Genomic DNA, 72,089 nt, shown 5'->3' on the forward strand with positions numbered 1-72,089 from the left:
CAGTGAAGATTGTGGTTCAGCATGGTTTGTTTCATGAACTGATCTATGTCTCTTCTTGAACTAAGAACAGATCCTGTGTATAAAATGGAAGTCTGATTATGAATGAAGGGCCTCTTCAGTCCCCTCTGGTAAATGATGTATTTTCTTCCAGTCTGATTTTAATCACTTTAATCTGTTCTTCATTTGTTTTCATGTTTGTGAGAGAAGGCAGATGGATATTCTCAACAGCCGCTGTGTGTGATGTAAAGACAGTGGATAGTATTAGGTCTTTGTACCTTTATTTCCTATTGTGACATGAAACAGAGAAGAAAAGGCACTGGAAATCATTTGTGGTTGGTGAGGACAGGTCTTCTATATATTATTCTGATGAGGGAGTCTATTACAAAGCAAGCCTAAGAGAACATATAGAGGGGGATTACTGGGAGCTCAGCTCATATCCTCTGGTGTCCTGACACAGACCTTCGCCATTTGATAGCTTAGTTTGTTGACGTTTGTATCAGAAAATGACTCTGCACGGAAAACGAGGAATTAAAAACACAAATATTTGCATTGTACAAGGTTGCATGTGTGTGCCATTGTGCATGCAAGCTTGTGTGTGCGTGTGTTTGTCTCTACCTAAAGTCTGGGTGTCAGTGTACTCTGTTTGCATTTCTGCACGGAATCAAGTTGTTTGTGGACGGAACTTAGTCGTTTGTACATGTGTGCTTACATTTGCACATATGTGTTCATATTGGTCTCATAGATTGAAGGAATAAGGTCTGGAGATCAAGCGCAACGAGATGTAAATGCACAGGGGTATATCAAGTATGCAGTAACTACAAGCCACTGAATATTATATAAGCCATCAAATCATGAGCTGCTCAGTAATCGTGTATTTTTGCAACAGGGTCTGAAGATTTTGCACAACTATAATGTTTCCTATGGCTCAAGTTTCAGAACAATCATAGCATTTTACACATGAATACTCAAAAAGCTGGCTTCATAACATTGCAGATAAAAACAAAACCTTTTTTTTTTTTACTCCTAGAATGTCTTCCGTGGGTCTGTTTGCTTTCCACAAGATGCAGAAGTTACACGCTACATTATTCATTCATACTATGGATTGTGATACTGAATATGTCAAACTGTGTTTATCATCAAACGTAAGAAGTATTAGTATCATCATGTATAGCTTATTCTGTGAGAGCCTAAATAAAGATCGGATGACGCTAATGAAACTTCAGTCATACACTGATTTTGCTATTAGTCGCTTTGATTTCAGTTGGAATGACTCTCTTATGATGTTCACAGTGTTACATGCATATATTGTATGTCACACATATAAGACACTTTTTACACACAAGTACACATTTTTATGAAGAATTGACTACGTTGTTAGCTAAAAATACTATTTATTTTTTTAATTTTTTCAATTAATTAATGTTTGTTTTTTTAACAACTTGAGTCTTATTTTCCCAGTCTTGGCCATTATTTCTGTATGTTATGGACACGTTGTACTTACTAAAGTACTTGCTGAGACAGGTAAACCCAACGACTCCCAAGAAACACAGGCACACAGGTCAAACATACCTGCACGTTACAGATTTATTTGGAGGGAAAAAACAAAGGCAATGGTAAAATGACCACCCAAATTATCCATGTCCAACTTCTGTCACAATTTACAGACTGACTTTGTGGTTCAACCTCCTTTACTTATTGTAGTTATGCTCATACACAGTTTCCAGCAAAATGAGGAATTATTAGCCACATTTTGGGTTGTTTTATTTTTGGTTTTACCTCCAAATAATGTGGTAGATAATCTGGCTAAACTGTTGGCATGTTAACAACTGGTCTTTTTGTCCTTTGTGCTGCTTGTGTTTCTGCCCTGTCAGACTTTACTGTGGCAACGTTGCCCTGTTTTCAGATCTCAGCAATTACTTTGGTGAGCACAGTTACATAAGACAACAATGGCCAAAACAACAAAAATATGAGGTCAAAGTCAATCTCGGACATTTAGGACTGTTCTGACAAACTTGTGAAAGTGGTTTTCAATGTACACTGGCCTTTATAATTTTTATGGGGAAAGTTTGTACTATTAAGTATCTATTTCTTATTCTCTGACCTGAATTTAATCAAAACTTCAAAGCTGGAAGTACGACGCTACCTAACTCCAGGTGACAGCCTTCAGAAGTCACGGTAAGGCCTTCCCCCCCAGGCTTCAGCAGGCCATCCTGGGAGGTGGACGAGATTAGACGGTGTGATGGTCCCGGTCACCGGCCAAAAGCTGGCGCCTGGGCAGGGTTCGTAAAAGCAGAGACAGAAATAAAAACTAATGGTGTGTCATAGCCAGAAGGGAGGGGGTATACCATGCCTTGGCCCCACAACAAAACAGCTGTTTCTCATTACCAAAGGGGAGGGCAGGGGGAATGGTAGAGTATGCACCGTAAATTACACATTCATCGCTCTTCTTGACCATAAATTCTTACCCTGGCTCCATTGGATGGAGCTCTCCCTCACCTCACACTCCCTCTTTTTTTCACTCTCTTGTTCCCCACTCCCCTGTTTTCCTTGAGAAATGAATGGTAAGTCCTCGCAGTATATGGGTGCCCTTGACTTGCAGAGGATGCTTAACACTGAATGATTTCATTACTTTAGTTTGGCTTTGGGCCGGGCCCCGGGGAGTGCGTCACGTCAATAGGGAACACCCATGTCCATGCTTGACTTAAACGCACAATCCCTGATCCAAACAAAGGTAAACAACGGGGGCTACCACCGCTATACCAAAACTCTGAACATGAACCTGATGTCACTGTCAAACGGACTGACAGGTCTTTAAAAAGCTAGGGGCTTTAGTGGTATCATAGTGGCGATCTTTGTCGTAGAGTTCTCATCTGCGTCTCGCCGTCTTCACCTGGGAATGGAGCTGGATAAGGTTGTTTTATGTGTGGAACATTGATTGAAAAATCATCATTGTTTTTAACATATTTATACTACGTCAACCTGTGAGTTGAGATAATAAAGTTTTAATGGTGGTTTTTATTGTCTAGAAATGGCAATGAACGTCGTCAGCTCGCAGATAAGTGTATAAGTGTTATATAGTTATATACTTGTTATTTTATTATCTATGATAGGTATGGAACATTGATGGGTGCTGACAACTTTTTTCTCATTTCTGTGCCTTTTGGATTGGACCCATTATATTCTGAAGACATTTGAGTTAAGCACGCCAGTTCTTTTGTTTGAGCTGCTTTTATTGTCTGCCAAAAGAGAACTTAGTCCAGGACAAAAATAATTGCTGCATAGAAAAGAGATGTTTCACAAAAGGAAACAACACAAAACTAGCTTGGAAACACTTGTCACCAGCAGAGCACAGCCACCATCCAATTTACCCCCTGGGTCAAGAATGAACTTCTGTGCTCTTGTATACAGTTTGCTGGTACCAGTGATGCTTTCAAACAGTAAACGTAAGAGGAGTCCTACATTTTCAATCATGATCATTTCCAGAACACACCCAGTGTTGACTTTGCTGAGAAAAAGTATAGCTTAAAACTTCAGCTGCAACATCGTTTCCCAAAAATGATGTACCGCTTCCTCGGGAGAACTCACAGAGATCACTGTAAAGTTTCCATAAGAAACAATGTCCTTACTAGAAAACTGTCCACAGCAAGGTCTGTAAATTATCTAAAGCAACAGGGACATGGTTCTGCAAAGACGTATTGCTGGTGAGATCTTCAAAGGTAATTTTTCAATGCTGTGACAACCATATAAGCCATTCAATACACTTGCACAGCTCTCCAGAGTAAGAGCTATGTCAAAATCTTAGTAAACTGTTTTTTTTGGGTGACCTGACCCTTCAAACTCTTACTCTGGTTTCTATTAATTATTAGAGAGATGACCCACCCGGTACGAGTGTGAAATCACAGTTAGATCGCAACAGCATTTCCTTTGCCATGTTTTCGAGTTCCATTATAATGCACGTCTACAATGACATAATTTTTACGGAAAGCTCCCTAAAATAATCTGGTTGAATAAGAGGTCTGGGGTACATGAGGCCACTGGAGTATCCAACTGAGTCACCAGTGATTGCCAGCAGTATCTACTGGACTCTCCACTATAGTGGCTTCCAGCTCTTTAAAGATCAGCAATCCCACTGATCCATGATAATTTCCATCTCTGAAGCTCCACCACCGTCCTCTCTTTATGGCTCAAGATCTGAGAGGTTGATTCTGGAAATCTACAAAGAGAAAACGTCCTCTTTGATTCTAAAATATTCCAATGAATTGTACATCAACACTGACAGCCTGACATGTTTGATCAGCAACAGATATCTATAAAAGCAGGGCTGCTAAATCAAAATAACAAAGCTATTTTATGGTATGGGGAAGCCAACACTCTTTGTGAAAAAAGCAAATCTACATCTGATGATAGTTAAAAGACATAAGTAACTGTAAATGGAAATCAGAAGTGAGGCATCAGGATCGGGGGACCTTTGCTTTAAAATTGGGATTTCTCAGGGGGAATCAATGATGTACAGAGCACCTCTTTTTTATAATAAGTATGTGTAAAACCGAGGGAATGGAAAGGGCCAGCCGCAAACTTAAAGAGGTTTAGTTTCTATTAACGAAGCTTAATTTAACCCAAATGTGTCTTAGGCTGAGAAAAGGGTCAGACACTCCTGATACAGGAGAGTAAAAGATTGCCAGATGCGAGTAGAGTGGTAGATATGAAACTTGATACGTACTGCCCCCTTTTGGAGATCACCAGCACCACATGGGTGAACTAAAGGAACTAAATGGGCTGAAATGTCTATAGCACATTGGATTCTGTGTGCATTTACAGACTGGTGACGATTAAACGGAAAAACCTAAAGGATGACAATGCCCCCATCCATAGGGCACAAGGGGTCACTGAATGGTTTGATGAGTGTGAAAATGATGCTAATCACATGCCGTGGCCTTCACAGTCACCAGATTTCAAACCAACTGAACACCTAAAGGGAGGGTTTTTGGACCGACGCGTTAGAACAGCGCTCTCCACCACCATCAATCAAAACACCAAATGGGGAAATATCTTTTGGAAGAACGGTGTTGGGTCCCTCTAATAGAGTTCCAGAGACGTGTAGAACCAATTCCCCCAGTTAAAAGAAATAAATAAAGCATTTATTTTGTTTATTTGAACTTCTGAAACTGAAAACCTGCATTCTGTTTGCCCTCTGTGGCAAAAAACAAAACAAAAAAAAAAACACAGATCGCGACAGCAAATTGCTGCTGAAACAAACACAAAGAATGCATTGATATCATATATCAAAGAATTGAATCAAAAATGTCACTTTTGGTGTTAACCAAGCATCACTCTCCTCACTCTCACCTTCACGTCTTCGGGCCTAAGCCACTGCTCACGACTCGAAATCGGCAGTGCTGGGACGGGAGGACTGCGTAAGGCTGCGGGTAGACAACGGCGCGGTAGCTCGCCAGAGTGCGAAGATTTCACGTGGCGGCTTCATTTCAGTCACGCAAGAGCGTCTGGCTCCCATGGTGCGCTCGCAGCGGGTATATGCAGCTGCAATGGATACAAATGACCACAAGAGGGGGCAATGAACGCATAAAACACTTACCCCCCCCTCCTCTCACATCGGCCATCGGTGACCGATACGACGACGGGCATCGCCATCTGAAGTTGAGGCTCTGGGTTCGCCGTTTGATTCACGAGTTCACTGTAAGGTTCACGTGCAATTTGGCCATCCGGGTAAGTAATAAATAGCTTTCCCCTCTCTTCCAGACGCTTGTCAAGAGGGGTTTGGAAAGTTTTCGGGCAGGGAAGGAGAGCTGCAAAGCCAAAAGAAAAACAATAAAAGAGAGATTAATAATGACTTCGAACCATAACAGTCCTTGTTGTTGCAGTCCAGTGCAACTGTATTGAAGGAGTGTCACATTTAAGACAAGTCATTTTTAATGACGTGACCCATATGTTATGATTAGTCTCTGTTTATATTTTACAAAAAAGTTATTTTTCTCTCTTTTCCAAGCAGTCACAAACAAAAATCGCAAGAAAAGCTGTATTTTATACATTTTTTCCCCCATCTGTGCACGACACAGTTGGCTTCTTACTTGTGTCCTTGTTGAACTTTTGATAACAGATGTGTGACATTCATTTTCTGTCCTTAACCATCTACGCATTCCTTTAGAAGTTCCATGTTGAGTTTGTTTTTTGCAATTCCGTTTTGTGAGAAAAAGTACTTTGTGTTAGGCAGACGTTTGCAATTTATGAATACGGGGAACATTATTAAGATAATGCAGAATTGCATGAAATATTTTCATATCGCGCTAAATATTCATTTGACAATATTTACAACACTGATGAGATAGCGTCTTGACATCTCATTCATCATCTTAATAATTTGCCTGTCCAAATAAATCGTTTCAGATGACTAAAATCACATGGATAATCAGGAGATATTGGGCTTTATGCACTTGCTTTTCTCTTTCATTCCATTACAATCCAGCTCTCACACAAGTTTTTTTTTTTTTTTTAACCTAAACTGAGACAGGAAACAGATCACTCCTTTACAAAGAGCTGGAGACCTTCCTTTTTTTTTTTTCCATACTAAATCTTTTAGACGTTTTGAATTACATTCAATCATGGTCAATCCACTCCTCAAACTTTTTGCATTCCAAACATCTCATCTCCAAACAACTGTTCCAATAGAGCTGCCCAGCTCTCAACGGCAGGATTGTACTGTCGTAGGACTTATACTTGACTGCACAAAGATGGGCAGTAATGGAAGTGTATGAATATTAATCTGACTTCTTCTAAAAATAGGGAGCATGTAGGATCAGCAAACTGCTACTTTACCCTTTACCCTTGAATCACCTCTGTTTCATAAACCCATACAGATTCAAATATACCCTACAGTAGAAATGTCTTCACTCACAACCTTAGCTATCACTGAAGCAAAAAAGTAATCAAAAGGTTCATTTCCTGTCAACAGCTCTGGCTCATTTGATCTGTCTTTCATCGTCTTCAATGCACTCACTGTTGACCTGATTGTGATGCTGTATGCTTCCCTAACAATGACTGGACGATCGGTGCACTGCGATCCTTGCTCCATTGCTTTCTGGATTCCTGTTAGTGCTTGATACAGCTTTTTTTCCATCACATTTACATTTCCTGATTTGGCAGACGCTTTTATCCAAAGAGACTTCCAAGCGAGGCGCAATCATCACTTACTGCAGTTACCTCCTTTTCACCTCCAAGTTAACTCTTCAGACACCTGCACCACTCGACCTCAAAGTTGGACGAAAGGCAAAAAATAAAGTCAGGAAAAACATTAAGAGCAGAAAGAAGTTTTTCCTCAAGATATGTACAGTGGCTTGATTGGTGTTATTTCTTTTATACTGCCTATACTGTTCCCAAACCATCTCATAATCTTAGTACAACATTTAAGGTAAACAAACTCTAGCCCTCAAACTTAGCCACAAGAGCAAGAGAAGAGATTTCAGCTAAGAAAATAATGTGCTGACACAAATACTCGCCTCTTCAGATGCAAAGAAGAAGCATTTGCTGCATTTTGTACAGCATTATATTTTGTATGGTTTTCAACAGACCAAATACCAAGAAGTGCAAAGCTCAAAACCACAGTCGTAATAGTTGCAGACAATATTTGTGAGTAATACTGTTGTGCCTCGAGGATGTTCAAGTCTGAATTGCTTTTTAAGAATTTATCCCATTCCTACAATCCCACATTAGTAGACTGTTTTAGTTCCAAAACCACATCAAACCCGTAGAAGTGTAAAAACGTATGGGGAGGCGGTAAATGGCAACGGAACAAACAGTGTGTTCGAAAACATTTTGCACTGTAGAATGTGAGAAACTGCAGTTTGGGTGTGAAGCACAAGAACAGTGCTTACAAGCTGACTATATACAGAACATTCACTTCACATTATCAGCATGGGGCTGTTTTGCAGACCAACTGTCTTCTACTTGCTGTTGTATTAACATTGATGGTGTGTCATCGCAGCCCAAGTGTCAGGTACGCCTCAACTTTTGCTTAAACAGTAAACCAGCTGGAATCCTGTCCAGAGTTGTAGTTGTCATCGGTCATTCTTGGGAAAGGAGGGATCTTAACGAAGGTCAGATCAGAGCGTTGGACACATCCAACCCTGAACTCTGGAAAAACAATGCCTTGTTTTCCTGCTGAGAGCGCTTATTACAAGACAGTATAAGAGCTTCCCACAAACAAGCACAACTCCTTGACCTCAGACTGAAGTGAATAGAGAGGATGAAAGCTTGGGCCAAGCCACAGAGGCTGCAACAAGCACCAGCCCCATGTGTCAGCTCGGGACACAGACGTATGTTGTTTTTTTTATTTCTCCATCCACAGCACATAGCCCTTCAGTACACTATGAGCCGCTGCTGTGGAGTCCTATGTTCTGTTGTGGTAGCTCTGCCAAAAGAACATAACAAATTTAGACAAAAAATATAAGTAGTAGATAAATGAGACTCTCTTGTTTATGCATTCCTCCCCTGGGAATTACGCATTAAGAAATGACACAGTAACAGCCTCTCTCTAAAGTAAATGCTGCAGGGACAGTACATCTTTCTGTCTGTCAACAACTGCTGGATGGACTGCTGAAAAATTTCACTTAAAACCACAAATGTCAACGGTGGCACTAGAGGAAAAGTCAGATGATCACCGAAGTCATGGGGATTCATCTTCCGGGGAACACGAATTTCTGTGTCAAGTTTTATCGCAATAGAACCACTAGTTGAAATATTTCAGTCTGGATAAAAGTGTTGGAGCAATTAAAAGGCAGGCTGAACTTGCCTTCCCTAGATCCATGTCGCTAGAATGGCAAAAAAACAAAAACAACAACAACCAAAAAAGGTCTTAAAATGTTATTTAACAAAAACCATAACCAACCAACCAACCAACCAACTCTCAAACAATTCAGATCAATCAGTTTTTAATGAAAATGTCATGTGATTTAATTATGGAATCAAGTGTGAAACTGTAAAAATCGCACAGGTGAGTAAACAGTGAGCTGCATGTCAATAAATTATTTTAATCTGGTGTTTCCAACTATTTTTTGTCCATATTTTTTCTTATCAAATGTTTCCAACTATTTTTTTGTCCATATTTTTTCTTATGAAATGGAAACATTTCCAAATGTATGTTAAACTGTAAACTGACATGTTTTGTAACCTAAATTCATTCTGACTTTGCATCACCCCACTCTCCAGTTTAAATCAGTTCAAGTCAATTCAATTTTATTTATATAGTTCCAAATCATAATGGAGGTCATCCCAGGGCACTTTTCATATAAATCATCAGTAAAGGCATTTCACTGTGCACTGTAATGTGTATAACTGCGTATGTGACAAATAAAATTTAAAATTGAATTCAAAGTAGTCACTGGGCTAAACCGAATTACCAATGAGAGTATAATCTCTCATTTTCTCATTTGGGGTTAACCCATGTCTGCTGCGGTTACGTACTAAGAGACATGACTGCGATCAGAGCAGTGCACTTTGTCAACTGGACACCTAACGCTACACTGAGTAACGATGACACAGGCCAAGGGAGAGCACAAAGAAACCATGGAGATGTATGGCTGAGGGTTTTAACGTTCTGTGGCAGCTTCCACTTTAGAAAATAACCAGAAAGTAATTTTCTGTTTAAACTTGTAGCACGTCTCTCAAACTACATACAATAAACACAAAATATGTTTATGTTTCTGATGAATTAACATGAACTGATGCTTAAAACACTTGTACTCTTTTGGCTTTAAGGCTGATCTGCTTCCATTGCTTGTTTAAACCATTAAATAAAACCATGGTTCTTGCCCCTTGTCTCTATACATTTTGTAGTCAATAAACTAATTCTATCTAATTTTTTTTTAAATCAGTCAAACCTTAGCGAGAATATTTGACTATGGGGTTGAATGTAATCCCTTTACAAAACCCAGAACAGTACACAATGAACACAATTTTTTGATTTCCACATAAATTACACTTGTCTCTACAATGTTCAAGGATTAAAATTTTTTTTTTTTTTTTTTAAAGAGTTGCAAAGTTACTTACTCACAAAACAGAAAAATACCGTGTTGAGTCTGGTGTGAAAGGAGAGACCTTGCCCCCCGCTCACCGGCTATTTTTTCAGCTTTTGGTACATCACTGCTGATATCTGGGTTGTAGACTCACACACTTCTAGTTACATTCTTTGCGGTTGGATTGATGAGGAGGTTATACGAAGAAGGGACTCCCAGTGGACCCCTAATTTAGGGGAGTTAGAATGATAAGCAAGCTTGTTCTTGGAGTCATCTTCAGCGATTAAGCATAGACGCGGAATGCTTACTCAGCCCTTTATAAGCCTCGCTCATCTCTCTGTAGAAACACAGCATTTATCTGATATTAAGTTAACTTTAGTTTGGAAAGTTACAAAAAAAAAGGCCTAAAGTCTGGTAGGGACTAAAAATGTTACAGTCATCTCATGTCTGAGCCTTGTAAATCTTAATCCCACACGTATTGTTTGAGTAAAATTATTGATGAGATGGGATTTTAAGTACCGATTTCCAAAATTATGACTGAAATGTAAAATATTAATGGTTGGCTGCAATGATTCAACACACTCCAGACTTTAGTCTTGCATAATGATTTTGTCAGTTTTAGTGACACAACACAATTTGAGGTTTTGCTCATTGGAGGAAATTCCCAAAACTGCTCAAACTGCTCAGTCAAAACCACATCAAGGATAAGAGCCACTTAAAATAGAGTTTGTTCGGAAAAAAAATGTATCCGCAGTAGCACTTTGATTCCACTGAACTACTTCAAGCAGCAAAGAAGAGCAAAACGACACACCAACCACTCACCACAGGTGTGTTTCCTAATCAGTAATCAAGAAGTGAGACACTCTTGACACAGTTGTTCTTCCTACCAGGTGTGTCAGTTGCCACCGGTGCAGTCAGTGGGACTAAAAATAATGCTGTGAGTACATGATTCTGCAATACCAACAGCAGCAGCACACCACTGACTCACGCTATGCCGTGCTTGTCGTGAAATCTTCCAGGACTCGACCTCAAGTTGCCGCAACACGCACTGCCGCTGGCTCAAGCTCGATCAAGTTTCTCTGATTATGTCTGACTTGATCTTTGGCAAATGAAAAACAGGACGAGGGTCATTCATTCATCATTTAATTAATTAGCTCATTCAGTGGCTGTCTTTTCAGAATTTGTTCTCAATTCTGGGCTGGGCGCAGGCATGGAAACACAGCGGATAGGTTGTCAGACTATCAGGGAGTGGCGCCTACAGATAAACAGTTCCAAACACATTTTTACCATTGGAAAATTGAATTTTACATCATTTACAGTGATCAACTCTGGAATAAGTGTCTGGACAAAGGCCGACAAAGAAAGTAATGTTTTATCTGAAACCTATGTAGACAGTGCCAACTCACCTCACTCTCCTATAGGCCTACACAAAAGTATGAAAGGCTTCCATATTATAAATGGCATATATTGTCCGAAGATCAAAATACAGTGTTCAAGTTAAGCCTAAATTCCCATGAAAGCAGATTAGAAATCCTGGTCCATGCGGATATTGTACAGTACATATGTAAAAACTCTGAATATGTAGTTTACATTATGTTTATTGGAGTAAGTAGTGCTTGGTGTACATTCTCTGACCGTTTGGGGCACTGAGGTAATAGTTCACCCAGGATGTATGTGTTGCAATTAAATGATAAAAGAGTGTTGCAACATGAGGCTTATTTTGTAAGTCCTGTTGCTTTAAAAACACTACACACCCACACAGGTGTTTTAACTCATTGTGTCGAGTTACGCCTCTGCTCAGTTTGCTATTTGGCAAAACTGTGCTGGGAGTCACCCGAGGTCACAGAACCTCATGAACTAATAAGAATTTAAAAAGGTGTTCAGTAAGTTGTCCTAACAGGTGCAATAACGGCAGAGTCAGGGAGAAAAAGTTGCAAAGACAGAAAAGCAAATCATGAAAGTTTTACAATGCTTCTGACTTTGATTTTTATTTAACGTCTCAGTTTCGACAGTGCTCTACTGGCACTATCTTTCGTCACTTGCTATACCTATACACGGACTCGCCACCTTTGGAGGTAGAGCTTGTAGATTTCCTCACAGCAAAGACTGCGTATTGTGACCCCAGCCGCTGCATGACGTTTTCAGTTTGAAGGTGTCTGCTCTTTCCAGCCAAACTGCCGGACATGGACATCATCTATTCGTGGTGTATCATGTAAATCTGTGCAGATACGCGTGAATTCAATTATTGTATCACTTATTATTAATTAAATCACAATCAAGAAAATGGGTGACATGGATTAAGCGAACTATTTTCTCACTCATGTCACTTCACGCATCAGTTCAATTCGCCTGGATGCAGTTGAATTCACATTTAAAAAACAAATCTGACTAGTTTTTGTAGACAGCAGCTTGAAAAAGTTTTTACGAAATAGTTTTATTGTTTGTCAAACAAGTTTTGTATTAGGTTTCGGTCCAGTATAAATTCATAAATAATGTAAACTGGTTGTCACACACAATACTCCAAAATCGATTAGATTTACTTCAATCTAGATATTTAAGCATTAAAGCCTCTGAGAAGGATATCTATAGAGTAAATGGCCATTTATATATAAATGCGTACAAATATGTAAGAATGAATTGTTATTTTATTTTTATCATTTAAAAAAAAACTTAGAGAGGGACAAGTCTCTTAAACTGACTGCACCCTATAGATTAAAAAAAAGAAAATTCATTTTTATCACATCACATTTACTTTGGATTCTGAGGATTACTTTGCTCTGACAATGTGATAAGTGCTTCTGCTTTTAGGCTGAGAGGTGCTCCAGCTGGGTAAGAGCAGACATCTGGGAACGATACAGATGGGGTCGGTGCTAATCATCCCTTACTGCTGTTTTTATGGTCCCAGCTTTCAGTAACCCATAGGGATCCGAGCCTGTATTAACATGATTCTATCAGCGTCACTCCTCCTCCGATACTTTTTATGGACCTTACAAGTAGCCCTAACCTGTACTATTCGTGATTCATGCTTTACTGTAACTGTAGTCTTTCTTTGTACATGCGTGGTGATGCATGGTGTGGTAAAGATCGGAGAAACGCTTGCCTGTAATTTAATATTCAAAGTGAAAGTTACATTTTCACTATTGTCCTCAATAGATTTTGCATTGGGTGCATGATTGTCATTGTCTTCTCTAGCACAAACTACTAAAGCAAATCATTAAAAACAGGTCTTATTTATTCTCTTTATCAGAAACCTTACCAGGTGACTATAGACAGATGGCCACAAATGACTTCCCTGCATCTTCACTGCATGTTTGACTTGACCTTAAACCCCAAATCCTGTAAAATGTCTGAACTATGACGATCTTTAATCACCTCATGCAGGAGAACATAAGAGAAGCAAAGGACATTATTGTGTACTAATTAGCACTAAATTGCTACTGTTTTTGATTCAGTGTGCATTTTACAGAAATGCCCAGAATTTGTATACGCCCGTCGAGCAAAACTAAGGTTGAAGTTTCTCAGTTAGGTCCTATCAGTGTCCTTCAGCAGTGAAGGTACACTTTGAGATTTTAGGCCGATAAGAGAGCTTCGATGAAAGTAAACTGAGCTGTTGTTAGTGTGTGAAACACAGCCGGGTTTCTTTATGGTGAAACTGTAAATGACATTATGTTATGTTATGCCAACTACGGATGCGTGATGGAGTCTGGCTACGTCTGCTTGTGTTAGTCTTGTCATGTTCAGAGCCTAACTACAAGCCACGCTGTTTGTTTTTGCGTCAAGGGTTGACGTTTAAGTGGAATGTTAATCGTAGCAGCAAAATTGTGAGCCTAGTATCTTTTGTGTGAAGTGATCGAGCGTGTGGGAACTCAGCTCTGCTGCTGTTTGCACACTTCCAGCCTTGATTCTGGGTGACAGTGATAACAAAGATGTGGGACAAGTTCAAGGAAAAAGAGAAAAATAAAAGAAACAGAAAGAGAATGAAACTTGACAAAAGGGAGCTCTGAAATTCGTATTAGTCAGTTTTCAAACCAAAAAAAATCTTTCCCCTTAAACTAGTAATAGCTGTTAAAGTTTAACTTGCGGGTAGAGTGCACGTACCATATGATTCAGTTAACTGTCTCCCTCTGACCCTTCCTGCTAGCTGTCACCTCCCTGCCCGTCTCCTCCTTCCCATAAATCCAAAGGGGGCCGTGTGTTGAGCTGACCCCCCCAGTGAAAGTGCCATGGAGCAACTCCAGATGTGAACATCCTCCCTCTCTCTTTCTCTCTCTCTCCCACACTCTTTTCTCTCCCACTTTCACCACCAGTCAACCCCCGGCCCTCCCCCATGCAGCTACGAGTTTTCCATTTCCTTTTTTGGTGAAAAAATCTGAAACAGAGGCAGGGAGGAGGACATTTCACCAATGCAGACAGGAGAGTATATCTGGCCGCCTGTGTAAGTGTGCTCTATCAAGGCGATGAAACAGTCAACTCAGCATAAACAACAGTGTATGTATGCACATTCAGCCACACATACACACACACACACACACACACGGACACACAGATACTGCACTCACACTCTCTTTTACTTTGTCCGTCACACACAAAATATCTTAAACTTACCGAGACACACACACACACACACACACTTTTTACTCTCGAATTACACACACGGTTTCTTTCTCTAACACTTTCTCACACACTTTCATGCCCTTCCACTTCAGGATTCACACACACACACACACACACACACACACACACACACACACACACACACACACACACACACACACACACACACACACACACACACACACACACACACACACACACACACACACACACACACACACACACACACACACACACACACACACAGAGATCTTTCCTAGAAAGACTTTTTAAACACACCAGAAGGGCTTTCACTGGCTTAGACAGTAAACACAAGTCTACAGAAAGCTATGAGCTCATAAACCAGTAATGGATATTTCACTATGAAGACAGAATATAAAAACAGCTCAGAAAAGATGTAAATGTATTTAATAAGACTTCACAAATAAGACTAACCATTGTAGCATTTAGTCATATCAATTATCATCTTTTTTTTACAGTAAGTTCATACTGTTATTGCCTATTTTCGATCTTAAAATTGTATATTTGCCAACTCTGACTCACCAGCATCAAAGCTGAAATAATGAAATATAGGTTTGGTTTTTTTTAATAATTTTTCACATAAAAGTTAAAAACTAACAATGAATAACAAAACACTAACAGCGTTAACAGTAACAAAATGATTACTGTGGCATATCATGGCAGATGAAGACATGCATACTCCTGCAATACACAATGGTAATGCATTTCATTTCAGCTTCTTTTGGGTTATAAATGCTGGCTCTTTGAGCAAAGTTGATAAAAAAAAAAGATTCATTACAACAAATGAAAAAGACAGAAATATGATGAAACATTACGTAAAATAAGTGTCATTGCAAAGTTCCACAAGCAGATACATAACATTAAAAGGGGTTTCTGTGTCTTGCGCCATGTCCTTGAATTGTGTTTTTATGTGCACATTACATGGTAGCAATATCTTATCCAAAGTGCAAATGACTTTACTACTCATGACTATCATAAACTGACTGCCTCACTGAAAGCATAACCATTTTTTTCTAAATTTTCCTCCTGTTTTTACTTTCTGACATTTCAGTTTGTTTTTTTTTGTTTTTTAAATTGGTCTAATTTTTTTTGCCACTTCTTACAACAGTGTAACACCTCCTTCTTTCTCATTATATACAGTAACTTGTTCAAGACGCATAACGCAAGACATACATTATAGAAAGATAAATGACACGTGAGAAAAAGCAACATTCAAAATGATAAAACTGCAGTTATAAGAGCGTTAAAACAGTAACTCCCACATACTTTGAAAATACAGACTGTAAGGTTTCTGTTCTATACTGTATCAGTGTTCTGTGTCTTCTCTTCAGAGCCTGACCTATACCTGAAGTGGCAACTTATTTATATAAAATATGAGGGAATTTCTTGCAAAGTGACTAGCATTTTGCATTTATTTGGTTTAATAGTACATAACATCTAAGAAATGTTATTCTTAAGGCACTCCATAAAGTTTGTTTCACAAAATAGTGAGCTTTTTGGTTAAAGTGGAAATCTTTGTGGTGGTTCATGCAAACAATGCAGCATCAACACAGGATTTTGTGCACTAGCTCCTGGATGAAAATCTGATCCAGACATGGACAATGAGGAACTGACGTCTTGATATAAAAATGACCTGAGAGGCAGCATTTGTTAGCCTGCGTTACCTTCCTCGGTAATGACTCGGGGTTCTTGAAATGCTGTGACAAAGGGTGTAAGGTAAGTCAAGGGAAGGGTGAGAATATTGTGAATAGCTCTATAGGTTGCTGTGGCAGTCGCGGCACAGGATCCTGTCACCGTCAGGGAAGAAGCCGGCGCCCACCAGTGAAACGGAGCACTGGGAGCAGGTGAAGCATGGCTGGTGCCACTGACGATCCTCAAATGAGATGTACTTTCCTCCTCCAAAACCTGGGACAGAAAAACAATCAGACGGAGATTAAACTCTATATCAAGCCTCGCAAAAATAAGTTTAAAAAAATCCCTCTCACATCTGTAGTACTTAGAAAATAAATAAACGTTTCCATTAAATCTTTACTTTCCTTGAATTGAGCCGGAAAAAAAGCTGTGCATCATCACTTAACTGCTTACGTGCTAAAAAGCAGTCTCCTCTATGCACTAATGACAACCTCAATATTTTGAGTAATATTTTCAGTAAATCACACCATGTAAAGTCCAACATGCGGCTGCCAATCTTTAGAGTATTCATCATAATATTTGCAAACAATCATAATTCGATAATATGACTTTTCTAGTTACAAAACAATGACGCAGTCTTGCCTGTGATGGGTTTGCTGCAGGCCTCGCACTTCTTGGCGTACAGGCTGCCAAAGCACTTGAGGCAGTAAGGGCTGTCGTCTCGGGAGGTGAAGTGTTGACCCGCCAGCTGCGTCTTACAGCTGGTGCACACAAAACACTCCTTATGCCACGGCTCATCCCGGTAGGTCACACCCCCTTTAGCCAGGGTCTGAAAACGAGACAGGTCAGAGGTCATGTGGAGGTCCTTTTAATTCACTTCTAGAATCTATTCCCGTGCACATTCCTGCAGCCCCAGGATTAATCTTACTCGTGTCTCCCATGTGTTTGCACGGCTTCTCAGTGGGAATTCAACTAACAATTATTACAGTTATTTGATAACTTTACCGACCTTTTTACAGCGTGTGCAGCGGGGAGCAAACTTGTCCTCATAGCAGGACACGCAGTAGTGCTCATCCTTGTCAGGAATGAAGGACTTCGAACCGATCGGCTGTTCGCAACTATGACAGATGAAGCAGCCCTCATGCCATGTAGAGCCTGCATACTCCAACTTCCTCGTACCTAACAGAGAGAAAGAGAGAGGACAGGAAAAGGAGGACGGAAAGAATGACAGAGAGCAGAGGGAGACTTTACTGATTTGTATAGAATGAATCTTTTACTGTCTTTCACAGGACCATTTTGTCATTTTTTGGTGGTAATTTTATTGAACTATGAAACAGAACACTTAAACTGCACGAAGGCATATAAATCTTGTTTTGTTTCAGTAAGATTTATTTTATTTTAAAGCACAACACCACAGGCCCCGTACTTCTTTCCTACTGCTGGAAACTGGCTGCAGGCAGTACAAGAAAAGGAATAATGCCATTTTCTTCTCTGTGTCCCCAACCAATCCACCTTCTATCCCTTGGCTGTTGAGTTGTTTTTTTTTGACTAGTTGGTTTATTCTTTGGTGTCACAGTGGTTTGTGTGGGGCTGACATTTTGTACCCCTGCTGTCTGCAGATGGCTAATGTTTCCCTGCTCCAGGCTGTGTACTGTGGTGTTCTCTAATCAAAAAGACAAAAATCCCCTTCAAAAACATTCCAGGTTATAAGCTCACAGGAAATACACTGGCTCATTGAGGACAATATTAGCGTTTAGGTATGAGTATTTTGCAAATACAAAAATGTGAACAAGCTGAAATCCAAAACAAACTGCTTCTAATAATTGGGACCAATTTCACAAGCATTTGAACACAAGATCTCTTCACAGAAAACAGGATTTGTACACCATGGAAGTTCTGCAATGCCCATAAAGTATTTCATTAATTTTGTCTAGTCAATCTGAGTACCTCAATCTGTACAATTCAAGTATCTCAACTACAGCTGCATGCAAAGCCGCTTTTCCTTGTACTGTTTACTCATATGTACACTGCTGCTACAGACTGTATAGGTTTTGTATAGGTTTTAAGTGTGTCTCTCAAGCAGGTGGTTTCACTCAATGCTGTATATTTTTTCTACTTAAATAATAAATAATAAATTGTTTCAGCCTGGACAGTGACACAATCTTGTGTAGACTGTAGGGGTTTAACAAAAATATCATGTTAACCATTTCAGTAATTACAGCCGTTTTTATACATAGTCCCTCATTTTCAGAGGCTATAAAAGTAATTGGACAAACCAACATAACTATAAATATAAGGATTATTTTTAATACTTGGGTGAAAATCCTTTGCAGTCAATGACTGCCAGAAGTCTGGAACCATGGACATCACCAAATGCTGAGTTTCATCGCTTGAGATGCTTTACCAGGCCTTTACTGCAGCCGCCTTCAGTTGCTGCTTGTTTGTGGGCCTTACCGCGCTCACTTTTGTCTTCAAAAAGTGAAAAACATGCTCAATTGGGTTGAAGACAGGAGACCAACTTGGCCATTGAAAAAAATCCCATGTCTTTGCCTTGAGAAGGTCTTGGGTTGCTTTTGCAGTATGTTTAGGATCATTAGTCATCTGTACTGTGAATCAGTTTTGCAGCATTTGGCTGAACCTCAGCAGATAGTACGGCCCTATACACTTCAGAATTCATCCTGCTACTTCTATCAGCAGTCTCATCACCGATAAACACCCGTGAGCCAGTTCCACTGGCAGCCGTACATGCCCATGCCATAACTATGCCTCTAGCATGTTTGACAGATGATGTGGTGCTTCGGATCATGAGCTGTTCCTTTCCTTCTCCATACTCTTGTCTTCCCATCATTGTGGTAGGGTTTAATCTTGTTTCATCTGTCCAAAGAATCTTGTCCCAGAACCGGACAGGATTTTATAGATGTTTTCTGGCAAAGTCTAATCTCTAATCTTGCTTGTTACCAGTGGTTTGCAACTTGTGGTAAACCATCTGTATTTACATTCATGAAGGCGTCTCTTGATTGTAGACTTTGACAATGATACGCCTGCCTCCATGATAATGTTCTTGACCTGGCTTGATGTTGCGAAGGGGTTTTTTCTTCACAAACGAAATAATTCTGTGATCATCCACTTTAGCTGTCTTTTGCGGTCTTCCAGACCTTTGTTGTTGAGCTCGCCAGTGCATTTGTGTTTTTAAGAATGGACAAAATCGTTGATTTGGCCACTCCTAAAGTTTCTGGTATCTTTCTGAAAGGTTTTGTTTTGTTTTTTCAGTCTAATGATGGCCTCCATTTGCAATGGACTGCATTTTGATATTGAGAGTTCCCATGAACCGCTACCAAATGCAAATTCAACACTTGAAATCAACTCCAGACCTTTTACCTGCTTAATTTGTCATGAAATAATGAGGGAACAGTACCACACCTGGCCACGAAACTGATTGTCAATCAGTTGGCCAATTATTTTTCAGCCTCTGAAAATGCGGGACTATGTATATAAATGACTGTAATTCCTAAACTTCAGCCTAGCAGCGAGTTATCAAACAAACATAAGTGTGTATTTTTGTTTTTGAGGGTGTGTGTTTTTGTAGGATGACAAATGATATCCAGTAACTGTAAGTTCGATTGTTAGAGGAAAGTTTTTACTCTTCAGAAATGCAGCACAACTGGATAAAAGTCTTCCTAATTTTATCACACACAACAATACTGATGATACAGTGATGTGCAAATACTATTTAATTCTATCTGGCCTAATAACAATCTTTACTTCTCAAGGTGGCTCACTTGGGCCTAACTTATACTAAATGCTGTATTGTAAATGTATGGTCTTTGCAAGAAAAAATTAGATTACTTACAGTGGAAATAAAGGGGAATGTCACAACTTCCGGGAATTATTTGCTGCTTTTTGGGGGCTGCGTAAGCTGCTATAGGGACGCTGGAATAACTGACTTGCTTATCTCTTGTTATCATCAGTCTGCTGGCAGCCCGCCAGCCCCGGGGATCTGGCTCACAGACAACAAGTCAAGCAGATTGGCAATTACTCTATCATATGCAGCCCTGGGTGCTAGTGGTCCCTCGTCTTTGTCTGTTACTTGGCTTCCACTTTTTTCTGAAACCTCTTTCCTATATCTTCCCGATCTGTTACTTTATACTTTTCATTTGTCCCTGCTTCCTTAAGTTTCACATGTCATCATTTTCCAAAGTCATTTGCGTTTCTAAAATTTGAATTTATACACTAGATGGAAAATCAAATGTTGGAAATGAGACTAATGCTTAGTGGGTGAGTAAAGTTCCACAAGATATGGCACTGCCTAATGCACTACGTGCAAGATACTTTACAACTTACTCACTCTCTCATTTTATTTTATTTTTAATCGGGTAACAGTCTAGCCAGAACAATATTTCTCAAACCTCTACTGAAGGAATAATCCTTACACAAAAAGTCATTCAATTGTTGGAAAAAAGTGTAATTCAGAGAGCACGAATTAAATGAGCCCTACGCTGCAAATCTGAACACTCCAGCCCATGTGCACAAATATCTTACAACATCCCTGTCCCCACCTTTACCTGGCATCACAATCTTGTCGCAGGCTACACACTTGGAGGAGAACTCATTACAGTAGCAGTCATTGCAGAGTAATGCATCATCCTGGCTGGTGAAGGGTTCATCTGCCAGCGAGCGATCGCAGCGGAAACAGCGGAAGCAGTGCTCATGATAATGCCGGTCCTCATAAAAGAGCTCCTGGCAGCAGAACAGAAGGAGAAAACAAGGATGCTGGACATCATTTCATACAGTTACAAATACATCACTGAAATGTAATCACCGTAATTATGATGGGTTTCCTCTGAAACGTGTATCTCCTATGTGTTTTAAGGTTTCAGAATTGTGAGAGGAAGCAAATATGGGAAAGACTGCAAGTATAAACACCAACAAAAAGGTTTTTGGTTACAACAGGAGCAGAGAGGAGTCTGGGATTGTTCTGGCTCAAACTGACACATATATTGTCTGCATACACTGTAACAAGTGTACGGTTAACTGCACATATTGTATTTTATTTGCATGCTTCTGTTTAAAAAGGTTTTACAAGGGTGGGAGTGAAACGACTGTCTACGGGGCACTGAGCCAAGACAATGCTTGCTTTATTTATCGTCCACTGCCCATGAGGGTGTTGACAACTCATAGGCCACCTTAGCTAAGCAAACTGCTACGCGTCGAAGCATGCCCCATTCTATGAACTCCACTACGTAGCGTATGTCGGTCTTAAATGATCTGCTTCATGTTAGTGTTTTCCATTAAGGGAAGATTAAATTTTAACTTGATTACGGGGAAGAAGGAGACATTCCCTCATACTGCATTTTTACAGTCTTCGCCAAAATTAGCCTGTTGGCTTATGTGGATTTAGTGGAAATTGCCTGTATAATTGTATGTTAAATTAGCCTTTGCTGTGTCTTGCCACACAAAATATATATAACACGCCTCATTCCCCATGAATTATGCATCATTAACATGACATAACTTCTGTTTGAGCTATCCAAAGCCACATCAAAACATGATTAAAAAAAAAGACTTAAAGCTACTAAAGGTAGTTCCTTTGATGTGCTTTGTTCATCTTTGTTGCTTACAGCATGGGAATCATTCCAGTGTATATATATTATAGAAAATAAATGCTACCAAAGATATCTAGGCACAGGTCTTAATGTTTTTTGTTTTGTTTTTTAATAAAAAAAAATATCTTTCCATTGAAATTCTGTATGTACTTCACTTGATACTGTTGTTGTGCAGCAGATAGCGGATTTCGTGTCTGATCATGTCATAATGGATGCCTTACCCTTGCATCATGGCCGATCAGTTCTTTACACTCATCGCATGTATTCGAGAACAGGCTGTCGTAACAGGGGATGCAGTAGGGGCTATCATCTGACTGGATGTACTTGCGGCCGTACAGGGATTCTTTGCAATTGTCACAGTCGAAACGGTCAGCCATTGTAATTTCTGCAAGTCTGAAAAAACAGAAAGAAGACGGCAACATCTTAAAATAGAAAATTCCAACATATGGAAAGGAAACAATAAGAAGAGAGAGGAGAGGACAAGACGGAGTAGTATATAGAAAAGGAGGGAGAGTCTTGAGGAATGATTCAGTCATCTTTTCTGGTATGGCAGTTTGACATCAGTATAGACTTTCACTGCCAGTATTTATATTGTAAATACTTTGGCTTGTACCAGCAATGAAGCTGAGCTCAAACAAAACACGCAGTGCAAGAGGGAGCAAGTGGAAGAAGAGAGACAAAAGGAAAAGAGAGGGAGTCAAGAGAGGCAGTACAAAATGCCTATTAACTTTTAGTAGTGTGTGATGAAAGTGTTGTGTGAGCAAAGGGAGGGGGCAAGAGAGGGAGCTGTCACTTTGCTTTCTTTCAGTAACTACCAAACTCCTTCCTGTCGCTGTCAACTGCTCGAATCTGCGAACTCAAGATAATTTGAGCAACCTCTTGTATGACTAAGTGGAAGTAAATTAGTGCATGTGAAGCCCACACAACATACACACGTGAATATTTATGAGGCAAAAATCTATTCGTGGGTAAAGCATGGGCGAAAGCCTGTGAAGCATTTGTGAGTGTTTGTGTGTGTCAAAAGAGCAGACACTTGAAGCTGTCTGTACACGACTCCCTAACAAGTGGCTTCCTTTCAGCCTAAAGATGCAAACTACAGTAACATGCTTATACAGATACAGGAGTGTCACATGGTTTTCACCGAGCAACAGGCCCCTTGATCATGACTGAGCACACAACAAAGTGACAGAATAATAGTGTGAGGGCATTATGGCAACAATATCAGGTTGCCAAAACATTACAGCATGGCTGGAGGAAAGCCCAGCGATAAGTGATACAGCCCTCTGGCAGGGTGCACCGCTGGCTATTCACCTGATTTTCATTCTCAGCACCCAGCAATAATAATCACCTATGATATAATAATCAATCAAACTTCAAACTGGTCCCGTGCTGCCTGTCTTACTCTCTCACACACACACACACACACACACACACACACACACATCTACTTATGAAAGCGCTCAAGCAGAACACACACAAAGCATTTAGGAGGCACACAAACACACACACACACACACACACACACACACACACACACACACACACGCTCCCACACAAAAACAAAGGGTGACACAAAAAAAAGGAACAAAGAATAAAAGCCAGATCACACAGGATCTATCATGAAAGAAAACATTAGTCCCAGACTCTCATGTTTCATCTGTCTCAGCTCTTTGCGAGACAAAAGCTCTTAATGAGTCGGGGTGAGAAAGTTCATCACCACAGTTCGACACTATTTCCCCCAACTGGAGAGGCACTCTCAGCCCCCTTCAACAACCTTAGGACATAAATTAGAAAGTGCAAATGCTTGACAGTTCTGCAGCCATGTGTATGCACTGGCTTTCATCACTAGACTGCCATATCACTCTAACGTCTGAATGGATATATTTTAAGTGTCTCATGTCTCACATTATACTATTCATCTGGAGGTTATGGCAAAATACCAGAATAAGCAGCCGGGGTTTGCCTGTGTAATTTACAGCAAGGTGCTGAACTGGCAAGCCCCTGATTTTACATCAATTTTCTATACATCCAGCGACGTCGCCATCAGCCCACATAACCCCGATGTCAAGATTAGGTGAACAAAGCATGGAGCTGAAAATGAGCACGATGACCTTAATGTTATCTGCAGTGCCAGGTAGGTAGGTGCTGCCTTTGCTTGCCAGGTACAGGAACGAGACGAGGCATGACTCACAAAGCCGGAAAGGCAGTGCTATGTAGTCTGATGTCACCTTTAATTTTCAAAGAAAACCAGGCAGCTGTTTATTGCTCTGCCACAATTCATTTATGTTATCCGCATAACTATTAACTAAAAATCTGCAGAAAGTAGGTCATGAAACTTTCTCAGATGGGTAGAAATACATACAGTATGTTCTCTGACAGTCTAACTAGCCAACATCCATGTACCTGAGATTGATGACCCAGAGTTTTCCTGATTGCATTATCCCCCCACTACTACAGCCCCATGCAGCCTTGGCTTGTCTCCCGCTCTAAATGTGTTTTTATGGTCTCCAGTGAGGTGTGGGTTTTTATGAAACGATTTCAGAGTGGCGATTCCAGGGACTTGGGATCTCACAGAAACTTGGATGATCAAACGTGAAAAACAAACATGGAGGCAGACCGTCGTCGTCAGCTGGTTGCACTTGTGTGTGCTATGTTTTGCACCAAAAAACAAAATACGAGAAAAAAAAAAAAAAAAACTGTGGATGAAGTCATGGCTGAGAAGACAGAATCAGCATGGTTTACACATTTTGCAGTGCGAGCTGGAGGTAAGTGGGAGATAAAGTTTTATTGTTAGTCTCAAACGGTGCTAGTGCAAGCAGCTGCTACAAGCTGTCATTATTATTATTATTTGTACACAGGTGGATGGGAGAGTGAAACCAGTTATCATTACCTCCATCACGGAGGTTATGTTTTCACCCGTGTCTGTTTGTCAGCAGGATTACGCAAAAAGTACTGAATTGAGTTGCACCAAAATTGGTTTAATGGAGAACCCATTAAATTTTGGGCCAGATCCGGATAATTTACTATAAATTTGCATTTTTTTCTCTGAAGTCTGGTGTAAGGTTGTTGACATTGGCCTTGGCAGAGGTCTGCACTCTCTGACTGCCCTTCCAGTTAGAAATGCAGTCACTTTTATACATTCTCTGACCTTCCACTGCCGTTCCATATTAATATGACTGTGCTCTGGGCTTGTACGAAGGCTACTGTCAGTGCTGGGTAGAAAAACATCATATGCGGTCACGTTTCCCAGTCAGCTCACTCTCACTGGCCATTGTGGGTTTCTGCTCAATATTCCATTGCTGTTGCTTTCACACAACAGGATTTTCCTCCACAGCTCCTTTCACACCATAGGATTTCAATTCATTTGAGAGACTCTGATCCAGTCAGTAAAATTAAGGTTACTGTATGTCTGAAAACCCCTTTGAACTACAGGATCATTCTGACAGATAATTGGTTCAGACCAGACTCGAATCACGAACATGAATCGGTGAATCGGGGCAAAATCCACCAAATTATGCTCTAGTGTGGGGCCTGATAGTGTCAGTGGCCAGCATATGATTAAGTACTAAAGCACAGATGGGAACGTGATGCTCAATTGTAAAGGCCTGATACATAAATATTATTACGTTACAAATCAGTAAAAGGTCTTGTTTTGACTTCCAGGTCTCGTAGTGTTTCCCTTTCAGGAACATTCACTTCAATATCAGTATTTGAGCGGCCAATGCAGAGCCTGGAATGAACTCTTCACGGTACAAGCTCTCACAGAGAGGGGCCTGACGTCAACACACTGACCCCCCGGGTGATGGACTAAGACGTGACTGCATGCAGAAACTGCTGACCCGAAACCCACTATCCCAAATTGAAGAGAAGAGAAGAGAAGAGAAGACAAGACTTGGATCTGGATCACAGCGAACTCCATTCCAGAGGCCAGTTCTCACAGAGCTTTGTATGTACTACTGTATATGCTAGCTTCTCGGCAAAGGTCCATCTCTTCCTTGCCCAGGACCCAATGACTAAGAACCTCACTCTGGGTTAATAACGTTCCCAAATACCAAAGCTGTGACTGAGTTCAGCGCCCTGGGAAAAGTGTGGGCTTCAAGTAAATCACCACTGTCTCCACACAGGACAATGGTCCAGAAATATTGTAATGAGTTTAATTATAGTACTGCAGCACAAAGTAGGGATTGTTGTTTAATATTGGCAACAGTACATTTCATTCTCTTTAATGATCCAGAGTGAGTTTATCTGAGCGACTAAAATATATCTTAAATACAACTATATGCGTCAGTGTGAACGACTCTGCAGAAATTGATCAGTCTGTTCAAAGCAAGATATCTCCAAAACGGATGGCCAGTGTTACATGAAATTAGCAGTACATGTACATGGTTCTCATAGGATGAGCCCTAATGTTTGCGAGACCCCTTTACGCTTGCCTTGTAGCACCATCATCACAACAACAAAATTTCCACTTTCACATAAGAAATAATTAAAAAACTAATGTGCGGATTGCCATAAAAGCACAGAACCCTTTCTGTTTTTTGGGCATTCTGTGATTATTCCTCTCACACCAACCTCAGGCCAAAACTCTGCACATGCTCCCAAGGAGACAAAATAACTCTTTTAATTTAATTTTAAAAGGACAAATGTTACATTTTTAGACCCACCATTAAGGATTGATGAAAACCAAAAATCTCAGCTTGGTATTCATTCCGTACAAATCTTTAGCATTATGAAATGTGATGAACCTTGCATCTACTTTTCGTTTGTTGTCACACATCCGGTTATAAGATAGGGGAGGAATGCCAAGGCTGCATTCTGCTATTCATCACAACCCTTCCTGATTGACATAAGGGTGTGAGGTTCAGGGCCAATTGTGAGACACCACAGAGCAGCGGACCAATGCAAACAAGCAGAGTGTATGCTGTTGCTGGGCAACATAGTCACGGTTGGTTACTGGAGGGCTAGCAGATACCCTGCCCGGTCCAGTCCCACAGACAGGCCTGTTAATCCCCAGCCCAAACTTTGCTTACGCTCTGGTTGATTCCAAATGAGCAGTCCGCACAACCTGCTAGGGGTGAGCCTTCCAGTTCTTCCCCTCTTCCCTGCCTTTTATTAGAAGAATCTGCTTGTAAAATATCTGTTTTACTAACAGTAGGCAAAGCACTTGACATGGTGTTACATCAGCGGAGGGGAGAGATCATCTTGAATGCGGCGAGCAGATGTGTCTTGCACAAGCAAAATGACCAACCCCCCCCCCAAAACTACTGTATGTCTCCTTTCTAATTTCTCTCACTGCTATTAAGTTCTAACTTACGCTAGGGGAGAAAAGGTCACAATCCTATTTATAGACTAATTAGGAAAAAAAAGCATGGTTACATTTTAAGAATTGTATTTAAAGTGTTAATGAGGGTTGGAATGTCATGAAAAACAGATTATCTCTAAATGACTGGTTAAAGGGCCAAAGACACCTATTGCGGCTCAGTGTGTGTGTGTGTGTGTGTGTGTGTGTGTGTGTGTGTGTGTGTGTGTGTGTGTGTGTGTGTGTGTGTGTGTGTGTGTGTGTGTGTGTGTGTGAGAGAGAGTCAGTGCTGCTAAAGGCAGGGCTAACAATGAAAATTTGACCTTGGGACAAGGGTTAATCTCTGTGAAAACACACCAATTATATACACTAGTCAACAGGTGTTTAGGGCCCTCAATGACTTCGCAGTATACATACACAAATCAAACATTCAAAAACACATGTACACATATCACTGACTATCTTAAAAGGCAAATGGGAAAACATGAAATATAACTTCTGGCTCAAGGGTTGGCACAAAATATTTCCAGAAGACAAAGTTAGACAGTGATACTAAGGTTGGTTTTTCAATGCTTTGGGCACCTTTTTCAGTTTTGTAAATTAAATTATTAAATTAAGCCTTATTCTAATCCAGATGTTAAGAATTTTCCATAAATCCTAAAATGGAGTGGAGCAGCTGTTGCTTTTGTCACTTGTTGAAAGCATGTCAATAAGGGACAACAACTGTGTCCGTTTTTTTTTTTTTCTTCTTAACAACAGAAAAACACATTTTGTGGCTTCACTATTGCATGGCCAATATGGTAATGTCATATCTCCAACATAAAAAAAGTCAAGAGTGGAAGTGGCTCAACTGTATCCACCCTGATAACACAACACGAGTGGTGGTGGAAATAGCATCCCAGTCTGCCAATGATGCCTTGGCAGATGATTTTAAAATGGGTCAGTTTATTGCCAAGTGGAAAACAAAGGTTGTGGCTATGCTGATGTATGAGGTCTAAAAGGAACACAGTCAAGGAGACAAAAAGAAACCACTTCAATACGAGAGCAACCGCTCTATGTATTATGTCTGTGTTCATAGATCCATTGTGACTTGTTTACATTTATGTCCAAGTGGATACTTTAACAAGTGTGGATTTTACTGTGAATAGTAAGGTCTTATTTACTTAAAAAAGTAGCAGCTACAAAAGCCACTTGATCACCTTTAACTGTCTGGATCTTTTGGCAGCAAATAGACTCACACACCAGCAGAAGGAGTGTGCTGTTAAGCAAGTCCCCTGTAAGTACACATGGCTCTGTTTCCTTTTATATAGGTCCCTGAGAGAGTGATGAAAGAACAGAGAAGAAATCTAACAGAAAAAGGGGGAAAAAACTGAAGAAAGTGAGATTTAGAGGCAAATTAATGCTGGAGAAGGATCTTAAATCTTACATCAAATTAGAGGAAAAGTGAAACAGCTGCTTGTGGATAAAAACATGCCATCACATTGTGCTCTGTCTGGTGCCTGGACATCTTCCAGACTCAGTAAAGGTCCTTGGCTGGGTTTGAGATGGGGAAAAAGAACAGCACTGGACACTTAAATATATCATTTGATGGCCTGGTTGGGAATATCAAAAATAAAGTAAAATATCAAAAACACATTCATTTGTGTCTTAGTCCAGTGTCCACTTGAAAGGAACCTGAAGGAGATGTAGTCTGATCTTATTTATTCCAGCACCTCATGACCCTGGAAGACTTTCCATTTGGTGACTAATACAAAAAGGCAAGAGGCCTGAAGAAGGCAAAAGACTTTTTAATGGCTCAGAACTTATGTTTATGACACAATGTCAGAGGGATTACATACATGATTTTCTTCAAGGGACTGGCAACTGAGGTCAGGTCCTTTAGGAGAAGCTTCCAGATCCACATATTCTCAGAGACTAGTCACTCCACAAGCTAAATCACATCATCATGACTAATTGTTTTCATGAGCAATGACTAAAGTGGTCAAAACCATTCAGGTTGCAATAAAACAACACAAGAGTCGGACACTTACATATTTGTTATATATTAGTCAAATGGTTGGTGCGCTGCTCTTGCTGGCTTTCACCAGATCAGATAAATGAAGTCCAGTAATCGAAAGGACACACTGAGGCAATGAATCTTATCACAGGAAGAGGAGGAAATTGCTCATGAAGGAGAGATAATGTCTACAGCCCATTCATAAACAGATGTTCTTATTTAAACGAGCTTACAAGTACTGGTTATGGAAATACTAAAATAAATAAATTCAAATAATAAAGAATTTTGCTTACCTGAAGGTAGCAAACAATATAGTACAATACTGTACAATTTAATTTTAGTTAAAGACCATGCTATGTAATGTAGTTGTGACACGGATTCCTAACCAGAAAAACTAAATTGCAAACATGATATTTAAGGCTTTGAGCAATCTGTGGTCATCAGAGTTTGTACTCTGGGGTCTGCATTCAGCCACTGTTGAGATGCTATTGGTAAACAACCAGTGGCTCTGGTATGAGTGTAGTCATTTTTATCCTCTCCCTGCCTTCCCTTAGAGGCGAATCTGGGCCACCCACATTTTCAGGACACTACAGGAGCCTACATACGCAGGAAGCTACAGAGAACAATTTCGTCTACGGAGTTTCTTTGAAGAACATCAGTGAACGCGTTGTGGCAGGGCGGAGGGGAGTAGGGGTGAGTGGGGGTGGGCGTGGGGGCACCTGAGACTACTCCTCTGTGGGAGCCTGGGTCAGACTTGAGGGTAGAAAAGAGGCTGTAGGACCAGACACAGGAACGCTAACCTGTTATTGTCCCTGAGCATTTAAACACCGGCTGGTGTGGAGTGGGAGGTGACAGAGGGCTCAAATCAAAGCCGACATCATAAACATAAAGGAGGGAAATGACTACCTGCAGCAGAAAATGTCACCACGGCCTTTGTAATTTGTCCCTTCTTGGCAACTTTTAATGACCATGCAAGTGTGGGGATATGACTTGATGTCTTTTAATATTAGCCTTGAACCTGTTGTGTGGTACACACTGCAGCATTTGAGGAAAAGCTATGAGTAAATAGCAGCTGGTCCGAAGGAACTGTATGTCAAAACTTGTGGATTGGACACAGTGATTTTGTGTACAAAAGATAAACAAAAGCATAGAACATCTTCCACTGATGTCTGTTTAGTTATACTTCAAACACAATATTGTTATAATCTGACACTTACTTGGCACACGTGAGACTTGAAGACGTGCTAGCAAGAACGACTGCATGGAACTTTCTGAAGAGAAAGGCAGCTGAAAATGCAATTGTCGCATCTCATCTGTCCCCTTCCACAAGCCTGTCTCAATCCCAATGTTCCACAATACTGCACCAACACCAAACAATAACATCGCAATTACTCTAAATCATACAGTACTGTCCCAACCACCATGAGGGAAAGTTTGGAACTCAGGAATGAATCTGAATTTATTTTTATATCACTTTGTGCGGATGGCCAAAAGACTAGATTTTTGGCCTACATTTGTCTTCCTTTGAAGAGAAAAAAATGCTGCCATACATTAGTGCTTCACATCTGGTTTGCATTGGGGAAACTATGCAGTCAACTCCTGTGTGCCAGTGGACGTTTTAGAGAGTCACTGCCCGGAGAATGCAAGAAAGTTTGTCTTTTTTTTTTTTTTTTTCTTTCTCTGTATCTGGTATTTGCCGGTAAATGTTTAGATGGCAGAGGGAAAACTGGAGCGACAGTGAGAAAAGAGAAAGCAAATCTTGAAAGCAAGCACACAAAAAAAAAAAAAATCTTGACAGTCTGCTAGCTGATTTTTGGATACTTTGGGTAAACAGTGTGGTGAGAGGATAGGAAGGTAAGGAATGCAGAAACAGTGGAGTTACAAATAATGTGTAAACAGCCAGTATTCGACAAAAATATTAAAAGCTGATGCCTGCTGAACAAAAGTCTACTCTCACAAAAATTAGCACACTATATACTGTAAAAAATCCTAAAGCTCTGACAAATCTCAGGGTAACAGTAAAGTTGGAAAGGGTTGTTCTTTCGGCACAGCCATAGGAGAGACAGTGTATATTATTTCTCTATGAAGAAACACAGCCATTTATTCCAGAAACCCCTTTATTTCAGAGTTTCCCAGGGCAGAGTTGTGACCAAAAATGGCTATCTTAGTCACTATCCTGATATATTCACATCCTCCCTGTCATTCTCAGCCCTGTGATCCAAGGGATAGGCCAGCCCTTTGAAATCTGAAGCCTGCCGTATTTAGTAAAGACCCATCTGAATTTTGACACCTGCTTTGTTTTGTTGAGGACTCTGGACCTGCGCATCGTTTGAATTTTATTTTAAAACACCGTGCCTTGCATATCAGGTGTACCATGACCCTGTCTCCATTCAAAATTGAAGAGAATGAGAAGTATGTGTAGTGTGGTTTGGGTACTTTCACTTGCAAGCTGGATGATTCAGTCACTGGTTTGCAAGCCCCAGGAGAGGATGTTGTTTGCACAAGTCAAACCTCCAGAGGGAGAACTGAAAGAGCCCTTCTTTTGCAGTATGGACAACCAGAAATATCAACCGCTGTCTGTGTCTTTGTGCCTTTGCTACATGGCCAGGCAGACACAGCAAATGTCTCCCAAGTCATCACAATGGAAAATTACATCTGGGCTGCTCCTGTAAATAAAACAAAATGCTTTAAACTGCTGGAGCCCAAAGATTTAGGGGCCAGTTTCGCCTCATTTGAATTACACAGGTCCTAATATGGATTTCATGCACGTGGCTTTGAGCTGTTATGGAGTTTTGTATCATAAAATCTGATCACAGAGGATATTGAGGCTGCTTTGACTTTGTTGACCCTGCTTTTTGATATGATAGAAAATTGGTCATGGGTTTCTCTCTTTTTCTTGTCTGTCAGCTATGGCTGTGTCTTTATTGTTTAACTTTGGTAGAAGTGTGTGTTGTACAGCTTTGTGGCCTTGATAAGTCCAAATACTGTCAGTTGTCTTCATCAGTTTCTCTTGTGCTCCATAAGGGGAAAATGAGGAATTTCACTCTCATTTCATCGTAAGACAGGTCTCAAAAACTAAAAATATGTATCTAAATATATAACTTCGTAGTTGTAAGAAAGAAAAATAACTGTCTCATTAGCTCGGCTGATTACCTTTGCATTTTGAATGCAAATTCAATTAATCCTGGTTACAGTATAATCCTACACTGTTTAAAATTCCTACTTAACTAATTATATGATTTAAAATCTACTGGACAAAAATAACTAAAAAGTCGTGAAAGCCCAGTAACCATGAGGATAATGGCTGCCTCATCAATTTAACTAAAAATGTTAACCACCAGGTATTGAACACCAAGGCTAACTGTGAACCAAAAACAAAAAAAAATGGCTCCTGCAGACTCCTGGTCAGTCCCAGGTGGTCTCCTCGTGTTGCTGAGTCAGCACAACTATCCAGGACATCAAGGAGCTGAACTAAGGTTTCACAGACTGCACACTCAGCAATCTAAGCCACAGACAACTGTGCAGTACACACCCACAACTGCAAGCAATTATTTATAACTCATTCAGGCTCGTGGCTCGTGGCTTCAGTGATGGCACCTGACCATGAGGTTAATGTTCAGACAAGCGGGCTTTTTATTTATTTATTTTAAACATACATCCCAACATCCCCAGACATGAATATTCAGCATGTTGTTGTAAGCAGGTGGATGTTTCCAATCACTGTGTGCAGAGGGCTTTCATGAGTATCATACATTATAAGCAGCAAGAACGATCCACATTCTTAACAACAGCTGCATGAAGCTCCCACAACCGCAGCAGACCAAAAAACCCACCTCTCTTCCTTTTTGACTCTGTAACCCCAGGAAGACGGGTTCGTATGAAGAAAAAAAAAAAAAACAAAAAAAAAACCATTGGCTCAGAAAACCAGGGGGGGGCTGCCAAATGTGAAATGACTGTGATGAATATCTTAGAAGTCATTTCCAGTATATGCAGCCATTTTTTCCCTTCTCAGGCACATCTCTATGGCAACGTGTAAACAGTGCCCTCATTCCCTTGGACCATAAACCTCTTGGCAGTGACGTTTAGCTCTTGTTTCATCCTGCACAGTGCTGACTGAGGGCACAATCCAGTGTTTTATTAGGGATGCTGTGGCAATGAGAAAACTGATGTATTGTGCCATAAAAAACATTGAACCCAGCAGAGAACTAGGATATTATATTAATACATCCTAAACATAGATTACGTTGATGATTTTACACTTCCTGACGTATCTAGAGTGGAGCCTGCAATGCCAATGCACCAGCGCATACAGTTAATTGCATACTATCTTATGTGTATTTTAAATCACCCCACTTTAAAATCCCACAGCATAAAACCAAAGAAGTAAAAATAGAAGTGATAATGTGGTTCGACCCTTGAAACATCCCTGTGTTCCGTTTTCCTGCCATAAAAACATAATGTCTTCTTCCTTTACTTCAGTATTTACTGTGAGAAAAAACTGTGGGTTAATTTCCTACTGGGTAATGACCCCTTTCACCAATGTGGGGTTGATAACAAGGAGGAGTCCAAGCCAGTGTGCACACTGTGCTTCTTCCTGTTACCCCAAACATAGACATCTCTGGGACTTCTCAGAAAGACGTTCACACACATTTGCAAACACACAGTCACAATGAAAAACAGGCCTATTATGTCTAAACACACTGACAAAGTCTTGAAGAAGGATAAAGTTACACCTGCAGCCACGTGCATGAGTAGGCACACACCTACAGTATCGTGCATGCACACGCACTTGGGAACACACAAAGCTGAGGGTAGATATAGAGATCAAACAAAAAAATAAACTCGGGAGCCAAAGTGGGGGACAATGGGTGACTTGTGCAGGAAGAGCAGACACAGTGAGCAGCTGCATACACACACCCACAGTTTGTTTAAGTCTCTTTCTGGGGACTTCCCGTTGAGTGTAATTGCTGAACATATTCACATCCCTTGATTTTCTGCTCACATAAATGAAGCTGATAAGATCAAACAATTTAACGTATTTAGGAAATGAGTTTCAAACAAAGTGGCAAGATCTTGGTAATAAAAATCCAAACACATCGAGCAGATGATGAATTCAACCCAGACTGACAAACGGGGACTGACTACTGCCAAGCCACCCTCCTTAGTCCTCATTCCTCACCAGCAGAACAGAAAATGGAAGCCTTACTTATACAAACAATTATGTCATCATTACTAGAGACTACTGGAGAGAGAGAGAGATCTAAACTGTGAAAGATGATAAAAATCAGTTTCCATTCAGACTCCACTGGAGATACTATAAATTTCCCCTGATAATTCTGCATAATGAAAAAAAAAAAAAACAACAAAAAAAAAACAAACAAACTAGCTGGACTCTGTAGGAACATAGCTCTCTATCTCTCTTGACCCAATTTTTATGATCCCAGAGAGGGACCGCCTCCTTTTCCTCTTTTGTCATTCTCCCTTATGGTTTGACCTCCAAATATATTACTGAGGAGTGAGTCACGTGTTCATTGATACCCCGGCAGCTCATTTTTGCTTGCTGGAAACCAAACACACACACACACACACACACACACACACACACACACACACACACACACACACACACACACACACACACACACACACACACACACACACACACACACACACACACACACACACACACACACACACACACACACACCGATGAATTGCTGCAAAATCAGGAAGTGCATATGTGAGCGGTACACTATCGGAGGTTAGTGACCTAGGGGTCATTTATCCCCCTCACCGTACTGCCAGGAGAATGTCCCAGCTCTGAAATTTAGCAGACAGGCCGTGTGGCTGGAATGAGCTCACTTTAAAAGGTGTCCATAAATCATGCTGCCACGTATCCAAGACTGCCTCCACCCTCTCTGCACGTCCCACCGTTGCTCACCCACCTACCCTTATCTCCTTTTCTCTGCTGTCCTCCAGTCTAGGTTCAGACCTTGTGCCTTGGTGTGTTACTACCAGTTCTTGCTTGTCATTTGTGTTTTGATCTTTTGCATCCATGCACATTGCCATGATAGTTGAATTTGATTGTGTAGTGGCCTAGCAATGAGCAAATCATGTTAAATCAATCATAGCGGAGGAATGGTGTTGGTAGTGGTAGATATAGATGTAAACATGTACTCACCTAAAACTGATTTGCACTGGTATCAAGAAACAATACTCCCATTGGTAAACAATGGATCTAGGTGGATTTGTCTGAGGTTAATTTAAGTCTTGAGAAGAGCTGTAAGATCAGTTATGCTATAGCTAGTTTCTCGACTTTGCCAGGAGAGAGCTGCAATCCGTCAGGTCCTTATCTCACAGAGTCACACACTGGGATCTCTTTATCGGGCAGCCATGCAAAACTCCATTCATCTTCCCCACCCAATTCATTATCAGTGATAAAATGCAAAGTCCCAGCTGCAGTTGTTAAATGGAGAGACAACGTGAAAACAGGTGCTTTGGTAAACACTGATAACGTGGTTGAATTATGTTGCTTCTCAAGCAGACCTGCTAATCGCTTTCGATCTATTAACCACAACTCTCGTCCGACTCTTGTTCGACCTCATTCTGCTTTTATCCCGCTCCTCTTTTCCATATAGGGGTTTTCTTGGCCTCGAGGGATGTGGGAACAGTGCTGAACACAAAAGAGACACACACAAACTGAGAAAAATACTTGAAGGCGCAAGGTTCTCTTCATGGCCCCGTGGTCTCTTCATCAATCAAGAGAAAAGTAAATGTATGTTACACATTTTGTAAAATCACAGGATAAATGGCTTTACCTTGATTATTGGACTAGGAGAATCCAATGGCACAAGCAGATGAAGGTTAAAAGCTACATGGCACAAACTTATACACAGTGCTGTGCAGAGGCACTGTAATACTCCCTTGACCGATCACCACAAGCATGACATGGTATGACCAATGACCATCATTACAGATGACTTCTCATACTATGGGACACTTTTTCTTCCGTTCTTTCTTCAGTAATCATTAAACCTTAAAAATTTTCCACTCACTAGTGTTGAGAAGCGTGCAACGGGATGAGGGATGGGGGTGTTTAAGGGGGGGTGTTGAATACTTCCACGGTGAAGTCATGGCGCTTGTGTCATTGGCCCTCTGCTGTGCTTTGCTCACCGTCTGGCCCCCATTTTACCCATTGATCTAATTTCCATTGCCAACACTGGATGTGGTTCTGTTTGAAGCTGAATGTTTAGGCCCATTAAAGCACTGACAGAATTGCAAACGTATGGTGGAACTCAGGAAAAGTAAAGAAGAAAACAACTTAGTGATGTTTGCCAGACACTTGAGAGGAATGGAGTAAACACAATGTACACTTTTTAGTAGTGTTCAGTCAGGTGGAATAATCTATGACCCTATTTACCCTGGTGCTAATGAGCATCTTACATTGTAGGTCTGAGCTGGTCTTAATTAACGTTTGGCTTTAAAATTTAACACAATCTGAATTCTCTTTCCTCACGGGATCACAAATATCACCTCTTCCTATTATATTTAAAACTGAGAGTTCATCTGGTGTATCTGAAAATCTTTTTAATGGTATCTCAGTCTCTGAGCTGCCTCCCTTCCATTTAAACTGCTTGTGCGTCCCGTTGTCTCAGCATGTAACAGTTCATGTCCATTTATATTGGGCCTATATGTAGATTAGTGGCAGAGATGTGTTACATTTGTACTTTGATGCTGCTAATGTAGTCAAGCGCCATCTCTGTAGGTGGTTTGGCTTAATACCTGAGACATATACACTACACCAAGCTGCCAGTTGTAATGGGGGTCTGTATCTGTCACATAATTTCTCCAACATCACAGAGGTGGCTTTATTTCCAGGCATTACTGCAGAGAACTACACAGTAACTCCTAATGGTAAGATAAGATAAAGTACACCACAGTACAGTTAACTGCAAGATGTGAAGACCACACCTGGCAGAGGACTCATGACTGCCAAATGTCTGTTGTTTCTTTAGTGATGTTCCAGAAGATAAAAGGTTTTGAATGGCAGGATGAAAGACTTTTCCACAGACACAAAAATATATTTCTTGTAAGGCTAGAGCCACCATTGACGACAATGAGGTCCAGTCATTTTTTTCCCCATCAAATGAAATTAAATTCTTACAAAAGTACACCAAGTCACTGCTCTACTTCACTCTACCATCTGTATATGTATTACTGTACTGTAACTGCTCTTGTGTGTGCCCATCTATGCTTTTTCAGCTGTGTCAGAGAGACAGAAGTGCTAGATGGCTGCAGGTTGCAGAAGTTTTTGCGTGTGTACTAAAATATATTTGTGATTGCACATAACTGTTTTTGTAATCGCTGTGACTGTGGTGACGGCTGAACTAGAGAATAGCAGCATCGCAGGACTGCCTTTCTTGAACATGTAGCCAATAAAATTAAATATATTTGAAAATATATTCAAAGTTAGTAAAATTCATTATTGGTAATTTATAGCCTTAGTAAGTTCCATAGAGCAGAGATTTCTAAATGCATTTTTATGGGAATATATGCATTATAAGACTGTCTTTTGCATCACGTCTCAGATGCAGTAACGTCCAAGAAATACATGAAAAAAATGCAGGAAATAACAATTGGAGTGGAGTAATAGAAAAATTTTTTGCTACAGCCATGATGGTTTTAGTATTTAGATGGGCTTCCATCAACTAACGATTATACTAAATAACAGTTGAAGCACAACAACAATCATATTCACTGGTACTAGAGGTCTGTGAATCATTTGGTAATTGTGTTGAATGCAAGTGCTCTGATCTCCCTCTGGACTGAGTTATGTCTGATTACTACAAACATCCTGAGTTCAATATGATCTGCTGGTTGTGAACACACTGTCAAACAAAGCAGTACTTCACTGTAATGGGTTCACTGCACCAGTTTCAAGAACTTTAATTACATAAGGTGAATAAGAGCTATCGCCGAATGCTTCGGGGGAGTCACAGCATGTTCTTTCTCTTGTGTACATTTGTTGTGATAAGGGTAAATAGTTGTTGGATTTTCGCCACACTGATAGAGACTTTTTCCAAGATGGAGAGGTGGTACACACTCACTAAAGTATATACACTGGGCATTTATGTTCAATTACGCCTGTCTGTGACAGCCCATTGACAGATGCGCCCACGGGCAATAATAGTGCGCTCGGGCCACTCCTCTCTCAATCTAGCCCTTTCAATCTTTCTCTGAACTCTCTTAGCCAAGAAATCACTCCTTAGCTCTCTGTTACTAGTCCCTTTTGTAAATTACCGTCATCTTGTCATCGAGGAGCTGATGTCCTTTTATAGCCACACCAAGGACATTTTATGCCATTTATGGCTCCTCCAAGGCTCCATATGAGGGCCGGTTAGTATCCCATGAAGGTGAGACAAGACAGGGAAGCAAAGGAGGCCAAGAAACATTCTGCCTGCCCCCTACTCCTATTCAATGCAAATTTGACAGCTTTCGAAATTAGTGCCAAGTGCGCCCAATCAGTGCCAAGTGCATGGTTCTCTGTGTATTCTGAAAAGGGCACAATTGCTGTATACAGATCGATTTACGGAGTAATGACTGACATTAATCCACACCTCAGTGTATGTAGCAAGTCTGGCTTGTCTCAGCCTGTCTCCTATGTAGAGACTATTGTCTCTCCAACAGAGCCATAGAGACGAAAGTGTGAGGGTGAGACAAAGTGTGTATGTGTTTCTGCCTGTAAATACTAGCGGGCATAAAACGATGATGAGAGAGAGATGGTGTAAGACATTCTGGGTAATGAGTCACATTCTTGATCACTCGCTAGTTTCATCATGCAGAACAGGCATTTTAACAGCGTTTACTTTCAGCAAGGGAAATGCTCTCAGTCACAGCTGCAGTCCAAATAAACAGTCCTGTATTTATCAGAGAGAAGATAATACACATCTAATTTGAACAACTAGCAGCTATTCATATAGTCCAACAGGTTAGGACCTTCTGGTTCATCCCTGGAGGACAGTTGTGCAACACAAAGAACATTTGTGCACATTTGAATAAAAACGTGCATGCACTAAACACCAACACCTTGCCATACAGCCATACTCTCATGACTGCACTTCCTCTGCCATGATGTCACGGTCTGGGTTCATTCTTTGCAGATGTGGGAGCCAACCCCATTAATGTTTGGGAAGCAATCAACACTAATGCAGTTGGCACTGTGGCAAACTGAAGTTACTAGCCATATAAAGACACAACTACCAGAGCAGCAAGGGGTGAAGGTGGGGAAACAGTAGTGGCATGGTGGAACAAACAACGCATGTATACAGTGCCAAAGCCTAATTACCATTTCACGACATCTCTTATGAGAACATAGTCCTGCTAGCATGTTGTTGTGGAGAAAAACTTTGTTAACAGCCCACTCTCTCTGGGGTATACAGTGTTTTGAAAGGTGACATTTTGAGCCTCAGGCATTGTTGCCTTGTTTGAGGTCTGCTGTGTATCACTGTGTGGTTAAGGACTGCATGCCACATGGTCTCAAATTATTGCCAAATTAAGCCAGTGTACAAGAACATCCAGTGGGAAGGATGACGACATTGCTGCTCCCATAGACATAAAACCACTCTGTCAGTGCTATGTAGGCAGATGGTTGCTGTTAGATTACTGCATACTTACCCATACTGAAGCTAATCTTCTCAGTTCTCAAGTCTCTGTTCAAAGATACCAAGGCGGGTAGGGGTGTCCCTCAGTGTCAAGGATTTGGAATTAAATTCTTTACTGAGTTTACAATAAGATATATATAACAGCCATTAGCCACAGCCCAACATAACCATTATTTATATGAATCTTTAATACACATCAGATTACCAGTTGTATAAAAACCACTGCAGTTTGTACTCAGACTTTAAATTTGTGCTTCCCTCTCATTCCTCCCTTCTCCCTGCTGCTTGATGTGACTCGCTTGGTTGGTTTTAGAGGCCAGTTTGCAGACACAATATACCTAGCTGTCATCCTTATTTATGGACTATTGCGACATTTATCCGCTGTCTATAAATGCGCTGTTTTCCCACGATAACATCTGTTATGGGTGCTAACGTACAGCGCAAATAGTAACATTAAGCAGTTTTAGAGCGATTTGCACACTTTTTGGCAAAGAATATTTCCACCCACAGCAGAAGTGAGGGAGTTACAAGGAAATCCAGACAGGTTCATCTGGGATCCTGTTCCCAGAAACAAACCGAGGCAGGCTCGGCACATGATGGAGAAATTGGTAATTGCTACACGTTTTTCATCATAGCATTCCTTTCATCAAGTCCTCTGAATAGTACATGCCATATACTTCTGTTGGAGCATGACCCTACCCTCCTCCCTTTAGGCGAGGGTGCAGGGAAACAGTCATAGCGTGACTCACACGTTTCCTCAGCACAAGTACATAACATGACAGAATGTGATGATGCAGCAGTGAATCGACAGGATTCCTGCACCAAAACAACATCTGTTTCATCTAAGAAAGTATAAAGGTAACACTGATTAGGTAGAAGAGGCCCCATATCATTGTGCAATAAATATATCAGAGACTTAAGACAAAATGGAGTAGGCCAGGTGAAAGGTCAATTGAGGCAAAGGATAGCCCTATTCTTTCAGAATCCATTATTAGTTTGTATTAAACTAGTAAGTGTGTAGTTATGGGGCATCTGCAATTCCATTCTAATAATTTGGTATTTCCTTGAAAACAGCATTTTCATTGAGAGTAGCAGGTAAGTACTAGGTACAGACCTGTAATTGTATCCCAGAGAAATGTAATTACCCCATTAGCACAGAGTCAGTTACCTTTTACACTCCTTTAGTTGCCTATATAAAGTTTATGTTCTCTTTACATAAAATCTCACATGGAGTGAACACTGTGACAGGGAGTGTAAAGAAAGAGAGAAGGGAGGGAGTTTGAGTGAGGCAGGATGACTGGATCGTGAGGGGGGCATATTACCTCCCACAGGGGCCCTAGCTCAAAGGATCAAGTTTCAGACGTTTACCAACAAAGCATCCATGGAGGAAGTCTTGCACCCCTCACAATAACACCATAGCACCTGGCCATCCCCATGCAGGAAACCTGAGGTCACTTCCCCCCTCTCACGGAATGCAGACACACTCCTGCTGCCAGCCACGTGCCCCCACAGCCTATTGAAGAGGGGGCTGACTAGCATGGGGGGAAGCCATGGAGACACACATACAAAAAAAAAACTAAAAAGAACATCTGAATTATGAGGAAAACGTACAGCTGAAACCATACAGTATCTAAGCTAAGTTCTCCCACTGACCCAGTTCAAAGAAGTGCATGAGAGTTGTATGCCAGACAGGTTTTGTTAGCAGCAAAGCACAAAGAGTTCCAATCTCCCTTTTTTGGTCTCACATGTAACACAGATGTGATGTTTTTTTAATCAGTCTGAACAGTTAAAAGCTGGATCGGGTTGCATTTTTTTAAAAATCTGCTTGGAACCACATGAATATGAAAAAAAGATATGCACCCTAATAATTGTGCTGGAATGTTCAGACTGTAAAAACTTATAGCAAAAAATTGGGACACAAAAACAACAACAAAGAAGTGAAAAAGCAGTTCATGATTAGGGAGACTCCCCATATCTTTTAGAATTTGACAACACATGCTTTGACCAAATGTGTTTGACACAAGCAGGTGAATCACTATAGTCTGAACTAAAAATCATCAGGTATCGACACAGGTTGGAAGTCAGCATCAAAACCTGCTGCTTAAATGTAGCCTTACACGGAATGTGACAGGAAGTAATGGAAACAATGCAAACTGTGTCCAGAATCCTCTGAAAAACCGCAGAGGGACAGACAGCTGCCTAATGTCAAAAGAGAACTATTTACTAAACAACACAAATCTAAATTCTGCTCCCTAACCACCTGCAACCACTTGACCGCTGATTCTCCATCATTATCGTTGGCCTGGTTTCAAACGATGCCAACCCATAAAACCAGCCACAACCAGTCCGAATCATTCAGTTGCAGCCCCACTGCAGTTTGGAGCTGGCCGGGCTCCAACCACCGCGCGGGGCAAACCTTTGGAAATCACTGAGACCTCTGAAGAATGTGACCATGGTCAATGAAACAGAGAGGGAGAGAGGAAGGGGGAAGAAAGCAAACAAATACATTATACAGCCCATCGGCTCTGTCAAGGCAAACTTTGCAGATGCTAAATGGGCCAGAATGACTGGCTTTTGGCTGCCAGGGGATTAATTCTTTTACTATGACAAATAGTTTTTGTAAAAAAAATAACCTGTCAGTGGTGAAAGCACAGCAGGATGCCTCGGAGACCAAATTCCTCCAAGGTGTAATTTCTGTAGTAACAGACGGAAAAGAGAGGTGCTGGAGCGAATTCTGCTGTTGCCTTGACTTCAAATCTGCATTATTCAAACCATAACTTTAGCAATGGCTATGACATGCAGTTAAAGGAGCCAAGCGGTTTTATATCGGAAATTTTCAGTCTTGAATGTACTTAGTTAAAGGTCAGTCAAAGCTTCACTAATCAATATTTTTATATCAAAAATGGATCAAGTGATTATGTATAATGTGAAAGGAGTCCCTCATAGCGATGAACTCACAGAGAATTATCACCCGACTCTGTAGCCTCCCTTATCTTTACGGAGCATTTTAGCATTTTTGACTGATGCTTTGGTTTTCTGGCCCACATCTTCACTTTTTTTTTTATTTTATTTTTTTTATTCACTGTAATCCTTCATCAGTGAGGTTTCTAGCAGCAGCAGCAGCAGCAGCAGGCAGTTGCTTTCTGCAAAAAAAAAGCTCTGATAAGCCCGCTGTACACTACCTGCCCAGCATCAAACAGCGGACAGAAAAAGTTAGCAACTAGCTGGCGACCACAGTGGAGAATTTAGCAGCTAGAGAGCCAGATTTTTCCTTTAGGCATTGATGGAGACCGAAAAAGAGCAACGAGGAGAGTGAATATTACACCAGAAACCCGACTCTATGAATGCCAAAGTTCTTCCATTTCTGCCGGATGTGTAGCAAGTGTTTGCCAACAAATTTGCTATTATCACCCTAATAAGGTGATAATCTGTCAGGGCTGTTGTTTCCTTTGCCCAAAAATGGCCAAAAAATGGTAATTACAATTTTAAGGAAGCAAGCACTTTTGATATTAATTCAATTCATACTTACATTCTAAATGAAACCTGACTGAATCTTACATATCTCTCCAAGTGATTAATAATCATTAAATGCCATTCCCGGTTTATTTAAATTAGTTTTCGCTCAAATTCTTGGATTATGAGGTTGCTTCTTCAGTTTCTCCTTGAATGGCATTGAATGTTAGTATACAGTAAGCAAAGGTAGCAAATCAGTATCACACATTCAAAAATGAATTGTGAAGCTTAATACGATCTTAAAAGGCAACATAAATACTTTCTGTTTCTGCCTAAATTTTCTGTTTGTGCGTCCGATTGCCAAGTAAGGTATCAACCGAGTCAAAACATTGCAGCCTTAAACGGAACTGTAGACTAGGCGGAAAAGCAACATCTTTCGTTCTCTGTCTTTCCAAAGTATTAAAAAAAAAAAAAAAAAGGTGATACATTCCCAAGAAAGGATGCATGATCTCGAGCAAATTTTTTCCTTTTTGGCGAGACCCAAAATCTGACTTTCCCACCGCTCCCACCGTGCCCAGATGACACAACAGGTGAAACATCAGACAATCGTCATGACGGTGACACTACTACTATGAAATGTGATCTGGTGACGTACGCCCAAAGCAAGCCCAGAAGCTGCAGCAGAAACACACCCTTTCCAGACGCACACCGCCATATCCCACTTCCTGCTGCCAAGGAGAGGACCAGTTTAGCCTGAGGGGACTTTGCTCTCTGAGGCCTTCACACACCGCTCAGCTGGGAGCCTCTGTGACACAACTGCTGTTCTTTAATCCTTCCTCCACACGTTTCAGTGGGTCACACACTCCAATACTGTATGTTCCTCAGCTGAATGGAGGTTGTATGTTATTTATTTATTTATTGCATCACTTTGTTGTGTGTGTGTGTGTGTGTGTGTGTGTGTACGTGCGTGCGCGTAGATGATAATAACTGAGGGACATGAGCGCAGGTGTGTGACTGTGATTAGAGTGACAGACAAAGGAGGAAAAAGAGAGAACCACAAACAAGGAAACCAGAAAAACACAAAGGCAGAAAAAAAAAAAAAAAAATGTCCAGACCCCCCCTCACTTGTCACAGGAAGTGGTTCCTCTTTTGTCAGGGTTTTACTTTGCAGGCTTCTCACCAGGCAGTGTGTTTGACTAAGGTGTGAAAAAATTAGGGCTTGTCATATTGTCAAGCCCACGCGTGGTTTCATCTTTACTCAGGGGAATTTTACTAGACAGCAAAAACTCACATTTGAAGTATCAAGTAAATATGATCCTACGGTGTTAAATAATACCTTTATGAATCAAAATTTCTGTGCAACTGACCACAATACTACTACTACTACTACTAAAAATAATAATTATTACAATAATCATATAATAATAAAGTCTCGAAATGATTTGTTTGTCTTTAGACTGTTGATTATGGCAAAGTCTGGCTTGAGGAAACAACTTTTCTCCAAAGACTGTCATTTCCATTAATTATAGTTTGCAACAGTTTGCCCAGCTCATTCCTGGTGATCACAACATTTGAAGTGAACTAATTTCTTTACGCGGATCATTTTCGCACGAAGAACTCTTCCCCCAATCCCTATGATGCTTTGAACAAAAATCCGGGACACACCATGGCATTAAATAAAACACTTTGCCAAGTCATTTCCTAATATCTGACGACAAAAAAGAGTCTTCTCGTTGTTTTTTTCCGAAGCCTCGGTGAGGCCGAAGAGTTGAGCACCGAACGCGTAAAAAAAAAAAAAAAAAAAAATGTCCAGACCCCCCCTCACTTGTCACAGGAAGTGGTTCCTCTTTTGTCAGGGTTTTACTTTGCAGGCTTCTCACCAGGCAGTGTGTTTGACTAAGGTGTGAAAAAATTAGGGCTTGTCATATTGTCAAGCCCACGCGTGGTTTCATCTTTACACTCAGGGGAATTTTACTAGACAGCAAAAACTCACATTTGAAGTATCAAGTAAATATGATCCTACGGTGTTAAATAATACCTTTATGAATCAAAATTTCTGTGCAACTGACCACAATACTACTACTACTACTACTAAAAATAATAATTATTACAATAATCATATAATAATAAAGTCTCGAAATGATTTGTTTGTCTTTAGACTGTTGATTATGGCAAAGTCTGGCTTGAGGAAACAACTTTTCTCCAAAGACTGTCATTTCCATTAATTATAGTTTGCAACAGTTTGCCCAGCTCATTCCTGGTGATCACAACATTTGAAGTGAACTAATTTCTTTACGCGGATCATTTTCGCACGAAGAACTCTTCCCCCAATCCCTATGATGCTTTGAACAAAAATCCGGGACACACCATGGCATTAAATAAAACACTTTGCCAAGTCATTTCCTAATATCTGACGACAAAAAGAGTCTTCTCGTTGTTTTTTTCCGAAGCCTCGGTGAGGCCGAAGAGTTGAGCACCGAACGCGTAAAAAAAAAAAAAAAAAGTCGAGATATGTATTTAAAAAAAAACAACAACAACAACAACAAAAAAAGAAGTTGAGACCTACCAGGAGTAGTGTCTGAAGTCTGGAGGCAACTTTTTGGAAGTTGACAGTGGTAACCCGCCTCCCTCTCGCTGTCAGCAGACACTCGCTCGGAATCAGGACTGGGATCAGTTTGCAGGTCGCCACTCCGACGGCTCAGGAGCGTCGCCCGCCAGCTGTAAAACTTTTTCTGTCTCCTCTGACTGTCGTCAAACCTCCGCGGCGAAGAGTGATGCAGCTTGCCGGCTACTTTTGTCCTACTACTGAGGAAGTTGCTGGTGAGTCACAAGATCCCGCCTCCCCCCCCTCCAAAAAACATTCCTCCCCTCCCTCCCTCCGTCCCTCTCTCAGTAGCGGCTTCAAACGAGGCCGGAGAAAAATCCATGCATTTGGGGAGTAGGTGCCGGCAGGGCCCGCTGTCTCAGTGCTCTGGTGCCGTCTATTTTCAAGGTATTTTATGTAGAATGTTGTTTTATTGGGGAGTGGAGCTGGAAAGGCCAGGCCTGCGGTTTCTGAGTAAGGGGTAGTTGATCGCCATGGTGCCCGTGTTACTGTGCTTCAAGGACTTTTCAACAGATGAACGAATCAATCAATCAGAAATCAGTCAATCAGCCGATTAGTCAACAAATAAACCATCTACATTTGAATAAAAACTATAAACAAACAATGAAAAACTGTGAAGTTTGACATATTTGATGATGACACAAATATCCCGAGTTTCTCATTTTGCAAACAAACTTGATTTCAAAAGAATCCTTCCCTCCTAATTTGCAGCTACATTAAAACGGTGAAAATTGTGCAATCATTTTGCTTTTACAATTAATATATCCTGGAATTTCACCTTTGAATCAGTAATGTTGAGTCATCCAAGAGCTACTTGGAGCAAGAATGAAAGTACAGTGGTTTTTGGACACACTTTGCGTGGATTGTCTGAATCTTTACTACCACTGAATGTCAGTAAAATGTCTAAAAAAAAAAAAACTCCAGGGATTAGGTTTGGATTTAGAAATAGGTGTTAGGTGTGAGTAGAGGTTGGCTCAGGGTTAGGTAAAATAAGGATCAGAATCAGATTAAGTTGAAGGATCAAGTTAAGGTCAGGGTCAGGGTCACATATTTTGTAGAGAACACATAGGTCAGTTTTTCCCCCGAAGTTGTAGTAATTGAATAATTTGCTGTTAAAATTACTCTTGGGTTCTAATGGAGGGTTTAAATGTAACTGATTGAATTATATTAGGGAAATTGACGTTTGCTAAAACACCCACATCACAAATATCATTCTATATTCTCTGAGGTGACTGATCTTCTGTTCGCCATCCTCTGTAGGCCCTGATATTATCAACCCAGCGGTTAAATTTCACTTCTCTGTTTTACAGTGTGGGCCCTTTCCTCCAGTGCTGATGTTTCATTTTCGCCGTGACTCAGGTGGGAATGACGTTTGTCCTGGCACACATGGAAGGAACCTTTCACCTGATCATTTCAGTCATTACTTATATCCGTATGTGACCACTGCAATAAAACACAGTATTGTTGACAGTAACACCCCTTATGATAGATGGCATTGTTCTACTGGCTCTCATGACAGTAATGATTCAGAGTGGCTGCCAGTATCCCGCTCGCCAGTCACTGTGTACTTTCCGAGGTTTTGTGTTTTCAGCTTTATCTGCTGTAATTCAAACTGACTGACACTAGAGTTTGACTTATATGACATATTGTAGGCTGATACCAGGACTGTAGTAATTTAAAGGAAATACTGTGCTGTTCTTTACGAGGCTATTACAAGAACTCACTGTTTCCCAAATAATTATGTTCATGGAGGCGAGTAAAAGCTTCTGCCAGACCAATTCTGTCAAGCAACGCTTCGAGAAATTATTTGCCATTTTGGGAAATACATTATTCACTTTTTGTGATCACTTCATGTATTAATGTAAACACTCACAAAGGAATGCACACAGTCACTCAGCTACACTGGAACATGCACAAATTAAACATAAAGTGTTGTCACTATTCATTTTATTTCACGATTATTAAGATGGCTCTTATTGGAAAGAAAACTTGTCTTAAGTTTTAAAAGTGAAAAGTGTGTTAGCGGACTACTGTGCTTTTTGGGATTACAAATTCTGAGCAATAGCTATCATCATAACAATCCATCAAACACATACGGTAGATAAGACTGGAGATGTAGTGCTTGCAAGAGATTAATAGGGAATCCGACTTTTTCAGGGAAGTCAGTGCTAAAAAGTCACTGTTTTTCCAGCCGCTTACTAAGAACACCCTGTGGAACTACATCACCATTGCCGGATTATACCTTGTAACTCAAATTTATATGCCTGAGGATTAGTACATTACTCAACATCTGTAAATTCTCTAGAGCACACTGGGCACACGAAAAAAAAAAACAAAGCATTAAACACAATGTCAATTTCTGCAAATTTGTTTGATTTTATATCAATGTTAATTTTTTTCTTTTTTTGGTGTATTTTTATTAGGTTTCCTCGAAAATGCAAAACCAGCTGCAAAATGTTACATATGAAATAACTAATTCAACACAGACATTTTTTTTACGTAACTGCCCAAACATGTGACTCTTGTCTTTCATGGTCCTGTGACAACTGAAAGAGTGTGATTCATACTGGTCTGACCCCTCTATTTCCCACAATCCCCTAATTATAAATTCTAATTTTACTCTCTGAGGCGTGGTCCTGTCAGACTGCTTGCAACAAATTAGAGGATAGATGCCTATCAGTTCATCATGGGAGAAATGACCTGATGATTCCCTCTTTGTTTCTTTCTTTGTAAACAAAAACAAAAAAAAAAGGTTATAGGTTTTAAGGTTGGCTCTCTTTACCCTTTACGTGAAATGTCTGTTTTACTTTTGAAGAACGAGTTATACTGGTAATAGGGGATGAATGAGTTATCACTTCAAAGTACGATCACTGCTAATGCTTGAAATGAAACGAGAAACAAACTAGTCAGAAAGGAAACTGTAAAAAAAAAAAAGTCTTAATATGGAAAAGCTAATAAAAATGTAACTTTATTTAATATATTTTCTACATCAAGAATACAATACAGTACAATTTAAAAAATACTATACTTATTGATTGACGATGTGAACAGTGAAGATGATGTCTCAGGTGACTGTCATGCTCTGCCATGCTAAACTATTTTCTTACATGTGTGGTTTTGGAATGTCTGAGTGAAATTAACTCTAATGAGCATCATGTCCCTGAACAGCAGACTAATGAAGCAATTAAATTGTTAAAAGTCACACTTAAGTAATACTGTATGTGATTATGGCTTCTAATAGTACGTGAAATCATGTGCTGGCTGTTAAAAATAAACTGAAAACAGTCTATCACAAGACCATCAACTGGAAAAAGCTTTTTATGATATGGGCAATAATAGCTCTTTTAGAGAGCGCTTGAGGTATACTATACCTGATCTGAGACCCATCCACTTCTCACCACCTCACTGCTGTGACTGTCTAGAGCATTAAAAAGGTGATGCTGCAATACATATACTCTCAAAACTCAATAGAGGAAAATAAGCAACGTATTTGGCACTTAATTGCAGACATTTTTTTGTATTTCAAGAGTTTACTGTTAGGGCTCAATTGTGGGGATCCCACCCAGGTGTCCACCTACTGTCACAGCTGGGGACCAGGCATCAAGAAGTAGAGGGGGATATTTGGAGGTGAAGGTGAGGATGTCCATTAATCAGTGGTGGTAAAAGTATTCAGAGCCCTCACTTCAGTACAAGTAGCAATACCACAATGCAAATATACTCTATTACAAGTAAAAGTTCTGATTTCAAAACTTTATGTAAGTAAAAGTACAAAGTAGGTTTCAAAAGTAAAATTGAAAAATGGCACCAGTGAGTGTTACATTTTTATATATTACATTATTAAATTGTTAATACTGATGCATCAATACATAAGTAGCATTTTACTGTTGTAGCTGGTTGATAGTTCCCAATCTAGGAGTCAGGCCCCCTACAAAGGCGTCACAAGATAAATCTGAGGGGTTGTGGGATGATTAATAGGGAAGGAAACGAGAAAAACCAAAGTTCTGCTGCACAGAGTTGATCTTTGCTTTTTTGTGAAATATTGGACAATTTTATGTGCTTAGGCCAGTTATTTATGTTAAGTCATCTGAGAATTTTAGAGGGGAAAACACTCCTTGGTGGAACTGTAAACAACACGCACACATCTGAAATATGCCAAGCGACCCAACTAGACACTGCTATCAAGCCAAAAAGGTTGGGATTCCCTGGTGTATTTGTATTTTATTATCTTATAGTATCTCTTATGTCATTTCTTAATCTAAAAATGAAAGAGTAACTGTGGCTGACAAATAAATGCAGTGGCGTAAAAAGTACATCTCCCACTGAAATGCAGTGGAGCACAAGTATAAATCAGCCGAAAATGGAAATTAACAATTGAAAAGTACCTCAAAATTGTACCTAAGTACAACACTTAAGTAAAAATACTTGGTTACGTTATCTATCTGATGTTGTTTTTATCCCTTTCATAAAGTTTAGGGGATGCGACTAAATAATGAGGAACTACTGGCTCATGCATTTTTCAACTGGGTTGGCCTGGCGGTTCGCTGTAGATGAGGACCAACCATGGTCAGGGGAGACATACCAAAGCCCTGAGCTCATCCCAAGTGCAGCAGTCTTACAATATGTCAGCAGTGTTATTTTTACAGGGTCATATTAGAAAACCAAACGACTCTGCATCTGTCCCACAAGGGCATTCCTCCATTGCTGACCCTGAACAAACCCACAACCTCTTGTCCTTCTGCTCTTGCATCAGCTTGTTACAAGCTCCTGATTTCCAAAGTACTATTTACCCCTGCCATGGCTCACCAGGCATTTCACTTGTAATGATAAATACTCACATGCATTAAACAGCGCAGAGCCCAATAAGTCCGAACGCAGACATTTAACCCAGAAATTCTGGCTCGAGCTGTCGTCTGTGTTTGTCTAGTTAAACACAAGTTAGTGTGTCGGGTGGGTGAACCAGTCGGGCCTCGGGATGAAACCTTCACAGGAATCGGGGTCGTTATTCATCAAACTGATAAACATGCCTGTGACATAATGTGGAAACACTGATCCCATTCATAGGTCTCATCACCCGCAAAACATTCTGCATGCCGGGCAAATCTCACACAAATAAAACAAATTCCTTGCGGTTGGAGCGGGGATAGTGAGCTGCCATGGGGGGAAAAAATGGTTGTTTAGTGGAATATAACTCTCCGTCCTGCTGGCTTCTTCTCACATCCACAAAGAGTTGGGAGTCTGGGTGAGATTAGGGGGCTGGTGCCATTGCGGCTTTGCCTTTGTCTCTTCTCTCCCCAGAATATCACGTCAGGAAGTGGATAGCCTTTTTTTCCCAGAGTAGTTGTGACCACCTCATCTTCTACATCTTCCAAGTTCCTGCAATACTATATATATGTGTGTGTGTGTGTGTGTGTGTGTTTGTTGCAGTTTATTCCCTGTTTGAGTGTGTGTGTGTGCATGTTTCAAGAAGTATTACAGAGCTTCTATTTAATCCCTTTTAGGTCTATTGGTCTTGACATAAATCAAAACATGGGTCAGGAGCCCGAGTGGAATAATGCAGTAAATGTCCATGTTGGAAAAACATAAAGTTGTTACCAACTGATGTTAACCGTTCGCTCTTGCAAATGCAGGCCCCTCCTTATAAAGACCAACGTAATTTGCTGTATGAACAGTGGAGCTAAAACAAATTAAGTCAGCAGCACTGTCATGACCCTCACTTTTTTTAGGTCTTTCTGGTGCTAAGCCTGACTTGTATACAGCTTGAGAATGGCCGATACCAATTGCGTCAGTAGTTGGATAAATATGATTAATCCCACTTCCCTTTGCCAGGAAGCCCTATCATGCGACTTTTTTGGTCCTGACTATTTAAAGTCGAATGACATTTTACAGGTCTTTGAACTTCAATGAGCTGAAGTTATTAGATAAAAATCAATATTAAGGAAATTGGGTTATTAACTTGTTCAAATGTTATTGTATTTCCATCCATTTTCTCATTTCTAAATGATATATTAACATAACACCACTGGTTGATCAAGTATTTAGATCCTTTACTTAAGCAAATGTGGCACTGCAACATTATAAAAAGCCTCCATTACATTACATGTAAAGTCCCTGCATTCAAACTCTCAAGGTAGTTAAATAAGCAAAAATCCACTTAAAAGAATTATTATTCAGCAGGATGGCTCCTGTGAGTTGTAGGATATTATATATTGCATTACTGGATTAATATTTCTAATGCACAAACACGTTAAGTAACATTTTAATGTTGTAACTGGTTGTGGCCAAGTTAATTTAACTACTCTGTATGTTGTTGAAAAGTTTATTGGATAACAATGCTTCATATTTTAAAAGTTGACCATTTATTTTATTCGTAAAATCAAATTCTGGAAACTATCTCTGAACCATAACTGTTAAACGAATGTGGGGGAGTCAAAGGGGCATTTTCCCCCGTGAAATGTAGTGTGGAAGAAGTGGAAAGTAACATAAAATGTAAAATAGCCTATTCCGTTCGATAGTAAAGTATCTCAAAACTGTACTCTCCACCACTGCAGTTATATCACTACTATGATGCCACAGTCTAATGTTCAGTTTTATCTGATGGCATGAGGAGAGTGCAACATGCTGCTCGCCCCAATCACAACGCATCGATCTTTAAAATCTGTGCAACAGCGCCCCCCGGTGTATTTAACGCGCTTCTGAAACCCGCAGAATAAAATTCGAAGCGCTTTATTTCGTCGAAAAAGGTGACTCATAATGCTTCAGTTTCCCTTTGAATAACAAATTATAAAATAAAGATATTTTATATTAATACAATTCTCCACCAGGCTCCTTACTATAACCCTTGCGATGTTTCAGTGTGAGTTGAGTTGCGAATCTGCGGGAGGGAAATGAAAACACGGTCGGGAAGCAGGCAGGAACCCACGTGGCTCAGGCACCAGGAAAGCACCAGACCCGAGGAAGGGAGGAGGTTTCAGCGTGTGTAGATCTTACAGAGTTCTTTATATAATCGCTCCGACTGAACTATTTTACTTTACTGCACTCGGGGACGTTTTTCGAACATGTCCTCGTTCCGGAAAGCGCTGAAATCCCGACAGAGAAACCACCATGAAAGATCCCAGGTGAGCATTTCGGCGTGTTGTTAGCCAGCTAGCTGTTAGACAGAGACAGTCATGTTAGACAGACAGTCACCAGACACGCAAATGTGAGGTTATGACCCTGTGACACACGCAAGAACAAATAATGCACTGAATATGTATCCCGTGTCTTAACTACATCATTTGTTTCGACCAGCCTGGTTTCAGGAAACATTTGGGATTGCTGGAGAAGAAGAAAGACTACAAACTCCGTGCAGAGTGAGTTAATCCAAGATTATGAACCATGTTTTATGTTTCCAGGCTTTGGATCCAAAACTCATGAAACAATTACTGCCTGTCAGGGTTCAGGGGTAAGCCCTTTAATCATCTGACTGTGTAATTTTTGTGTTATAACAGTGACTACCATAAGAAACAAAACACTCTCGCTGCCCTGCGAAAGAAAGCTCTGGAGAAGAACCCAGATGAGTTTTACTTCAACATGATCAGCTCTCAGCTACAGGTAAGATCAGCGTCGTCATGATCAGAGCAACAGGATGTGCATCTTCATTTGAACGTCAGAACGGGGACAATGCACACCTTGCTCACTCTCTGTAAATTCTGCCGTGCATGGATTTAATTTGAGACCTCGGGATTTCATGTGAATACCTTGTTTCGTGGCAGGATGGAGTTCACGTAGCAAAAAAAGCCAAGGAGGAGGTGGAGGTGACAGAGGAGCAGAAAAAAGTGATGAGGACGCAGGATATCAAATATGTAGAGATGAAAAGGGTTGCTGAGGCTAAGGTAAGATTAATTTTGGGGTAATAGAGCTGCACAGCTCAAGTCATTTTTAAATCTGGAGTGAGAGAACACATAAAAATGGACTCGATTACAGGTACAAAACATATGTTATGGAAAAGATTACTGGTGCACACTGCTTATTCAAATGGCACTGTAGTGTATTTTATGATAAGCATTTTTAACCTAATGACATGTCAAGGTTGATTACACATGTATTTTCCATCTGTGATTACTTTGCACAGAAAGGCCAAACTAAGTTTGATATATTTTAGACACAGTGTCACCATTACTTAGTTTGTCCACCAGAGAGCGCTGACATGTTTATTTATGTTATAGGTGTATATTAAAAAAATACTTTAGAATTTATCGTAATCAAATTTTTTAAACCCTCAAATGTCAATATCAGTACTAGCCTCAAAACTCCAGTGTAGGTTAGACTACCATTTAGACACTTTGGCAGGAGGTAATTATTTTGTTGTGGCATTTCACAAGTGATACAAGCGGCTGGAGCTGGTGCACAGAGTACGTAGTGAAAAATTAGAAGTTACAGATGTGTTCTGCCCATTACCTGACCTGCCACTGTAAAATTACAGCGTCTGTTTATCACTTGCTTTCAGAAAATTGAGAGGCTGAAAGGAGAGCTCCATCTTCTGGATGCAGAGAGCAAACAAAAAAACAAGCACACATTTTTTGTGGATTCCAAGAGGGAAGGTAAACATAAATGTATGGTAGATAATGAGTAGTGTTGTGTGCTTGGATCACAATTGACTTGGTTGGTCAAGTTAATTGATGTGCACAGAGACTGTCCTAATCCTCATATGCTTCCACAGTTTAAGATGTTGAAACGTTTTAATATTTTTTCCCCTGTTTCTCCTCAGTGGATTCATTTGACCTGGCAAACCACCTCAACACAGCCCCTGAGCTGGTGGACAGAGTGTACAACAGACCAACTCTGAAAACCCTGGAAACTAAGAGCATCCAGGGAGCTGTAGAGCCTCAAAGTATAAAGGTCTGTTTTTGTAATGAATGCAGATCACCCCTAAATGTTCAGTTGCACTATTGCGCCTCTGTAATCTTTACTGACATAGGTCTGTATTGAAAAGTCTAAAGAAAAAATAAATGAAGAGTTCGTTAATATTTTAGTGATTTTAAAGTTCTGCATTTCAATCCACTGATGGGTCATGCTTTCTCCTCTCTGTACCTGTAGAAGCTGGCCAGGCAGAGGAAGCACCAGTATAAACTCCTTTCCCAGAGGATTGACAGAGAAAAGAAAATGTTTGTCATCAGCCAGAAGATCCAGACACGCAAGGATCTACAGGTGAGAAGGAGGTGGTCCTCAAATTGGTTTCGATTTTTAAACAACCGTCTTCATTGCTGTAGCTGTACATTTTTCTTTCAGTATGACCTGTCAGATAAATGTTACTTTTTTTTATTATTCTTTCCTCTGTGCACCAGGATAAGACTAAGAAAGTGAAGGTAAAAAAGGAGACACCCAGTGCTGCAGCTATTTACAAGTTTGAGGCCAAGAGGAAACGCTGAGAGGAAAGTAATCATCATACCGGGAAGAAATCAACAATGTTATCCAACGAAATACTGGTGACATAATGGACTTCTAGACCATACCATAGATTGCAGACATGGGATAATTTTTTTTTTTTTCCTTCAAATATTGTTGCAGCGATGCAATTTTGTACATATTTATCTAAGACTTTTAGTTTCTTTCAAATAAATATCCGAAAAACATGCTAATTGATGTGATTTCTTAATTTACTAAGAGAACTTGTGGTTGACCTCTTTTTGGGACAATAGTATGTGGATTTTACATTTTATGGGGTTGTTTTTTTGCCAGTGGAGACAGATATTTAAAAATAGGAGAAAGAAAAGGAAATGATTTGCGAAAGAGGCCTCAGGCTGAATTTGAACTTAAGATGTGGTATGTGGTACATGCTCCGGCCAGTTGAGATGTTTGTATTTTATTCTCAAACCAGTAGGTGGCATTAGTGTTCTTTATGACAGTATTAAAAAAAAAAAAAAAAAAAAACATGAGTGGCTGAAGACACTGGAACTTGCTGTTACATAGACTAAGCTGGGTTCCAAGTCAAATTGCAGTTGTTACGTTTTGCGTGAGTTGCCACTGATGTGTTTAGTCTTTGTGTGCGTCAATAACAGATCCCCGGTTCAGTAGGAAATGAACTGTGAGGTTGGACCCTTCGCCGCCCTTTTCAAACCTGTCTTAAAGGACAGTGATGCTCCATTTCAAAGACACAACAGAAATTCATTCTTCTGATTTGATTCTGAAGAAGCAACTTTGGTAGCCCTCCACATTCTGTCAATTGCATGTGAGTAAGCTGATGAATGTTGCGTTCAGGTTTTCCTCGACAACTCATAAAGTCAGGAAAGAACATATCCATGCCACATTTATCAAGTCTCTACATTCAAATATGATTAGTACCCGGTAAATACATGACCTGATTTGGACCAAAAAAGGCAATAAGGTAAGTTTGAAATAAGTGAAGCAAGGCATAAACATAACTGTTTGTTCTTTTAAGCTGCTGTGATATGTTGTTTACCACAGAGAAAATGTAAAAAATTATACACGCATATATATATTCTATTACCTTGGTATATTGCCAGTTGTCCTTCTGGTTTTAAGTGAAACATCCCAGCTTATATGTGAACACTGAAATCACGGAACATATGAGATTTGGATGATTTTTTAGGGCAACTTAAAGCTGATAAACTTGACATTTTTGACGTGCACAGGGACAAGCAGCACACAAATACACTGTTGGGGCTGAGGCACATTCAGCAGAGCCTCTGAAGGACACACCTTTGTAGCTGCCCTTGACTTACGACGCAGCACGCACCTCAAACAGGCTCTTTTCAAATATCACAGCAGTGTACCCACAGCTGCAGCTAATAAAAATGATGTATGATTTAGGTGTCAGTTAGCAAACATCGATGATCATACTGCTATTGTCAATGCTTGCTTATTGGCTCACTTTGATTGAAATTAGCAGTTATTTACTTTATTAGCTGCAACTGTGCTTACGCAATGACACCTCTGTTAAAAGGCTCCCTTGAGAGACACGTGACTTTTGTTACAGGTATATCAGTTTCTGTATTTTGTTTCTCATTCAGGGGGTAATCTTTTTGATGTGATGCTAGGTCTGTCACAGGCAATCAAGTAACCAAGTATATATTCATAAAGTCAGTGCTCATACACACTCAAGTTCACCACATAGTTACAGGACTTTTTCACAACACACACCGTGACTTATCATAGTAGAAGAAGCAGAGGTGCTATTAATAATATCAGCAATGGCGCCATTATATTCAGGAGTCCCAGTAAGCCATGACTCTGACAGTGAGCCAGCAGGAACAGTACCAGTACCCTGAAACTGAAGCAGCTACATGGAATTCAGTCGTCGGTTATTTTATCATTTACACCTGTGCTCTTCCTACAGTGACATGTCAAAATGTCTTGCTTCCGTTTTCCGTGTCTTCCTCACATCCTTCTGCTTTCACCAAACTTTCCACCTAACACAGGTGTATGGTCTTTGGCGAACTGTGTGAGGGTGTGCTTGTGCTGATCAGTTTGCCCGAGCGGCATGGTGGATCAGGGATTATCTCTGATGCCCCACTGTAAGAAGATCCCTGGTCTGACTGTGACCAAGGCTAACTCTTCTGTTGATCCTCCTGTCACCAGCCCTTGTCCTGACAATTAAAGTTGGCTGAGTGACTTCATTCTCTCTGAAATGTACTGAAGCCCCATATTTCAGGTAAAGCAAACACAGTTTCTGAGGAAGATGTGACCTTTTATACTTTTTATAGTGCTGTCTTTCTCCCTAAACCTCTATTTGGTGAAGTATGTGCGTGCAGTGAGTACTAACAAACTATATGCGTGTTTACTTCTTTAAGCTTATAGTGTGAAATAGACTGAAGGCCTGGTGATCAGCAGCAGATCACAGTGACCCGGGCTTGATTGATCACTGTGGTGGCAGCCGCTTCATAAACAGGGCCCATCCATCAGCCTCTCCTGGGAGCCACTGGAGGGGAAGAGGGGAGAGAGGGAGCCAGGCGGAAATGTCACCAGGGCACAGCGAGAGGTGGAGGGGGCTGCGGGAGAGGGACCAGAGGCCTTGGCCCAAACACTGCTGACCGGAGCAAAGGTGAGTCAACAGCTCAGGCTGGGTCAAAACAGGGAAAGAGTGACGGTGGGTGTTCACTTGGTTTGGTTGCTCTCATTTCAAATTCAGAACTAACAGCAGTAAAAGCCTCAAGTTGTTGATATAAATTATCCTATCAGTGTAATAATTGTAGTAGAAACCTTGGAACTTCGTTCAGTATAAAGAAAATGCATGCATGTGTTATGTTCACTTTAAGTCACACAAGCACATGCACACGCCTGCATCGCTGCTCTATCGCAAGGTCTATCGCTGGCATTTCAGCGTTGACCATCCATGTCAGAATTGCGTTGAAATTCAGTAAATGAGTGACGGACGTCCCGGGCCAACTCTCCCTCCCCACGTCTTTACGCCTTCCTCCCGCCCTCCCTGCCCTCTGCTACTGCGTCACGCCGCTGAGAGAGCGGGCCTGTATCGGGACCCTCAGGCCCAGCGTCCATAAGCGGAGGGGGTGGAAGTCGTTGAGGAGAGCCCAGGGGTCAAAACACTGTGTGCGCAGTTCCGGGACCCCTATCTGACTGTGTGACCCAAGCATAGACGAGCCACTGTTCCTCGTCAAGCTCGCCTTTCATTCCCCCCGGCAACGGGACTCTTATGCAGGGGTGCAGTGGCAGGGCTCAGGGGTGGGCAGTGGGCGACCTTCTGATTTTAAAGATATAGACAGGCATTCCTCTATTGTCAAAAGCCTCGTAATTCATTTGACGACTCGCACAGGCCATCCTGTCCCCATGTCTAAAATGAATGACCCTGGAGGTTCGCTAACGAATAGTCACTTTTGTGATGGGGGGTGGTTAGAAGTGGAGTGCTGTGTGGTAGTGACACAGCTGCAGGGTATGACATTAACCTCGACATATAGTAACTGTGAAAGTGCGGCCTGGTTAAGAAAGGGTACAATAAATGGATCTTTTGTTCTCCAAGTTTAGTTATTAGATGCATAGTGGAAAAAATCTGGTCCTTCTAGTCCTTGTAGGGGGACATTTAGTATTCGGTTACTTTTATCCCAATGTCTATGTAATATTATCCAATACTGTACATTTTAAATAAGCACGCATTGTTTCAGTTTCTTTAAAAAAGCAGCATGAGGTGTCAGTTACAGCAAAGGTAAACCTCGAGATACCAGTGTAGGAGTTTTTCGATTTGACAACAATATTTTAATTTATCTGAGGGAATTTATTGGTGTTATTTAAAAAGTCAGTCCGCTCACATTACAAAAAAACAAAAACAATTTTCTGAATTACCACAAGTGTTTCTGATCCACACATAGATTTGGTTTCATTTGGCCAGGTTTTGAGTTATCCATCCCTGTGAGTTCAGCTGCCATCCCAGTATTATAGAAGTGAACAAAACAAAAACAAAACCCTTTTTGCTGCCTCATTCAAACAATACAACTCTTCATTCTACAATCTGCAAGTTACTGTGTAGTAGATACTGACCTATCTGTGAATCTTTTTATTGGGACTGTTTTCTAATGAAGATATCCTCATGAAAACTGTTGACAGTGCGTTCTGTGCATTATCCAGAGTGTCAGGGACACTGTTTGTGGAAAGTGATGAAGCAGTAATTTTTTTAAAAATATTTCAGTGTTTAACACAGTTGTATTGGGGAGGTGGCAAAAATCTCAGAGACAGATATTTAAAAAAAAAAAAAAAATCTGAGCAAATAAAAACAAAACTAAAACCAAAATTAGTAAATGTATTAGTCTAATTTTGCTGAACTAACCCTTTAACATATTTGTAGGCAATTGCAGGTTATTTTGTGGATATTTTTCTATATGATTAGATGATACAGAAAACGAATAAGTCACACACCACTGTCACCTCCCCGCGTGGCTTTAACCTGGGACTTGATCGCTGCAAACCACAAGTGCCGCAACCTCCGCCCACCTCCTTCGCGAAGCACAGCTCTCTGCCCTGCTCCAAAGTCAGCGTACAGAGCCGAGGTTAAGGATGGTTAAGGACAGTACTAATCGATCCTCCAATTACGGAGAGCTGGAGAGCGAGAGGTGGGGAGAAGAGAGAGGTAGCCTGGGGTTTGAGTGTTGGGAGGGTGTCTCAGAATGCGATGGGGTTGGGGGATGAGAGGTAGTCTTTATCTTCGGATCCCTCTCTCCTTTAACTTGGAGCAGGGTGTCATGGAGCTTTTGAAGTAGTGGATAGAGAGGAGGGACAGAAAAAGGGGGGAGGGGGGGGTGGCTGGCGTCAGGCAGGGTCTCTCTCCATGCCAGGGGGAAGATGTCTGAAGGAAAATCTTTACAGTCTTGACAGTGCCCCTGACGCGCATTCGTTTTTGTGTATTTGTGTCAGTATTTGGATATGTGTGTGTCTTAGCGCGCGCCTATTTGTGCGTGTGTGTGTGTGTGTGTGTGTGTGCGCGCGTGCACGCGTGCGCTTGAGTTGAGTGTCTGGCTCATGCAATGAGGTGGGGATCACAGAGCCCTCTTTTTAAATTGCCGCTAATGAGCCCTGGCTGGCGAGAGGTACTCGAATTGATTAAATTTGCATGGGAGCCTAAATCACGACGGGGGCCTCATACTTGTGCCCCCCGCCTCTAGGTGCACACACACACACACACACACACACACACACACAGCACCCTTGGTTCACCCCCCCCGCCTCCACATCAGACCTACAGGGGGTATCTCTGCAGGAGAGAGGGACAGGATAGACCAGGGGGAGGGTGTGTACGTGTGTGCGTGTGTGTGTGTGTGTTTGTGTGGCGTTGAACGGGGCGTAGAGCGCACCCATCTGCCCCAGTATTACTGTCAGTCCATCATTCAGGGGAATGCCAGGCGCGCGCCTCGGGGACGTGTTCATTACGCTTTAACTACCGGATCTGTCCTTGTCTCGCAGCCTCCCCGTGTCATTGTCTGCCCGAGATTGCGTGTGTCTGAGTGTGTATGTGTGTGCGTATATTTATGCTTCCGTCTGCTTGCATCGCAACCGAACGCACCCAGTTCATGTGTACGGGAAGGTGTTTGTGTGTTTTATGGCCGTACGCGTACTCGACACTGTACTTGGGTTAGTGGGAGTTTATGAGAACTACTCATTATATTAGTTTCCTCTCGTGTCGCGCTGCTTCTCGCTTCATTATAATATGATCAGCACCTTAATCTCCACTTTTATCTTTCGCGGGAAGACACTTTTTTTTTGTGTGTGTCTGTCAGATTCGTTAGTGCGTTGCCTCTCTTAATGGTAACTACGTGACCCCGCGTGATGAGAGCCACTTTGCGTGCACGCGTGCGCCTCGTATCCGTTCAGCGGTGAAGTGTTTGGGTGACTGTGCGCGAGTGAGTGTGACTGTGCGCGCGCCGGTGGGGTGTGGGTGATTGTAGTAATCAGATGCGGGTGTTAATCAGAGTTTGTTCGTCAGTGGCCTGATGAGGGCCGCTGATTGTAATGTGATGCCTCGATCGGTCTCTCTGACGACTAGAGAGACAAACCGCCAAAAGAATCATCATCAAACCGTACAGTTTTTTGTCCCCACACACACACACACACACACACACATTTAAAAAAGCCCACGACAGACTGCGAAAGTGTAAACAAACGGGCAAAATGCCACACCTCTATATGCACGGAAGTTTGTCACTGGGAAGCTGCGGACATTATTATGATTATACAGGATGTTTTCATTCCAGCGGACACAATGAAGCACTGTGGCGCGATGGGTTATATATCACTATTTAGGTGTCGTTCCTATTGAATAACAAGAGCAGGGGGGGGAAGGGATCTGTTAGGGGTTAGACGGGAGAAAAGACAGAGTTGACAGAGAGGTTGGGGGCGGGGAGGTAAACGTGACCCCATGGTTTATAGTCCTGTCTTGTCACAGACAGCCTTGCATCAAATCTTTTATTCCCTTGATTTTTTTTTTTTTTTTTTCCTTTTTTTTGGAGGGGGAGGGGGCAACGCTGACGCTATTATGGCTGCCTCATCAGCCAAGTCCCTACAAGGGCTGATACAAATTAATTAACCTAATTAGGGGCTGTGATTGCGGGTGTGATTATAGAGGCTGGAAGGGGTGGCAGCGAGGGATGAGGCAAAGAGGGATGGTTTGGTTCATGGGAGGTGGGGGTGCGCTGGCAGCCAGGGCCCAGCCGATGATGAGCTGGGAGGTGTGGGAGAAGAGCCAAGATGCTCTGCATGGCTAATGAAGAAAGCCAGCTAGCTTCAGCCTTCCCTCCTCTTTCTCTTTTCAATTCTCCACCTTCTATTTACCTCCCTTTAGTTCATTTTTTCTTCTTGTTCCTGTATTTCACATCTCTAATGTTTCAATTTCCTCCTCGGTTTAAGAGTACGAGTAATTTCATGCTACTCCCCCCGCGTTGCCTTTGGCCTTGTTCCTATGTTTTGATCACTCTGACTCTGGCTACAAAACCAATGTACCTGTTGCAGTGCACAGTAAAACTGAATGTATTCTGTTACTTTTCCAGTTAGAAGGTCAAAGCCACTGGCCAATCCAAGGGCCGGACCTTCATCTAGGTTTATCATTGATATTTAAGACCTTTAATGGCTAAAAACCCACAGCATTTTTGACCATTTCCAAAAGTAAAGCAGAAGTCCGGCTTTCGCTACAAAGCTTTAGTCTGCCTTTTGTTGATGTTCTGTACTATCATGCTGCATAGCGTGTAGTGCAGCACTGCCTATTGTTCACTTTAACTGTACACCCCACGAGAAACAGACAGGCCCTCTGGGAACACACATCCAATCACACACAAACATACAAGCTCACACCATTTTTCATCCTTTCGTATGCACAACCAATCGCAGATGCACACAGTACACTCAAACTCTCACTCTCTCTCTGCCTCCCTTTCTCACTCAGCCACGCAGGCACACTCCGGAGGAGTAATATTTAAATCTCCTTCTATTTGTATTGGAAACAGAACAAAGATATTCTTCAGACTGAAGCAAAATGTGTTTTCTTGCCAGCATCAGCAATTCTAATGTTCCTAATGAGTTGGGGGAGAAGAGGAGCGACCGGAAGCGGTTAGGTATCAGTAAATAAAAAAAGTTATCTAAAGATTAAAAAAAAGAGGCACCGGAAAAGTTCCTCAGAGGTGCCGTTTTGTGGCTTCCACCTTCCTGAAAGTGCAGGGTCCTGCGCCAGTATTGTCCACGGACTGCAATGTCACCTTTGAATATTGCCGCAGTATCTGTGCCATACTAAGCATGTGGTGGATGGTGGCATTAGATTTCCAGGATTGTGCCTCCCTCTCACGTTCTGTTTCTGTCTCAGCATCAGTTGCTGGGATGTGATTAGGAAGCCACTAGCAGACAGTGATAGGGAGGTGTTCATATCGCCGCTCTAATCTGGAGCCCCAGGAAAAAAAAAAGGCCCCTTCTGTTTTCTCCTTTCAACGATTCTGCATTGTAAATGCCTGCAAGGCTCCTCTTCATATTTGGAAAAAATTTGAGGAGGCGTTTTCATCAAACACTCAGGTTAAAAATAAAGAAAAGAACATGTCAGATTTAAAGCTGCTCTAATCAATATTATATTAACAATGGATGAAATTGATGTGAACTCGTAGCGAAGAACCCACAGTCACTTATCATCTGAGTCCACAGTTTTCCTTAGCTCTACGGAGCGTTTTAGAATTTTTCAGCTCGTGGTTTTGGTTTTATGGCTCCAAATGAATACAGTTTTTGGTTCATTTTCACACTTTCATAAGAATTGTTAGTTTCCAGTTGTTTTTGGAAAATTGCTCACACAAACCCCGCCGTGCGTTACCTACCCAGTACCAAAGGGCATATTAGAACATTTAGCTCATAAACAGCCAGATATTTTTCCTTCAGCTGTTGGTGGAGTGAAAGGAGCGTGGAAATAGGGCTCATATTTGTCAGGTTGCCCTCATTGTGACTTAAAATAAATGCTAGTATCGCTCCATGTGTGTTGTAAAGAGGGCTTCTCTAAAAATGTATACATTATTCCAGGTTTGATCTCAAACAAAAGCTTAGCAGGTAAACATATGGGCCTGAACTACTGTTTTACTTCTATAGTGAAATAAATTGCAGTTTTTATGTTTTACAGTAAATATATATGATGGATGTCTGATGTGATTTCAGCTTTGCCCTCTGCTCTGCCTGGCCACTCCTCAGAGCCTGCGATCCCATTGTCTTCCTTGTAAAGGACTGGGCGCTTTCCCTCTTTAGGCACCACATTAAGTCTTTCCAATTTTTGGCATATTTACCATTTAAGATTCTGCAGCATTTTCATTAATTTTTTTTTTTTTTGTGGTCCCTTTTCTCTCGCCATTGCATGTAACACATTAGTGATACAACTGATAACAGTTTTAGGAGCAGTTACAAGCACTGTTCTGAATACCTGAGCGTCAATTACATCTTTCCAGGGAAAAATCCTCTGGCACACAAGAAGTAAAATATTCCAGTAACAGTAAAAAAAAACAACAACGAAAAAAACTTTGCTTGTTTGCAGTAATAGAATAATAATTAGGATTAATAGCTACAGCCATGACTGAACATACAAAATTCCCCTTTCACACCCTGTTATGTTTTGTTTTATCTTAATGAGGTGTTACCATGTTGATTTAGTTTAACTCTTTGTACTTACTGTATATTTAATTGGATAATTTAAATTCCTGCAATTGATGAGAACCGCTAGGAAGCATTTGTATTCACTATGCATTGTATGGAGAGAGGTGTCACGAGGTGGATGATGCTCAGGTTGAAGAAGTGTGCGTCTTTGTGTGTGTTGAGGCCCGAGCGATTACTCGGGCCTTTGAGAAGTCCCTGACTCTTGCTTTCAGTACCCTCTCCGCACTGATAAGCGCGAGCCCTGTCAGAGGGAAGGTAAATACGGCACTTAAGGATTCCTCTCTCATTTTGTAGTCACACTTAAGCTTTAATTAAAGCCAGGGAGGGAGCGTGAGAGAGCAATAGCCCTGCGATGAGGCGATGCTATCAGAGGGCCAGGCAGGTAAAACCGCTGGGAGATGTGGGGCCGCGATCCGGCCTCTGACCAGTGTATGTACAGTATGTGTGTGAATAGGAGAGAACGATACAGTACATGTTTAAGCATACGTGCCCATGAATGAACACCCTGGTAAAAATGTTTGTGTGTGTGTGTGTTTGAAACCAGTCTGAGTTATATACCTTATGGAGTGAGGACATTTTGGGAAAGTCCACACATTTTGGCCAGACCTCCCTTTCCGACACCCCTTCAAAGGGCTGTTTCAGGGGTTAAGACTTTTAGGGTTCAGGTTAGAATTAGATTTAGGTTAGGGCAGAGGTAAGGGCTGGGGTTAGGCATTTAGTTGTGATGGTTGAGGTTAGGGCAAGGGGCTAGGGAAGGCATTATGTCAAAGAGTGTCCTCACAAAGATAGAAGTACAAGTGTGTGTGCGTGTGTGTGTGTGTGTGTGCGTGTGTGTGTGTGTGTGTGTGTGTGTGTGTGTGTGTGTGTGTGTGTGTGTGTGTGTGTGTGTGCTGTGGCTGTGTGTGTGTGTGAGTGTGTGTGTGTGTGTGTGTGCGATATTTATAAAAGGGGTCATGAATGCTCTCTGCGGCGAGATGGGACTGATGTTTGTCCTCTAAGAGGGGATGAAAGGAGAATGTGCTCCCTTCCCTGAGAGACCTAGTCAGGGCCGCTCACAGAGCAGGGGATGGGAGCTCGGGATTGGGAGTAAAACAGAGATTGGGATGGGTGCCGGTAGTTCAGGACAGATGGTAAAATTTAATGAAATGTGATTTGGATACTCAAGGCAAAGAATTTCCCTTATGGGTTTTTAAAAAAAAAAAAACTTATAATGAAGTATTAACACTGTCGTCAGTGTAACTGTGGGTTCTTGCTACCCTCCTCCCACCTTGTCCATTCAAGATTTTTAATGCAGTCTGAATTTTGAGAAATTTGCATTCTTAATATTGAAATAAGATGCTCTATTATAAAAAAAAGATCCAAAATTTTGCATTGTTGTTGATCACAACTACAGTAATTCCTTAATAAATAGACTGCTGAGATGTTTCTTTCAGTTTCATAATCATTTTTTGGATGTACTGTTCTTTTGATTGTGTGTGTGTTGCACTTGTGGATTAGAGTCCAGGGTGTACACAGTGTCTAAATGCACATCTTAAGTCCATTTATGTAATGGTAGGTAATGAGAATGAAACATGCGCCTTCCACCCTTTCTAACCACAATCATGTCCTTCTGGCCAAAGGAAATTAAATGTATTTTTCAGCCCTCCAAGAAAAAAAGAGTTAAACTTTGTCATTGTCACAGTGAATAACGAATGTCCATTTCCACAGGGGTCATTCTGATTCCCAGCAGCAAACATTTGGTCAGGGACATGCATAACTGACCTAAGTGTCCACAGTAGAGGTCACCACATTGAGAGACGGGATCAGAGGACGGCAAGCACAGGGGCAAGCAGCAGCGCTGTACCTTTCAATGCTAATCACCGAGCCATCTATCAGAGCTAATACACGGGCGCTAAGCAACCTGTACATGCATTAGACCTCCCCAATTACCATAATGGGTTGGTTTTTAATATGGCTAATAGGCTGGCATGACCTTGTCCATTCACTCAGCAGGTACATGCACCCAGCCAATGTGAAATGGACATATTTAGAGACTAAATGACCATTAGGGACTTCTAGCTGTTGTGATGGGTCCATGAAATGGTGATGTATGTGGAAAAGAATGGATATTATTGTTGGTTTTGCTCTTTGGAAGTACAAAACACAAAATGGCTTTTATGGAGCAGAGTTTTGACCAGGCAGCCTTCTTCATATCTGAATGTGCTGATGTAGGAGTGCCCTGTGGGCACAACTGGGAAGTACGTCAGTGTGGGCGCAATGTGGTACCGGGAGGGTGGATGGGTAGAGAGGAGGAGAAGGGGCAGAATCTGAAAAATGTGCCTCCGCAAAACCCCGGGGGGGGTGTTAACATTTTGGTTTTCTCTGAGCCTTTGTGGTAGTGGACAAATGATCCCAGGAGTCGGACAATAATGTTTTTATGGGACTCTAAATGTTGAACTCAACAAGGTCATTGTGGGAGTGTAATGGCCAACACGTGGCCAGGCTTGAACTCCAGCAGCCTCGCGGTTGGTCTGGGGGCCAAGGGGAGGAGAGGAGGGGAAGCAGGGAGGAGAGGAGGTGGTAGGAGAGCAGGGACTCAACCCTCTGGGTTTCTCCAACAAGCCCTCACTTTGTTCTTACGGGAGACAAGAGCCACTCAGACCATAAAGTACCTAAATGGCCAAACTCAACCAGAGCAGGCCAGACTGGGTCTTGTAAACTGAGCCAAAGAGATAATGTTTCCCTGTCGCTACTCTGTGCCTGGATGCCCACGCCCTGGCATCTAGTGAACAATAACCTCTTCCTGCTTCAAACAAGAATCCTTTTCTTGGTCTCTCTTGGGACATGTCAGACTTTTACTGTCTGTCATTCCCCTGTGTGTGCGCGCGCGCGTGTGCTCACGCGTGTGCGCGTGCACGCGTGTGTGTGAGTGTGTGGGTCAGAACTTAGTGATTTATCTGTTTGTTAGTCGGGATAAAGGACTTCACTGTACACTGGCTGTCCACTTCACTGTCACTAATAAAAGATGGAGATGGAAGCCAAGTGTACCCTTGTTTGAACTAAGGTGTAGACATATAGTATAATGGTATCAAACAGAACTTTTAATTTGTCATTGAAAATGTTTAAGATCTGCTCTCATGTAAATACGGAAAAGTTGTTGAGTGTCTTTGTTTGAGTTTTTTCACTAGTGTATGTGCTTTGTTAAACGAATGTGTATGACATTATGTATATATGAGGTTTTCTCACACATACTATGCATGTGTGCTTTCTATAGCGTATTTGAGCATATCCTATGGGTCAGTGTAATCTCACGAATTCGGTAGTTTTTAATTTATTTGACTTAGTTTAGAGCCAGTGTGTGAGGATATATCCACACTCGTGGACTGATTAGTACTATAACTCTGACAAAGACTGGCGGTACATGTCTTATGTCCATCTGTGAAAGTGTCTTTGTGTGTCTGCTTGAATTTACATCAATTGTTGACAGTGTACTGTAAAGAAAAAAGAGCAGACTGAGAGCAACAGAAGATTTTCAATTTGTGTAGCCTCTGAAAAATGTGTTTTCAGTATTTTACAGTACTTTACATATACTTTCAATGCACCTTTTGTCTTTTGTCAATTGAATATCAGTCACATTGTTTCAGCTGAAAAATGCTGATACGTGACAATAAATTCCAAAATGTAAACAGCCTTTGTGTCACAAAATGTGTTTGACCAAGCATCAACTTCTTAGATTGAACAGATGTTTAACAGGACAGAGCTTGAAGAGACAGTTTCATCCTATCTCTCCTTTGTCTCATAGTCCTGATAGTCACATGGTAAATGGATGGCCCTATGGCGTGTGTGCTCCTCCGAGGCCTTTTGCTTCCTGGTCCCCAGAGTGAAAGCCGTATGTCCGCTCCTAAAAAGGGCTGGAACAGCAGAGAGCTAATCAATAGATCAATCATAACATTTCCACTTCAAATCAGTTACACAGTGACTTCCTATCCATCTTTGTTCCTTTGTTTCAGTAGGCTGTGTCTTATCCTCTAAGAATCATTTGCTTCAAATCATGTATTATTTGGAAGTAATCAATTTGCTTTTAATGTTTCAACAATTTTAAAGGTCCCATGAAAAATTTTGTCACAATGACACCATCAAAACAAGAAAAATTACGGCTACATTTACAGAGGGGGGAATGATTAAAAGCCAAAGAATAAGGAGTGAGAGTGATAGAGAGAGATAGAGAAAAAGTAATAAAGAGGGCACATTGTTTCCAGTCTGCACACATGAGCTTGTCTTTTCGACCATGTTGAATTCCAGCCATTCAGATGACTGGAGTGCGTAGGCCAGGCCTCCAACGCGTTTCCCCGTCACCACATCACAACAGTAGCCATTCATGAGGCTCTGCTAGCTGTGGGGACATCTGCACCACAACTCTTGTCACCTCAGTCCCCCTCTTCCCTGCTGCACTCCACCCCGCCGAAACAAACAAACACACGCACGCACGCACGCACACACACACACACACACACACACACACACACACACACACACACACACACACACACACACACATGCAAACACTGACACACGTATATGTACACACTCTAAACTTCTCCAGCTAAATGCCAGCGGAGAGAATCAGAGGGGCATCAGAGATGGCCGTTGTCTATGTACGCCCATGTGTGGTTTTGTGTGAATGGGACCCAAGGGAGGGGGGGGTCTCCCTGATACCGCAGGGTGCTAGCGGGGGTGGCACATAGCTTGGCCCTCCTGGGTGTGTCACGATGCTTGGAGGGTAAGGCGGGTGACAGACGCAAGGTTTTCGACCAGAACGACCCGCTGGCATTCCACGCAGGCTTTTTACACCACAGTGACGTGGGTGGGCCAGGTGACCTTTGAGCCTATGGAGCTCTCTCATATGTGTTCATTGTGCCATGGACTCCATCAATTTCACACATCTACACAGTATGGATCGCACTGGGTCCTTATTCAAAGCGTAGTGTCCAGACTAAAGACAAAACACTCTGTATACAGCCAAAACTAAAAGTCATTCAGATGACTTGTGAGTTCTGTATCATTTCATGATATGTACAACAGTAAATACAGCCAGTCATCCCTAATCTGCAATTGTTTTTGGTGTGTACAGTTAAAATCGATGAAATTGGCTTCAATAAAGGAAAGTACTGAATATACTAGAGTTTCCATTCATGATATTCCCAAGTTGGCTCTTCTGCTGGTATTTCACACCATTGGGTACTGGGCGTTAACACAGAGGTTTGTTGGATAAACATCCGACGCTGAGTAGGAGCTCCAAGCATCACAGTTATTGTTACCGCTTAATGCCATGCACCAGCATTGTTGTTTTGCAGCAATCAACACATACATATGTAATAAAGCTGGAAGGCAGTGGGACAATACAATCTATTGTAACGCCCAACTCAGATCAGCACAATGGCCCCCACCAGTCTAGATCGAAGCTGACACCAGCTTTGCATAACTGTTTGCAGGACTGGAAATAACTGTTTCCTAGTTGAGAGTGCAGACTAACGTGATTGGTCCCTGTTGGGAGTTACCTGGCATTTGTCATGGTCTTATTGGTTTGGAGCCATCTGTTGAGCACGTTGGCATTTTTGTGAATGATGAGAGTTGATGGATGGTGATGAGAGTTCAATCAAGGGAAGGACAAGAGGTGCCAGGACATTTTGGAGTGACTGCAAAGACGTTGTAGAGTGTCTATATGCGTGCTTCAGCGTCTTTATATGTGTGAGTTTGTGTGTGTGTGCGCGCGCTTCTAAGGGCAAATGTCGATGACTGTGTCAGGGGTGAGTGATAACCGTGGTCTTTTCACCACTGTGGGGCGGGTCAGACGGATGTGATGGATGGTTAGCAGTCTGGCCCCCTTCCTCACGCCTCTCCCCAGCCCAGTGTCTGGAGATTTGGGCTGGGGTGGAGAGCTGAAGGGGTTGGGCTGCTGGGAGGTTGGGGTTGAACACGTCTGGCCCTCGTTAGACAAAGGTTGTCTGCACTCTAAACAAAAAAAAAAAAAAAAAAAGCATATTCCATGGTCCTTTCTAGGCTAAATTGTATTTAATAGAACAATCCCTATTAGCCAAACCACTTGAGTCTCTGAGCTGAGCTTTCAGTTATTCATTGTAGCATCTCGAATTGCTCTTCAGCAGTTTTGACATTGACAGCTAAAAGATAAAAATAGCTTCAAATTTGTATGGAGAGGTGCTTTTCTGGCTCTATTTTGGTTTGCGCCTTTCTTAGAAGGTAATTTGGTCATTGAGAGTGAAGGAGATTTTTTTTTTTTACAGCTGATATGGAATATTTCCTATACTTGCATAAGCTTTTATTGATCGTGTTAATTTTGTCATAGATTAATTTGCAGACTGTGCTTTAGTGACAATTGCAAGACCAAAAAGGGGGGCCTTGTTGTTTACAGAGACTGCCTGATATAAGCTTAGTGCCGGGTGAACAGCTGTTTAGCCTGAACAGCATTAAGGAAACTGAATAAAGGTTAAAAAAATAAATAAATAAGAGCGATAAAAGTTAGTACGTATAAAATTGTGATGGTGTTTCTTCATCCAGATTCTTTGTACTCTGTCTACTTTTTCTTTTGCCCTGTCTGCTTTCCTTTTTAATCTCCTCATTCATTTAGTTCTCATCCCCCTTATCTGCTTTGTCTTCCCTTAATTTTCATTTTCATAAAACTGATCCTTTCCATTATTCTTTATCTATTCACGTTCATACTCCTATTACTACTCATGCTCCTTTTCTTTCCTCTCCTATTCCTTTTTCCTTTCCGTTGCTTCATTTTCTTCTCTTTCTACCCCAACTTCTCCTTACCCTTTTCTTTCTCCCCATCTCCACCCTCTCCCCCATCTTCCTCCCTGCCTTTTTCTTAGTACTTGAGTTTTTCTCTTTCTTCTCCTCCTCCTCCACCTTCTTCCCAATCATCATGAACACACCACATACCGTATATTGTAAGCATATAGACTATGTTCACATATATTGTACATACACATCTCAGGGACTATTAAGCTCTCTGCATTGGTAGAGGTGACGGTGTATCTGACACAGCCATTTTTTTCTTACAAAGGTTGGCTTTCAGTGGCCAGGCCTGTGTCTTCTCTCCTGTGTTTGAAGGCTATGTGGACTCACTGGTCTGTTGCTTCAGGCCCAGGCGGGCTTACAGAGGGGCAGACAGCAACCAAATACCCCAGAGAGGAGCTACAGTAACCTGCCTTGTGTCTTCTCTCAATCTTCAAACACAGGGAAGAAAGGGAGAGGGAGAGGGAGAGAGAAGCAACAAAGGCTCATGTGAACGAGCACAAGTCCTTCGCACACTCGGGCTCACTAATTGAAGGCTGCAGGGAGTGGGAGAGACAGTGGGAAAGATAAGAAAGCCACCAGGCCCTGCTTACACTCTGCACATAGTACATTCAAATGGCCATTGAGAAACACATGGACACGCATATACAAATCTAAGCGCAAATTTTAAAGAGTCTATGTTTAAAACCTTCACTCTCCATCATTCACCTTCCTTATATCTTTGATGATGCCATACCTGTAGTCATTTTTCCCTGTATTCACACTTCATACAACAA

At 41.3% G+C, this 72,089-nt stretch overlaps 3 protein-coding genes across 3 annotated transcripts in view; 2 read left to right on the forward strand and 1 right to left on the reverse strand.

Moving 5' to 3' along the window:
• Positions 1–1,173, forward strand: part of rspo1 (R-spondin 1) — a 12,251-nt gene extending 11,078 nt beyond the window's left edge. The window contains exon 5 of the mRNA XM_040116831.1: positions 1–1,173. This exon is cut by the window's left edge and continues 506 nt beyond it. The gene's annotated coding sequence lies outside the window, so the exon portion shown is untranslated.
• Positions 1,174–15,725: 14,552 nt separating this feature from the next.
• On the reverse strand, positions 15,726–45,976 carry fhl3a (four and a half LIM domains 3a). Its single transcript, XM_040118536.1, has 6 exons — positions 45,871–45,976; positions 22,117–22,288; positions 20,855–21,029; positions 17,302–17,471; positions 16,935–17,121; positions 15,726–16,565 (listed from the first exon to the last, which is right to left on the reverse strand). Exons 2-6 carry the CDS (start codon positions 22,270–22,272, stop codon positions 16,414–16,416), a joined length of 840 nt encoding a protein of 279 aa, XP_039974470.1. The 5' UTR covers positions 22,273–22,288; positions 45,871–45,976; the 3' UTR covers positions 15,726–16,413.
• A 6,677-nt stretch (positions 45,977–52,653) lies between these two features.
• Positions 52,654–55,517, forward strand: utp11 (UTP11 small subunit processome component). The gene is made up of 8 exons (XM_040118118.1): positions 52,654–53,024; positions 53,197–53,258; positions 53,397–53,499; positions 53,661–53,780; positions 54,395–54,488; positions 54,656–54,786; positions 54,985–55,095; positions 55,233–55,517. The coding sequence occupies exons 1-8, from the start codon at positions 52,965–52,967 to the stop codon at positions 55,314–55,316; spliced, it is 765 nt and encodes a 254-aa protein (XP_039974052.1). The 5' UTR covers positions 52,654–52,964; the 3' UTR covers positions 55,317–55,517.
• Positions 55,518–72,089: the final 16,572 nt, after the last annotated feature.

The sequence above is a fragment of the Xiphias gladius genome, chromosome 22 (assembly GCF_016859285.1).
Source record: "Xiphias gladius isolate SHS-SW01 ecotype Sanya breed wild chromosome 22, ASM1685928v1, whole genome shotgun sequence".
Taxonomy (NCBI): domain Eukaryota; kingdom Metazoa; phylum Chordata; class Actinopteri; order Istiophoriformes; family Xiphiidae; genus Xiphias; species Xiphias gladius.

Bases quoted from the DNA above. Each gene is read 5' to 3' on its own strand.
- fhl3a (XM_040118536.1), bottom strand. From the start codon at position 22,272: ATGGCTGACCGTTTCGACTGTGACAATTGCAAAGAATCCCTGTACGGC. The intron at 17,122-17,301 runs GTCGGTAAAGTT...TCTCGTTTTCAG, and splicing joins GCTGCACACGCTGTAAAAAG to ACCCTGGCTAAAGGGGGTGT. The intron at 16,566-16,934 runs GCAAGACTGCGT...TTTCTGTCCCAG, and splicing joins CTGCAGCAAACCCATCACAG to GTTTTGGAGGAGGAAAGTAC.
- utp11 (XM_040118118.1), top strand. From the start codon at position 52,965: ATGTCCTCGTTCCGGAAAGCGCTGAAATCCCGACAGAGAAACCACCAT. The intron at 53,259-53,396 runs GTGAGTTAATCC...GTGTTATAACAG, and splicing joins GACTACAAACTCCGTGCAGA to TGACTACCATAAGAAACAAA. The intron at 54,787-54,984 runs GTCTGTTTTTGT...CTGTACCTGTAG, and splicing joins TAGAGCCTCAAAGTATAAAG to AAGCTGGCCAGGCAGAGGAA.